The following is a 58,323-nucleotide window of genomic DNA, read 5'->3' as shown; positions in this document are numbered from 1 at the left end:
AAATATAAATGCAAAAATATTTAAAAACTTCTTCTCCAAGAACTTTTAATATTCTTAAGTCAACAATGATATATAAATATCATTTAACTTTATAAAATGGGCTATATAGCCAAACTTGACCCTAACAACTCAGACTTTTAGGCTTATTTGGGTTGGCTCGAATACCCAAATTGTTAAATATTATTTTATTTTTTTAGTCCATTTCAATCTTTTTCTTAAAAAAAATTAAGATTTTCAATTTTTATCAAAATTTTATTAATAATTAAAAAGCATTCAAATAGTCTTAATGGGCTTAGCACTCATTGTTTTGGACAAAAGAAAACTTTCTAAACTTTCAAACCCAATCCTATACTTTTTTGGGTTTATTCTAATTGGCTCATCAAACTTGATCCAAATCACTAGCTCTAATATTTTTTAATGTATTAAAATAACTTAACATTGATCAAGAAGTTCTAAGAAAAGAACCTAATGGATTTGGGAAGGTTGGCATATTTTATAAAATTAATGGATATTCATGCATTATTATTAATTTTAAGATATCAAAAGCTCCTAGAAAAAAAGTTCATAGATATTTTTGCACCTTATATTTGCTTTTTTTTGTAAGTGTTCAACATTAACAAACGTCAGTCAAATTTAAAAGAATGGAGATTGTTGTACTTATTAAAATAAATTCATGAATATTTTTGTGCCTTTATTCACTTAAAAATATCAAGTATTCATGGAAAAAAAAGTTGCAAAGCATTTTTACATTTAACTTTTGAAAAAATATTTGTGAATGGAAGAATGAGGAAAGTTTTGGGGGGAAGGAGTTTGGCATTGGTAGACTTCTACTAGGAGAGGCAAACATTGATACCCAATATTCGATCAAAAAATGTCTTCAAGGAAAACCAATATTAAATTCCTGTATTCTGAAAAATGGACATACAACCTAGAATTGACTCAGCATCTCGTCACTAAATGGCCAATTTTACTTAGATATTCAAATATTGAAGTTTAAGACGTTATAATGACACAAGATATTCAGATTTTTTTCCCCAAAGAAAATGCTAGAAAGTTAAACGTTGAGGTATATATTGACACTTTATTTAAAAAAAAAAAATTAATGGGTTTCGCGGATTTGCACATTCAACCAAAGTTTTGATTTTAAGTTTAACCCCATCAAACTCCAATAACTTAAATGAAGCAATTTGTTTAACTCGACCAGTTATTAGTTGACACATTTGACCCATTTAACTTGTTTTGACAGCACTAAATCAAACTAATGACGTTAAATACATAGCATTTCCAATGAGACTCATGCCAACCATACCTCAAAACAATGGCCTAAGTTTATGTATATGCCAATTAAGTAGTCCAATAAATTATAATGCATAAAAACTTCAAAAAGAACTAATCATACAACACTAAACTGTAAAAACCATATATTTGCTGTAAATCAATTCAAAACCTGTCAAAGATAATCAAGATAACTACTTATATATTGTTTTCTTTCTAAGTCAATCAAATGCATCAGAAAAGAATGAGAAAAGATAAAGGATAAATGTAACATGAATTTATTAAGAGAACTAGAGATGAGAAAGTCAGATGCATGATTGACATGAATGTCCACTTGTGGTGTTAGTAAAGTATTTACACAATTGCAATGACAAAAGAAAGAAGGAATGAAATGTGATTATGATGATAAGTATGGCTCCAACTTTAAGTTGCTCCATTGCAGTGATGGATGCCATTGCAAGTTGCATTTTGGTACTTTACATTCAGACAATTCAAACCCCAGATCCGAATTGTTCGGTCATCACTGGCCGAGGCCAACATGTGGGGGTTAGCAGGATTCCAAGTCACACAGTTAACAGCTCCAGAATGACCTGGCAATGCCTCTATTAGATCCCCTGTACTTCTGTGCCATATGTATACCTGCACAAGCCACAATGGAAATTGAAAAACCATCATGATGTAGAACAAGAGGAGGGAAAGGAAAGAGAAAAGATGAGGGAAATAGCAAGGGGAGATATAAATAATGAAAGGCCTACGATGATAATAATTCTTGTTCTATTTATAGAGTACTAAACAACCTAAACCTGAATCTAAGCTTCAAGCAAAAGAAATAATTTAAAAAAAAAATAGGAAACTCTAATAAATAGGAAACAATATGATGAAAATAAACCTAATCCAAATTATTTATTTAAAAATAATGTGAATTCTAATTAAAATCATAATAAGATAGTCATAAAATTAATGATCAGTATTCCAAATCTAGGGCAGAGTCTAGACATCCATCAATAATCTCCTATCCCATCATGTCAATTTACACTTACATTTAGTAGTTCTATAGAATTGAACAGAAATGATTACCAACTTGAAAGCAATCCCTTCCCCACAAAAAGGCTGGATAGCAAAATTGCCTAGCTAGCACTTGAAGGATTGTTATGATAAAGTCAATGATTAGAGGCTTCCAGTGCTCAAAAGCCTTAGAAGTTGAAGGAAAAAGAAGTGAATAACGTCAAGAGAGAAAAGAGCCTGTGTCACACTTATAACCATAAAATTGCATTACACATCAAACAGAAACGAGCTTCTTGGCTGCTGAAATTCTCTTGAAGCAGTAATTTTTATCTTGTTGAGTGAATTTAATGTATACATGGGACTAAGCTCTAAACCTGGACTCCTCAAATGGAAGCTACGAAACACTAGTAACAAGTGGACAATGCTAAAGACGACCATAAGAATTGTAAATTTACCAAGATAGCCCTTGTTCCAAATTAGTATAGTAGAACAAACATTACATAGCCGTGTTACACCTCATTATGTCAATGAAGGTACAATCAAATTCAAAGTAAAGTGATATTTTACCCTCCAGAGATACGCTGTCTCAACTTAATTTTCTAAGTTTTATTTACCTAACATCTCAGCTCCCCAAAGAATGCTACTTTTCACTTTCGCTCCCAAATTAAGCCCTATCAATTAATGGTTGATATCGGGGGAAAAAAAAGGGGTGCACGGCCTAATGTGAAGTTGATGCCACCATAAAGTGCTTTCTTAAACCTAAAAGTGGCGTTATTTGTAATGACAGGCACAAAATACGCCACTTTGAGTTGATTTTCTTATTATTACATTTCATATCATTTTGCGACCATATTAGCTTCACATTATGTCACACATACTCATTTCTATAAACTATTTGTCTACATCAAGGGATGCAATTATGAAAAATGTGCTGTTTGGAAGACATAAATGAGACGCTAAAACTTTCAGAGAGCAAATTGAGATAAGATGTATCTATCCATGAAAGACCAAAATGTCGATCACTCTTTTGTTCTTTTGGGTTACAAATAAGGCACCGCATCTTGGGGCTAGAGTACCAAAAAAGGCAAGGTAGGAATCAAACTCAAGTACATTAAGACTTTCTAAATACTCACGTATATGGGAGGGTACGTCTTTTGCCCAGAATAGTAAATCATTCACTTAGTTTTCCTGATATGTTAATTTAACAAATTTCAAAACCAAGCAAGCCATGAAGAACACTATTTCGTGAATATTTCGTACCAATATTTTTCTTGATTATTCTGAGCCTGCATCACATATGTGAAACTAAAAAGCCTTTGCCTTCGCATAACAGAATTTACAGAAACATAAATTAACTTCAACTTACAAATTCTTAACAGCTATATTCATTTGAAGCGACAATTTGTAAAATGTAGAATGTTAATAAATTCTTACCTGTGAATCCTCACTTCCACTAGCAATAAATGCTTGCTTACGTCCACCAAAGCATGACCTAATAAGAAACCGGGTGCGTCTATGGCCTTTGTACTTGCCAACAAGCTTAGGATCACCCTCAATCTTCCAAAGATGTATTTCTTGGTTCCAAAGATTAATCAGCATGAATTTGTTATCCTTTGATAACGAAAAGGAAGTTATTGTCTGATCCTCTTCAATGAACCTCTCATCCTTAGTTTCTCTGTTGAACAACTGAACTACGTTGTCTTTACAAATACTAAGAATAGTTTCCTCATCACCCATTACTTCCAAATCAGAAATCTTAAGGGATCTTGGTCCTTTCAGAGTTTCCAATTCTTTCCCGTCCAATTCCCAAGTGCAGATGCTCTTGTCACTGAGGCCAGAAAGTATATACTTTCCAGTTGGCGCCCAAGCACAGGAGACCAGGCCAAGACCAGCTTTTTCATAGACTTGAAGGCACCGGCCAGTAGAAACATCCCAACGCTTGATGACCTCCTCTATTCCACATGTGAGGAGCTGTTGGTCATCAGGACTCCATGAAACAGAAGATACGGGTTTCTGGTGACCAGATAATTTATGCTTTACAGACAGTCCACCATCCATGCCAACCTATTAAAGAAACACCCCAAAAATATCTACCATCAATTTAAAATAGAGAGGATGTGTTGTGTGCATGCAACACCAATATCCACAGGGGTTGAAGACATTGCTCATGCTACCATTTATAAAGGAAACAACAAAATCCCAGAAAAAAGGCATATCCAGTAAGTCAACCATTCAGTTAAATGCAAACTCTATGATGACCAACAGCGATAATTAGGCTGTTCAGATCAGAGGATTTATCAAAGTTGGCTGGTTCTGCACCATGTCCAATCTAATTACTTGACCGGAGAGGGGACTAGGCCAACAGGTACAGTCTGGTTCAAAGTCTGAAACAGAAGACATAAAAAACAAACAGGTTTGGGATAATCTTATTATAAATCATTTTTACACCCAACAATGGTCAATAATTCAATTGACTAACACTTCTTTCCTGGATATGGATATATGCTTATATATTTCTGAATGGGAAATTTTATGACAGTAATTCCAGGCAAAACATTTAAGCGATAATATTGATTAATCTGACAATTGAAGCTTACTCTAAATGGAACAAGACGGAAATCTAGATGTCAATATGTAGAGTTCAAATTGCATAATTCTACGTGAAGAGTAAACCTCATTACTGACCAACCTGATCTTTAAGAAAGTCCAATAAGTAAGATGTGAAACTTCCTAGCGATCAGCCAGAATTTCTGAGAAACTATATATCACTTCTAAGAGAGTGTAAATTTCAATAGGGACCAGAGTTTTTAATAAACCTTGATATGGAACATATCAATTCTAAGTGAGAAGTAAATCACATCAGTTATAACCTGAATGTTTAAAAAGCCCCACTACATTTTACATGTCTAAAATAAATTGTTAAAAATGAAAAAGGATCAAATCACATCAAGATAACTGTAGAACAAATTAGGAAAACATACAAGTCGCATCATAATAGCTGCAATGCTGCATTCGCAACTTAGTGGGGCAAAAAAGAAGACATATTCAACAGCCCAAAATCATTCACTCGAACAGCATCCCTTGCATTTTAGAATTTCTTTTCTAAAAGGTAAGAGTTTGTAAACCCTTCACCCAGATCAAATCAGTCCTACCGGACTGCTAGACTGCTTTAAACAACTTCAACTATTGTTATTCCTTGTTTCTCCCATCTGTAAGTCTTCAATTAAATCATAAAATGATAAACTTGAGGAACAGGCAAATCATCTATGACCGCAAAGAGTTAACTAGCAATGGGTCTAAGCCATCAACAATCAGTGAAACGGTCATTTTGTCAAATTATTATAAATTACAGATCCATGAAGATAACTGCAAAGCCTTTGCCAACAGGAATTCATTATCCCTGCCTACTCTTTCATAAAGATCCAGATAAGGACAGCAAACTAAGAATGTATCACACTGTTTCAAATCACTTCGTATGTAGCTCACACACCTGCCTTCTTCTCATATAGTTAATGAACAACATTAAACAACTGAAGTGTGGAGACCAACTAGGAGAGGATCAAAGGCACTACTTATAGGAAGTAGGTCAAAAATTTCCAGGAACCTTATTAATATGCAGCCCAGGAGAGTAATTGTTCCAAAGACAGCGCTAGTTTCTTAAATTCCTGGGTTAATTTCTTTATTTTGAGCTGGTTCTCGTTCTTCCCATTTCTGTTCAGGTGAGTTTTACTTGCAGTGAACCCAAAGCAAACGATATCAGTTCTCTGTGTGAAATATTTTAGTACAAATAGAGATTTTAGGAATCAGTTTTATAAACAAATTCATTGAGTCTTTCAATAGTATTTCTCATGAACCCAGAGCGCCAACTCTTTTTTGGAGATCTACCTATTTGAAAAAGCATTCCATAAAGTCAGAGTGACACAAAATCACCAATTGATACAAAATAAAAAATAGATGACACTAAAACCAGACACCATTTAACAATATAATATCAAGAGTTATATCATGCAGATATCCTTGGAACAATGAAAGAAACCATGTGAACTTAACCAACAACATAGGACATCTATAATAATCAAATAGAAATATATGTCACTGGACAAAAGACTAAACCGGAAGTTTCCAGAGCAGTATTAGTGTACCTCCCAAATAATTGCAGACCGATCATTTGATGATGAAGCCAAATATTTCCCATTATGTGAAAATTGTACAAACCAAACTTCATCACTGTGTGCTTCCAGTATCTGTTGGAAATGAGCAGCAATAAATTAGAACATGTGACATCATAACTAAAGGAGTTTGTTGTCCAAGTCATACAAGATTCAGAAACAAACCAAACTACTGAAGAATTTGAAATCATTTTGCAAGGGAACGGACAACATCAAACAAAACGTTCATGGATAACGTGCAAAATTAAGAAACGATTTTGCCATTTTACCAGAGTAAAAAATCTCAACCCAGAGTTCAATCTGCAACTTTGCATCCCAAAAATTTCAGTTCCATATGACTTTCTTCAATATTGTTTACAGTTCAGATCTCATTTGGATCAGCTTCAATATTATGAACGACATTAAGGATTCATAAGATTGAATGCCAAGTGAAAGAACACAAATAAGAAATATGGCTATACAGAATCAAACTATACAATGTAAGAAGAATTATAAATTGATTTTCAAGAATTCAACAAAGTCAGCACTTATATCCATACTACTCTCTTTTTTCTCCTCTTTTTATGTGGATGAAAGTAAAAAATTTATTCAATTACAATGTAAATTAGCAATCAGATTTCCATCCCTAAAATGACCCATGCTCAAGCACACAGCTTTTTTAATTTTTTTTTTTTGGGTAAACATAACTTTTTGGTCCCTATACTTTACTCGCATTTTGCTTTTGGTTCCTATATTTTTTTTTTGGGTATTTTAAGTACCTACACTTTTGTTTTCTATTGTTTTGGATCATTCCAAGGCCCCTACACTTTGCTCTTAGATGGATCAAAAATAATGAAAACAAAAATGTAAGGACCTAAAACACCAAAAAAAAAATATAGGAACCAAAAGCAAAACGCAAGTAAAGTATAGAGATTATAAGTTATGTTTATCCTTTTTTTTTCTCTGTGATAAAAATATTACAAGACATGCTAATAATGGCAACTAAACAACTAAACCAGCAGCAATTTCTACAAATTCTATATCTTTTCTCTTTTATCCAACCTGGATTTGTAGTTGGAACTTGAAGAAAATCAAAATATCAAACCCAAGTCCATAAATCAATGAAAAAAACCATATGCAGTTGAATATTCAGAAAGTTATAAATTGAAGCTTCTGAAATACTGAGGGAAAAAATCAATTTATTTCCAGGGAGAGGAAGTGCATGGCAAGATACTTTGAAGGTGTGCCATATTAACTATAACTGAGTGCATATGAGATTACACAGCAGTATTCAGAGATAATTCTCACCAACGCCCACATTTGGAATAAATCAGTTTTGATGGCTTCTTGCAATCATGAGTTTCTTTATTCATGCAATAATGTGCTATTGAGAATAATAACATGGCATAATACAATTGCCAATTATTTGTACGAGAAGTCACACCACTTGGGAAGAAAAAAGAGACAACCAATATCATGGTTTCCATGTTCTGGAACTTTTAAAGTTGTTTCCTAAGTTGAAAAGCACGCAAGGATTAGGATCTCTTTTACTTTGAGGTTTTGCTTTTTTTTTTTTTTTTCCATCTTCGTTTTTAAAGAATACCTTTTACTCTTTGTTTTTTCATGCGTCTCTTTCTCAAGAAAATTCCTTTTCGTCACCACTAAGGAAAAATTAAAGGAAAATAAAAAAACAATAATAATAATAATTTTGCTAAACCAGATCCGTATCCTTTAACTGGACTTGGAAAATAAGTACAGCAAGACAAAATCTGAATAAATACATATCGCACTGGTGTGTCAGTCTTGCCTCAAGTGGACATGACGTGACTTCCTGCACTGGATGCAATGGTAAAAATGGACAATTGATGCAAACAGAAGGATTTTTTCACCAAAACTTCAAGTTGTACATCACTGCATCAAAAGTGCAAGCAATCCATGTGATGTGGGGTTTTATGAAGGGTATCCTTCTGCTTGAAGGAGGCAGGCTTCAAGTTGTTGAACTAGATGAAACGTCAAAAATGTGTGCCCATGGAGATCACACCAATTGTTTTACAAAAGTGAATGTGGCGGTATTTAACGCAAGGTAACTAACAGCAGGTATACAAAGGTCAACGCATCATATCATTATCAATAGATGCAATTTCCAAAGGAAGTCGTAGAGTCCACACATTCACAGCAAGGCATACAAGAACCTGGTCCAGACAAGCACTGACACTCAAAATTGAGAATTGAAACGAACCAATACAAGACTAGGAAAAAGGTCTGTAAGCAGTAAGGTGATGCAGGAACATCCAATATATCTATATATCTATATATCTATATATATATATAAAATAAAATCTATCAAAAGTCGCACTATTATAAGCCACAAACAATGCTTAAACTCCATGCAATGCATGGGAAAACATGTCCAGTTATAAGCATACCAAAGTGAATAGAATCCAATAAGAATAGTTTAAGTTATCCCATGTCAATGAGGGAATAAAAGATGCTAGAACAAAAGGAAATTCCAATGGTCATGCAAACAAAATAAGAAAACATCTTCACATATTTTCCAATAAAAATATCACTCTTGACACCAAAAATCTATATACCCCAACTTGTAGAGTTGTAGTTAATTCATCGCTTATCTCCAAAGCAAATGCAGAAGGAAAGGGGGGAGGGTTTTTACAGTGCCTCAACACTAACAATAGATCAATGCCATTAACAGGATTTCAGGTTAGCAATCACAAAATCTAGAACTTCCCAAAAAATGAAGTATGACCACTGAATGTAAAAAGAAAAGAAAGTAATTCATACGACAGTAAAAAATAAGCAACAATCTCAGCACTCGATATAGATTTTGAAGAAAGAAAGAAAGAAACAGCTTCAACTAGTAGACAGGATTTAATCCTCCAACCAGCAAATAATAAAATGATGATGTTACCATAAACAACCAGCAAGTCTAGAAGTCCAATAAAGAGCCTAACATCAACTACTGTGTGCAAAAGTCAAAAGTAAACATCTAATATGAAGCTTAATACATCTGTTAGACATATTATTTCTAACCTGTAATGTTCTAGATGGTATCTGATCTTTCCCACAGTGATGATCAGAGTATAATGACATATCCTTATCCAATGAGTTGTGAAATAAGCAAGCCTCTCGTTGCAAGATAAGGGCTTGCTCAACTAGATGCTCCAACCTCTTTTCAGGAATCAATACTGTTGGAGGGAGCAGTTTCTGCAATTCCTCCAGCAGTTTTGACCGAGAACTTGCCTTCACAATACCTTGCTTAGTAGAACCATTTTTGCCACATGGAGATAGAGACACAATGCAAGAAGAAAGCTCACGAAGTCTACTGCTATTGACACAAAGTGGTGCAATCTCAGTCCTTAAGGTCTTCAATGCATCCATGACCTTCTCCCGATCCAAAAGCTCAAAAAATTTCTGTTCCAAGATTAAAAAAGAGGCTGACTTGACAGTGTTTTCATCTGCTAGACCAATATTATGCAATGTTGCGATACTTTCATCCCAGTGGCCATCAACTATTTGCTGGATAAACAGATTTACCACAGATGAATGTAAAGGTATCCCAGACTCCTCCTCTAAATGTGCTCCACTCTTTTTATAACCAAGAGAGTATAAAGCCTTTGCAATAATCCGGACAAATTCCTCTCTCTTAATAACTCCTTTTGAGCCGACTACATCTTCGCCCCCTTCTGATGGTAGGGGCCGAGCCATCAAAGCACTTGACGAGCCACCAATGGGCTCAACAGAAGATGAACCGTTTGACAGGGCTACTAATCCCTTAGAGGATAATTTCATTCGTTTTAAGGCTGGTTCTTCATCCTCCACACCTCCCATGAAATGTGCACCTCAGCCCATATATATTTTCAGCTTTGAGAAACAATACAAGAGTATAACTCGAAAAATACCTCAGAAGAATCGCCAAAAAGAAATCCCTGCATATTAATGGTCCAAGAATCAGCACTGAATACCACAAAAATTAAGCTACAGAGCTGAAACATATAATTTTAACACCAATCTCTCCTTAATTGAAACAATAAATGAATACAGCAAAGAAGAGGAGTAATAAATTCAAGCTGTATTGCTTCAAGGCACAATGTTACTAACAAATTCTTCCGAAGAATGAAACATTTGCTCGCTGCCCAGCAAAAGTTCTGCAAAGGCTATGTGGAATACAAAAACACCCATCAACAAAGAGGTTGGACTCAACAGTAGGTAACCAAAAAAAAAATCCACTTTCCGCGGAAACAAACAAACCCAAGGCCAAAAAAATTAGATATCATCAAACCAAGATACATCACAAGAATCGACATCAAAAGTTACAGATCCAAAACAAGCATAACAAGAACCAGAATAAGACAACGATGATTGTTATGGCGATCCACCGACTTACCCAGACAGCAGGGGAACGATCCGCAGTTGGCCGGAGGCGCGATCGTGACTTCAACCGCGCCGACGCCTTGTTCTTGGACGATTCTTAGCTTCAGTTACCAGAGATAACAGGCGCCGAAAATCCCACCCACACCAAAGCTTGTCCCTGAGGTTCCTGATGATGAATGGGGTATTTATACACGCAGAGAGAGAAGCGAGGAATGAACGCATAAAAAATAATAATCCCACAGGTCTATCAAAATTCGATTTTCTTTTTTCTTTCTTTGTTGTCTTGTGTCCCTCTTTAGCTTCTTCTCTTTCCCTCTAGTCTCCGCTCTCTCTCGCGAAATGACGATCACCCCCCTTGCGCCTTTGCCAATTTCTTTTGGGCTTTTCTTTCTTCTGCTATGGACATGGATATGGTATATACTTTCCTTGCTCCTCAAACCATCAACTTTTTGTTCCTCAATGCAACCCATCCCCGTTTTCTAATCCTTCATCATTCATTTCACACTTAATTCTTCACCTAACTAGATGCGTTAATGTAATTTTCAGACATTATTGTAGTGTGATTCTCTTAATAAATCATATTATAAAGATTATGTTGTAGATATCCATAACTTATAACTGTTAGAATTTCTTTATCTTTAATGTTCTCATAAATGGCATGGTAGAAATTTATTAGTCTTAATAATTTATAACCTTTAAAGGTTACATAATACACTATTATATGTCTCATTATATTTTTATAACATAAGAATAAGACTTAAATAGTTGGAGGTCTATAAATAGATATCATGCTTAAAGCATATGTACACTAGTGAATAAGAATTCTTTTTCATTATATTCTCTTCATTTTTTATATTGTCTTGTCCTTCTTTACTTTTTATATTAACTATATTTTACAATAATTTTGCATTTGATAGTATTATTAATTGATAATTAAATCGCATGCCCCTCCTATATAGAAAAGTCATTCCAACATAACTATCTTGATATGCTATAACTATACTCTGCTGGTATATTTTAAAATAAGAAGTGTTTAGTGATTTACAACTAACATATCGCTTGATTATAATTTGTTGAGATAATGAATTTTTTTTACCTTCAACTTTATTTTAATTATTCAATTCCTAAAATTCAATATTTATCAATCAAATTTCTAAAGTTCCAAAGTCATACACCATTTGTCCTTTTAATGTGAAGAGGGTAATAATAGTATAAAGACTAATTATGTGTGATTATAAAATTTTAGAGACTTGGTTGATAGAAATTAAATTTCAAAAACTACATTCAGGGATCAAGAATTTTATTTTCACTGATTTTTTGTGTAAAATTTAGTTATGTCTTGAGACATTTTTTTTTCTCTTTCTCTATACCCAATTTCCTTGTTAGTAACTTACTTATATTTTTGTCACTTTAATCTTAACTCACTCTCACAGCGAAATTCTTTTAAAAAAGTTATGACATGAGTTATCAACTTATTTTAAGGCAAGTGATGAGGGTTCTTATTTTTAAACAAGCGGTGAGGAGTTAAATTTCTTACTTTTATATAAAATATTCTACTTTTATCATTGATATTTTGAAAGAAAATTACCATTTTTAGTCCTTTAAACCAACTTAATTATACCAACGACCAAGAAGATATATAGGATGGACCAAGCCGGGCTTATTAATCTTGCTCAAGTCTTAGTTTTATTTTCTTAACTTCTTAATAAAGAGTATATTTTATTTTATTTTTAAATATCATTATGATACAAACTTAAGACGTTACTATCGTTAAAGCACATTATGCAGAGGGATACGTCACTTGAAATAGTCATAGCACCGTATTGTTTTAGCTCTTCATACGTTGGATAACAGGATAATAATTGAATCCTTAACGATCAGAACGATCAGATTATTAACTCATTAATTATTTATGTGTCAACTTACATATCTCCACTAATAATCTTAATGCGATCATATGAACAGTATGGAAATTAAACATAAAGTATTGATCACATTTAGATGATTACCAAGTTATGTCTTTCAAGGACCATGTTATCAATTTTCTATTTTTTTTGTTATTCTCTATTTCTAATATATACATCTTTATGCATGCACGTTGGTTTGGTTCTTTTCTTCCGTCGAGATGATCTTATCTATATCGTGTACGATGAGTTTGCTTTGGTTTTAAAACACCGCAAAATCAATAATAACCAAATCCAACCCTTGGAAATTATTCCTAATTTTTACAATTCTTATAATGTGAAAATGAATAAAACCAAATACAGAAATTGAGTTACCAAATGAACACGAAAAGTATCGTCATAAATTAAGAGAACACAAGTAATCTATCCATGCACCCTCCATATATAAGCTTAAAGGTCAAGAGTTTTTCTTTCTTAAATACAATTATTTCTATGCTATTGAGTTATCAGAATATTTAAGATTGTTAAATCTAAATAAGGGTTTATGTTTCATGGCTTTTTTTTTCCCCCAATCTCCAAAGCTTTTACAGTTTTCTTCTAAAAAACATTGATAAATATCTTCATGGGTACAAATGCAACAAGGTATACAAAGCATTCGTTCAAGTAATTTTAGTGGGAAAAAAAAAACATTTCATTGCCACAAATTACATTACATGCCTTGAATTTTCAAAATCACAATGTTCTTTTGCTAATAACAAAATTTGAAGCATAAAGATATTCATAATTATTTTTTAAACGAAGTTAAATTGATATTCTCATTAAACGAAGTTCATGCTATGCTCTTGTTTTTTTTTAATCAAAATTTTGTTCTATAGGGTTTTTCTAATAAGACTTTTAATGAGAGGATTTTATCATATATTGTATACTTTTTTTTCCTTCACTAAACTTATGTTTCACTGAGTTTTTTTAATAAGATTTTAATGAGGCATGGTATTTGTTTATGAACATCTAAAAGAGAGTATTATAAATATTATAATATAATTATGAATATCTATAACATTTCAAAAGTTGTCATTTGGCATTTTTCAATTAAAACTAAATAACTCACAACATAAACAACATCTTAAGAGTTTATCATGCGTGATTAATACATGTGTTATATATTTTATAATTATGTAAATTTATTCTTTAAACGTAACTCTTGCAATAATATTTAAAGACAAGTAGCCTATAACTAATAAGTATTTACTAAATGATTGTAAGCTTGTAGTGAACAAGAATCTTTTCCTATTTTCCTCTCTTAATTTTTTTTGTCTTGTTTATTTTTCTCGTCTCAATCCTTTTATTTTTTTTATAACATTTTTAACTTTATATATATATATATATATATAATTAAATATAAATATTTTTATTTTTAGTGTCTCCAGAATTGATAATCTAACTTATTTGATGTACAAGGGTTATTTTCTAAACTAGTTATTTATGAGCGAGAATACTTGGCAATATTATCAACAAGTTGTTAAAATTAATAGTAATTAGTATTAGTAATTATAATCACTAGATACATGAACATATTAATTCTAAATACATTCTCCAATATTGAGCGTCAAGAAAGCCATAAAAAATTGAAACAGCGGCTAACTTCAGTTGAAAAAAATTCTTTGAACTTCACTCGCAAATTCCTGAGACGTTCTAAAACTCAATTATAAATCTGCAATATATCTCCAAGAACATTCAAAGTTCTTGCCAAATATTCGCCGTCTTAATCCTTATGCTCAATTTTTCCTCAGTCAAAGTGTCAGCAAACCCGACAACTTCTTGCATGTTGCCTATCTGTCATCCATGTCTGTTAATATGATAGACATCAATTATTAAAAAAAAAAAGTTAGGGATATTTTTGTTTTTAAATTATTTTTAAGTTAAAGCATATTTTTATTCTTAAATTACTTGTAAAAGAATATTTAATATTTTAAATTATTTATTATAATAATAAAAAGGGATAATATTGCCTGACAGTTTAAAAATTATAAACATTATTAGATTTTTTTAAGTGCTTTTTTGCCTTGGGTGTTTGTACTCATATTTTTTATATTAATAAAATTACTTCATTTATTAAAAAATATAAGATATTTTTAATTGAATTTTATTACTCAATAAAATAGTTATTTATTTTAAATTAACATTATCTTTTTATATTTACCTCTATTAAACACTTTACAATAAATATAAAATTATTCATCAATATAAATATTTAAAAAAGTAATGATTATATTTTAAATTAACATTATTTTAAATTTTTTAAAATATTTTTAAAATATTTTAATTTTTTTAACGAAGGTAGCAATTTAAAAAAAAAAAAATTAGTGAAAGCCATTTTCATTATTTCTCTGCTGCCTCTTCTCTCCTACTTTATCATCGTTGAATTCGAGTCCCCTGTTTTGGTAATAGAAAAACAGAGCCACTTTGAAGCTCTAGATGGCGCTAACGATTGTAACTGCAACAAGGAAGATGCTCTGGCTGCTGGTTATGCCTCTGCTGATGAAGCTGCTGCTCATAATTCTGGCAGGCATCGCGATCGTGAGCGCAAGCGAGGTCCGATCAACAGCTTTGACCGTTCATCAGTTTTAGCTTTCTTCACGGCGGTCTATTATCGTTTATCAATTTTTCTCTTCTCTATATGTTTTTATAATTATATATATATATATATATATATTAAAACTAATACTTAATGTAATATTAACAAAACTAATGCTTAGAAGCTGCTTCAGCTTGTTTGGGTGAGAAGCCACATGCGTCAATGAGATACGATGCTCCAACACAGTTTAGCAGCAAGATGAAACAAGCATCTGCAAACGAACGATGCGATTCTCTCTTATTAGTTAATCATTGTCCGCTTATTATTCAAGTCCTAAGGACGGGCATGCACGGACGAGCTTTAAGGTGGCTCTGTTTTTCGATTACCAAAACAGGGACTCGAATTCGACGACGATAAAGTAGAAGAGAGAAGAGAGAGTAAAGTGAGATGATAAAAACTGAGCCTAACTAGCTTCAGTTAATGGAGGTTTATCATTTTTAAACGCTAGGGTAACTTTGCTTGCGTTTATTTAGTTCGGATGACATTGTTACCTTGAGCAGTTTAAAATATTGAGGGCTCTTAATAGCTTGGAAGCAAAAATCTTCCTTAACCTATTATTTTATCAGAAGTACTCACCAGCTTTTTAGGCGGTGCAACGTAGTCCCTCAATTCTTATATATATAATATTTTTAATTAAATTATACAAATTAATAAAATTTAATTATTTAATTAAAGACACGGTACGTTCCAATTTCACCCTAATTATAGTGAATAGAAAAATAATTTTTTTAAAGTAAATTAATGAGAATGCTTATTTTATTATTTTTTTTTAATTTAATAAGGATATAATGATTTATTTATTAAAAAAATAATAAAAATTTCTAACCAATATCTTATATACAGAAATGGTGAAAGTAATACATGAATTCAAAAAAAAAAAAAAAATAAAGCATTTCACTGCATCTTCCGCGCGCCCCCCCCCCCCTTTTTTTTCTGAGTGGCAACAAACAGATGTTATCACCCACTAAACGGAAGGTCTAAGTTGCTACAATTTTTTAGTTAATGGATTAATTTGCAACCTGTCATGGTACGGGTACCAATGCTTTTCAAGGACCTCTTTTAAGTTAATGGATTAATGTAAAAATAGTTTAAAAGCAAATATGATCTTTGATTTGAAAAAAAAAAAAATTTAGCTGTTCAAGGACCTTCTCAAGTTATTTGTCAAAAACTGTATCACAAAATTTAAAAAATTAATTAATTATAATAATATATTTAAAATAAAATAAGTGGATTAAAATACTTTGTATTAATTAATATAAATATATATTAAATGTTTTTCATTAATGTAAATTATGAGAGGTGATTTAAAAAATATATAATAAATATTTATTAAAATAAATGATTTTATTTATAAAAAAATACAAGCCAATATTTTCTCTGATAATAAAAACAGAGGGGGCACAACTTTAAATGCCTTGTAAGAGACATAAAAGGAAAGGAAGCATGGGAACCTCGAACTCCATGAAAATTAAGATAATCAATATCCTCGAAATAATGAAACTTTTTTTTTTGGGGGGGGGGGGGAAGAGGGCCAGAAAACTCAAAAACATGAATTAAAAATAAACACTTGACGATGATTTACATGCAGATTGTCCTTTCATGTGTGTTGAATTTTTAAGCAACACTGAAAGAGCTTGCTGTAGCCTCAACAAATCTCCTTGCCCCCTTGAACCACCTCTTGTCTCCTGCTTGAGCCTTGCAAATGTACAACTTCCCACCCTTCACTGTTGCTGTGATCAATTGGTGCTTCCCACCTTCATCTCCATCAGCAGTCTTGTCAGCACTGTCACAGCATAGTACTGGTTCCCACCAATCACAGGCGATGAACTCTCCAAGATGTTCGCCGTTGCCACGACATCTGATTCAAACCCACCCTGGCCAATTGATAAAGTTCAGAACAAGTTTGATCATGCCAGGTTATCTGGTTTAATTTGTTCTTCAAGGCCAAATTAAGCCTATAGTGATTAACTTCAGAACTGATGACTGAATTTTTGTTAAACTCATCATCATGCTTCATTCTTTTTTACTACCAGCAGTTGAAACACTCAAATGTTAGCAAAGAAAATGTGTGCCTAAATTTCCCATTTGATGAGCTCTGTCCAGAGCAATTTTATGTTCTCATGGTTCTCATCAAGATGTCTTATCATGGCAGTGTAAGTGTATGAATGAAACACTTAAAAAAACACAAGTATGTCTGTACATGATTTTAATCCAAAGGTACAATTGATTGTAAGCCTGAATAGCTGTGTCACAGAGCAGAGCAGTTAATTACCTCAGCATCAGTTTTGCCAAAGTAGGCTTGTTTTCCTAGTAAATAATCCACCTGAATAAGAGGCAAAACCATGTCTTGGTTAAACATTATGCTTCTAAACAAAAAAATTGCAGTACTTGATGTAAAAAGAAGTGGAGATTTATAACAGATTTACCGTAGAGAGGAACTCTTCGGGTGAACCATAGTCAGTAATGGATTTCTTCTCAGTATCAGTGACTGTGACGGTGACGTAGCTGTTGCCATCGAAGTTGTCCTCAAACCTAAGAACCTGACCTGGGTATTCAACCTCCTTGCTCGGGTTCCACTTGGAGGGGATTGAGAGCTTGAATCCATTTCCGTTGTAGGGAATGAAGTCTGTGTTTGTCTTTGGCTTTCCAAACACATTGGCTGCAGGCAAAACAATCTTAATTCATCAATTTTTCCAAAGAATCTGCTTGATCTTCAGCATTGCCCAAGCAGATATATATTTCCATTACCTCACATGGGTTGTTCAATTAGTGAAGATTGTGATTACTTATAAGCTATTATATATCATCGCCTCTCAATTAGGATTTTGCATGAACTCTCACTAACTGAATCATTGAACGAGAAGGTGGCAACTCAATGGGCTAGTCACAACCATGTTCCGTATTCCTTTCAGCTTGTATCAAAAATTGGAATAAAGACAGAGAAGTTAAAATGTAGGTCAAAATAACGAATGGACCCTACTCGCAAACTAATTCTATGTCGCGCAATCCAAACTTGTAAGCTATCAAGTTCATCATATCCCATGCATTTCGGGTAATGCGTAATCATAAATTCTCACATCTTTCACTATAAATATCTGGGTCATCAAGAGAGAAAAAGGGAAAATACCAGCTTCACCATAGGCAGCATCAGCAGGAGAGACCTTAGAGGCAGCAGCTCCGACACCAATGAGCACGGTGAGAGCAAATCGGCGAGAGACGAGGCTGACATCATCGTCTTGCTTCTGGGCTTTACAAACAATCTGGTTTGGCTTGCGGTGTAGCACAAGACGCTGAGAAGAAGAAGAAGAAGAAGAAGAAGAAGAAGAACCAGTAGTACCGAGGGCGTGGTGGTGCAAGAAGCATTGAGTAGAGGCCATTTTGGTGCTTAGTGTCACTCAGCGAACAAATTGGAGAGGATGTTAACAATTGTGAGCTTGGAATTGAATTGGCTTAGTTTTTTGATGCTGATGAGCCATTGGAAATGTGGCGTTTGGAATTGGATGGTTGATGATTTTGGAAAGTTTGGATTAGATTCTTGTCGTTGGATCAGGTTATAGAGGCTCTCGTTGCTGCCACCTGGAACTACGCTTGCTGATTTTCTCCACGTCATAACTCATAACCAACATTGAAATTGGTGTGGCGGAAAGGAACGAAGAAATTATATAATGTTGGAAGCAATGCCAATGACCTGTCTCAAATATAGTCCGTCGGTCTTGTCCCTATTATAAAAGGTTTTTTGGAAAAAACTTTTATATATAAAAAAATAAATTATTTAATTTTTATAATTTTAACTTCATTATAATTCAATTTTTAAATTTCCAGTTGTTATAATTTGATTCTTATAATTTTAACTCAATTTCAACTCAATCTCTATAATTTTAAACATTAAAAAAAATTAATCCTTATATTTTAAAGAATAAAATTATGAAGATTAAAATTATGTTACAAATTTAAGACTAATATTTTAAATTATTAAATATTTTTTACCTTTATTTTTGATAAGAACACTTTTAATCTTTATAAAGATTATAAGATTTTTTTATTTTTTAAAATATAGGAACTAATATTTTAAATAGTTAAAATTACAGAGATTATATTGCAAGAGTAAAAACTTAGGAATTTAATTAGAACCAAATTAAAACTATAAATATTGAATTACAACAAATTAAAATTTAAAAATAAAAGTTACAATCATATCAAAACTATAATAATTCAATGGTTTATTTTCCTTCTAAATTTTAATGTAAGTTATATTAATAGAATTATTAATTAATATTTTTCAATTTTATTTATGTTACAAATTATTAAAATAATAATTTAATTTTAATTTAGTGTTTTTATATGATTTCTCGAATTTGTTGTCTTTCCCTCTCTTTATCTCCAAAACTTTAATTTGTTTCCCATAAAAGAAAAACGCAGCATATTAATTTGAAAAGCATTCTATTTATTTTCTAAAAGTTGTATCTTATTAGGATTAAAGTTGAAATATTTTAAAATTTTAAGATGGGTGATAAATTAACAAGGTGATCATTGAAAGTAATTTATCGTAGGGGCAAGAGGAAATGCAAGTACATATAAATCAGTACTATATTTAATAGGTTAGCTGAAGGTTGTATCAAATGAAAGCGTGATTAATTTTGTTTTTGCCTCTAATTAAACAATTTATCGCTTTTTAAATTTTCATAGTAAGTAAATTGAGTTAATTTTTTTACATCTTTTCTAGTTTTTTCCTCAGAGTTTTTAATCAAGTCAAAGCAAAACGCCAGATAAGAAGAGACGATGAGAAAATAGACGAGTCCCATCAACCCAACTTGGCACCATAATATGCAAATGGGAAAAAAGCCCAGGACGATAAAAAAAGGAAAAATCTCAATCAATGCTTTTGCGTGGTTAGCTCCCGATAGTTGCTTGAAAAAGAAATTGAGACCACGAATTAAAGCCGTAAATAAGGGATGGTCTGGAGGATCAAGTTTATAGGTTCTGTTTAAATAAAAATTTAAATTTTAAAAATTATTTTTTTTAAAGGAACCGGGTTTGAGGGCTTGGCCCTGATAAACCCTGTAAAAAAAAACTCGGGCCTGGGAGGCCCTTCAAACCCTGATAAACCTGATTATTTTATATATATATACACATATATAAATATATTTGATTGATAATGACACAATTTGATCAATATTTATTGTAGATGATGAAGAAAAGTTGTAAAGGTAATTGACATTGAATTTTCACTTTCATCTTCATTTTTCAACAAGTACACTTACATTCAAAAGATCTAATGTTTTATTTGTAAATGATGAGGATAAAGAAGATTTGGGTTTTGATTGATGAATGTGTGTTGTTTAGATTTCTAAATATGTTGTTTAATTTTTAAAATATTGTGTGTATTTTAATTTTTTAAATTTCAAAATATTTTAATTAATTTATAATATTTAATTTTATTTTTATTTTTTTATTTTTTTAACAGAGCTTTCGGGCCTAGCTCTGAGCCTTTTATATAAGGCTGGACTTTAAAAAAAAATTAAAAATAAATAACCAAGCTTAAAGATCGGATTGACCCGTGTTCCCACCTCTATCACGAATTCAGAATTATAGGTGATAAAATATAGAAAAAATCGATTGAGAGTGAGTAAAATGCGAAAGTAAAGGGTAGATCAAAAGAATTCCACTTACGAAAGATTCTGGCAACTTCAGCTCAGCGTGCTATGAAAAATCAAATCATGATTGATCTCGGGTTTCAAAAAATTACACAAACCAAACTGGCACTCAACATTTATGATGGAATATTATATGCTTACCTTTTAGATAAATTGCTTATTTTATTTTTCCTTTTATATTTTACATTATTTTCTATAAAACAAATATTTAGATTATTCTAGATTATATTTATTACTTTTAATTTTAATATTAGATTAAGATTTTAATTATGATTATTTTAATATTTTAATCTCTATAAATAGTATTATAGTTTTTTATTATAGTTAGACTCAACTTAAATTGAATATTCCAGCTCACTCCTTCTCTTTTTTACTATATCTGTAGTAGCAGCCGCTCAAATGTCTTGTTATAGTTATACCAACAAACTCTTAAGACATATTCAGTTAATTTGTATCCAATATAAATAAACTACAGTTTTGGAATTTAAATCAAATTGAAGTATAGTTTTTTTTTTTTTTTTTAACTTTGGAAAAAGTATCACAAGCAAGTGTAGGTAAGGAATTTAATTATGAATTCAAGTTTCCTTTTACATATGTCAACGTGTGGTATTATGTTATCATGTGATATTTTGCCGCAGATAGGAGTAGGACTTATTGGTAATTAAATTCATTCTCTGGGACATGTTTCTGATTTTTCTTTTTATTTATTATTGACTTGTCATTCAAGGATAAGTGGATTTTAAAATTTTGAAAATCCTGATCAAGGAAGAATGGATAATTTAAATTAAATTATTTTTGTCTTTTATCCCAAACCGGTTGGTCTTAAAAAGGGAAGCAGTCAAACTTTACATGCACACACCAAGCAATAGTTTAAGTATCATTAAACAATCGACTTAAGCAACCAATGATGGCGTAAAATATATGTAGTGCAATGGATTGTGATGGCAAGAAAATTAACCACGCAACACATCACATCAAGTTCAAGAAAGTAACGTGCATATGTAAATTAATGTTTTTTTAAAAAATATAAATTTAAATTCTCATACTTTGCTCGAGTTTTATTATAAGTCCCTACACTTTTTTTAAGTATTTTAAGTTCATACATTTTTATTTTTTAGTATTATAAGTCCTTCCATGAGAGATATTATAAGGACTTAGAATACTAAAAAATAAAAGTGTAAGAATCAAAAACACTAAAAATAAAATGCAGGAATTTATGACAAAACGTAAATAAAATGCAAAAACCCAAAGTTATACATTTTTTTTTAAATTATACTTACAGATGTTCTCATCTTAGAGACAATTCTATGAATAGTTGATTAAATATAAACATCTCTCAAACTTGATATAATGAGTGCTTGAGTTCTTTGATTTTATAACAAACTCTTCAATTAAGTTCAATCGGTCAATCCAATAAAACCACCTCACGATGATGTGGATTCTCATTAGTACTTTGGCCTATTTAATAACTCTTATTTTCTTAAATTCTATTTATAAGTTACTTTTAATATATTTTATTAGAATTAAGAAAAATATTAAAATCATTAACTCTTGTTCAAAAGTTTAAAAACTTTTCAATTTTAATAATATATTCTCTCCATATTTGAATATAAGCAAATTTTAACTAATTCACAAAGTTTAAAAAATTGATTAAACATAATAATTATATATGAAATTAAAAATTTTGGACTAAAATATTCTTATAATTAATCTCTAGCATGTGAAGGAATCGAGTTGGTCTCATGAAAAGAAACTTTAATTTATGTTTTACAAAAAAACAATGAAGGGTATAACAATTTCTCATATAATAAAAAAAAAAACTGACGGTTTACTTTCTCTCATCAATTAACGTGGGCGCATAAAAAAAGAAAACTTGTGATAAGTTAATAACATATCTTATAAATAAAATAAAATAAATCTCTCCCTCCCCTCACTTCATAAATAAAACCGGAGGAGTACAAATACACATCGCTTTTGTGGATATGATGAGTGGTTGAGTTGGGTACGTACCTTACTATGGGTGAAATTAAAGATTGCAACAAAATACCAAATTAAATGGAAACCTTCAAAAATCAAAAGTACATATATATCCAATTTATTGACTCCCACTAATTCAAGGATAATTACGTAAATCTCTAATAATTAAAATTTTGAAAACCTAATAATTAATCAATCAAGCATTTGGCCAAAAAAAAAAAAATCAATCAAGCATGAATATCAAGGTAAGCGGTGTAAATATCATCTGCGAAGGAGTGAATGGGCTCCATGAGATAACTCCTACTTAACCCCTTAGCAATGAAGCTAATTGGATGATACTCTTTAAGTCCCTTTCCGGCCACAAAAGAGACAGCCTTGTTGAACAACGTTGCTGTACCATTAATATCAGATGAACCAGACTTGCACTTCAGCTTCACTTCTTCACCTTCACTATAATCCACACCACTGTACAAGAAACAACCCTTATTGCTCACTGATTCAATCGAAACGCTGCCGTTTCTTCCATCTAACCCATGAACCACTCTGAACTGTGAAGACTGATAATCTGAACCATTAGCAGAAGTGTTCGAGAGCAGCAAAGGTTTTTCTGCTCCTTGATGCATCAAGTGTCTCCCAGGAAGATGAACCGGTTCGAGCAAGACACGCTTGTCAAGAACATCATTAATACCTTGAATTAATAATGGGGCTTTATTATCATCATCATCATCATCATTATCAAGCAAGACAAGGTTAAATGTTGCATGGGTGGCTCTGATGGTGCCAATCTGAGGTAATTTCTCCGTGGTCAGTGTCTTGTTGTCGGTGACGTTAAGGTTGGTCAACACGAAGCTTGAGGTTTCAAGGTCTTGAGAGAATGTGAAGAGATGGCTATGGTTAGAGGCTGGGATTGCAGTCAAGTAATCTTCTGGTTTCTTGTTCAGATCAGAAACTTGGAGTTCCCATTCATTCCCGACAGTGTGACTCACGAGAAGGAATGGTCCGTATAGGATCGCATGAACATTGTCATATTCCGGCCTGTTATCTGAATTATTCATTCATGAAAAACAATTTATCAGTTCTTAGATTGTAAATACATAGGAAATGATTATTCGTGAAGTTTTATTGATCATCACACGATATATATATATATATATATATAGGGAGGGAGGGAGGGAGGGAGGGAGAACCTTTTATGCGTTCCAATCTTGGGGTGATTGGGAAGATGAGGGTGAGATTGTCACTGGCGCTCCACCTTCTTGTTATTGTCAAATATGACCCTACATGAAATTAAGACATTATATATTAGATATACTTTCTTCTTGATATGAGATATAAGATATTAGTACTTTTGTAAAACCAATTTAAGAATATATGCTTATAATGGCCTGTTTGTTGCAAAAATGATTTTGTAACTCTGGCGACAAATATATAACCTATTAGCTGAACAAGTCTTAATTATATTCACCTCCATTAACACGCTGTTTCAAAGGCTTGTTGTTGAGTAAAGCATTGGTGTCATTCACGTTCGTCCATGTCGGCACACGAAGGTTTAATGTAGAAGAGCGGCCTTCTCCCTGCAAAAGTAGTTTCCATGCATATTTAGAAACATATTCACAAAGTGAAGATACAGAAATAATCAACATAGCAATATATGTGTAATTAATCAATCAAATATATAACAACACTTTCATGCTGGTAAAAAACATTAAATAAAACTTTACTAAAAAGTGATGATATAACTTTTAGTCTCACATTAATTTAGTCCTTGAACTATAGGGATTGAGTTGTTTAATTTTAGGGTCTGAAATATAACTGAAAAAAAAATTAGGAACTAAAACTTAGATTTTCTCTTTCAGAAAGTCAAGATAACAAACATAAGTGTTTAAAATACTTGGTGGTGTATGGAAAAACATTGCCCAAAAAAAAAACTTGGTGGGGAGTAAATAACTGGTCGAAATTAAAGCTTTATTTTTTTTTCTAATTTCTAACTAACTAAAAAAATTTCTGGCTAATTTTTTTATAGAAGAAACTTTCTAACTAATGAAACAAACTCTTCTGATAACAAACGATGTGGTTCGATTTTTATCGAACTATATGAGAATGATCATAATGATAATACTCGAAAAAACATGTGAAGTAAATGAATAAATAAATAAAATACCTGGTGTGGAGAAAATGTGAAGGTAACACGAACAAAAGGATCATAAGAAGAATAAGTAGAGACAGTCATATTGAGGAGAAAGTTAGCAGCTTTCCAATTGAAAGTACTTGAGATGTACTGAGCAATATAAAGAGAAGGATCTTTGTTGGCTACGACATCGTCCTCTTCGAAATAAATAGAATCTCCTAACTTAGAGAAAGATTCGATGCCAGTTCCATAGCAACACCAAAACGAGTCAAACTTAAGACCCCAACCATGAGGAGAAACAGCCTTAGAAACACCACGACCTTGTGGGAACATGTAGATCATAACCCCAGGTTCTGTCCCCCTTTGTATGCTCAACACTCCATTTGTTAGTGTTCTCTCATAATAATCTGCATATGATGCATCTCTTGTCCATCTATATAGATTGCGAGCAACCTATTTATGTATTCACAAATAAACATGTTATTCACACTGATCTTTGAGTTTGTTTTGACAAAAAGGAAAATAATACCCATTCCCTCTCATTTTATAAGACATTTTTGGAGATGGTTTGGTGTCTTAAAATATAAGATATTTTGAAAAAGAATAAAATTTCATTAATGATGATTATTTTAATATTACTATTCATTATATTAATGAAGAGTGTATTTGAAAGTTTAATGGAAAAAAATAAGATTGTAAACTGTATTTAATAAACATAATTGATATATATGTATAATTTAAAGTGTGAACCAAAGATTAATTTAAAGTGTAAGCTAAGTAGCTTCCCTTAGTTAGCAAAAGTTTTACAATTTTCCTTCCCTTCAAACAAACATATGGGTTATATATATATATATATATATAATGAGAATAAAATATAAATGAGAGAAAACTAGAAGAAAAAAAAATATATATATATATATATATATATTTCACTCTTATTTTCCCCAAATTTTCCCGTAGAAAGGGAGAAAACTAAAGAAAATAAAAATTTTATGCTTTTCATATACCTTTCTACTTTAATTTTCTCTTCTTCCCAGTTTCTTCCCATTCTAAACAGAGGATAAGAGTGAAAGAGACAAAGATTTTTTTTTTTTGAAAAATTGTCATGAATATGTTTCATTGAATTTTGTAAAGAGAACCGGAGGGAGTGTGCGTTTGTGTGTGTACCTTCAACATGTTGTAAGATGAACATGACTCTTCGGTGTCAGATTTCAGAAGGTCACCTATTCTGTCTGGATTTTGCCTGATAAATTTGACCAAAAAAAAAAAACATAAGGAATTGGAATTTATTGAAAATATTGTTGGTGTAACTGGAAAATAAATTAAATAAGGTTAAATGTATATACCAATGCTCAGACTGAGATGTGCCTCCAGTTGCAAATGCGTGTGAAGAGTTAACAAGGTCCAAAAAATATGTGGTCAATTCCTAACATATCAAACACCACACGTCAGACGCCCATATTATACTATGCTCTAAGAGGGGCCAAGTTTTTAAATTTAATAAATGTTATTATTATTAATTTAAGTAATTTTTAAAAATAACTAGTTAAATAATAATAAAGAAAATTTTAAATATTTAAACTTATATACAGATTTTTTTTTATCAAAATCAAATTGTTTTTTAAAGCCACCACTATACTTTTACCTTATAACTATATCTTGTTATTGATATTTTTTACCTTTTTAAAGACCTAATTATTCTGATTTGATTGGAAAATAAGATACATTAAGTATATAAATTTAAGTAACTAATTTTTTTTATAAAAATCACCAAATTATTTTATAATAAATTATGTAGAATTAGATTCCATTAAATATTAAGATTTGATGAGAAAATAAAATAAATATTCAATTTTTGTGAAAATTAAATAAACATATATAAGATAAAATTTTAAAATTTTGGCATATTTAGGACAACCTTAAAAATTAATTTCAAATGATTTAATTTAAGAAACTAAAGAAAAAAGTATACTAATATGTACATATAAACATCATGCATCATTCTTTAATGTTAATCAATAAAAATATTTTAATAAACTAATAAATTATATATTTTATGATATATAATATATACCATATATGATAGATATGCTTTGCAAGATATATATATATATATATATATATACACACAGTGGGTGTTAGTGTTTTAACTTTATATATATATAGAAAAAGGGGTTTGAGCTTGGCAACCATTACTATTAAGGAAGTTCCGCCCTACTATGAGTCGATTTCAACAAGAATTCTGTGCCAACGTTGAGACTTTTGAAGATGATTTTCGACAAAATAATAAATTAAAAAAAATCATTGTATTAAAAATCATATTAACATGACTAATTAAACTAGTAAACCATTGTATGCAATATATATACATATTACCTTATAAAGCGGGTCACCCACAAGCTCGTACCGCATTTGACCTCCAATAACGATAGCCAAGTGAGTATTAGCATGAAGACCCGGCAGCTCATCCGACTACAAATTCAAAATAAAAAGTTTGAATTAATTAAGCAGCTAATTAATTGGGAAAACCGAATGATTATCTTTCTTTTTTTTTTGAGAAATTAAAATAAATTAAAAAAACGATATACCTTAGTTGCGAGTGGGCCAAAAAAGCAAGGCTTGTCAAACAAGTGAGCCAAGGTGCGATACTTAGATTTGCCAGTGAAGTTGTAAATCCTGTAAAGCACATCGTTCATCCCTCCATATTCAAAGTTGAGTACTTCGTAGAACCTTGGCAGTGTGTGCTTCTCCACAAACTTCACCACTCTGTCGTAGAAGTAATCCGCCATCCACGTCACCATCCTCAGAGCCTCCTCGTTCTCCCCAAACGTGTATTGATCCAACAGCCCCGCCATTGTCTTTACACATGTTTGATTATTAGAGTTAATTCTATTTAATTAATCATGGCTTAAAGGCAGAATCCACCATATCAATACTCTGGCTTCAATCATTTTAAATAGCGAGTCTTTATTTTGATGATAAAAAGTGTGAATCAAAAGTGAGGAGAGAGATCAAGACCAGTTCAGTATAATAAAATTGTTTATGGAAGATCGATCTCCGATTGTGGGTTGAATATGGATTTCGCTATTAAACCTCCAACGAAAAAGTTCAATGACTGGTTGAGTTTTAGTATCTAAAAAATAAATGTACACTTAATCCAATATATATATATAGACCACATCAATCCTCCAAAATATCAAAATATACAACATTTATGTTCTTGCACCTTAATTTTAAAATTTTATAGTATAATATTTGTATCAGTACAGGTGCATCTTAGCTAATAAAGGATTAGTCTGGGCGATTAAGTAAGGATTAGTGGGGCCGTAAAGAGTACAATAGACACTCCAAACCTGCTAATAAGAGCCGACTATTATTGAGAAGTATTGGAATACTAGAGATTATTAGATTTAATAACTCGGTGTTTAATGTTTCATCCCATAGTTTGGAATTGGTTTGCAATCCAAGTGAAGGACTTCTTCTTCTTCTTCTTCTTTTTTATGGTAATTTTTTATTGTGTTCATCAATGAAATATATTCAGTCTTCTTCTTCTTAATTCTAGTTTACATGCATTAACATCCAATCTACATCTATTAACAAGAAGGATATGGGTGAGAGTACCTTGTGAACAGTGTAGTAAGGAGCCCACGCAAATTCGAGAGCCTCAACACGATCGAACAAGTCGGTTGGAAAAGCAGAGAGATATCCTGTGTTCATTTTCTTCTGACACAGAGAAAGATTCCCAACAAGCGCATCCATATTCTCCTTCACTGCTTCATTGTGAGTGCTCGCCCACATATGCGCCGTCGCACTCAAATAATGACCTAAACATCAAATCAAATCAATCCACTCACTCTCAAAAAAGCATCCTATTAGATATTCATGAGTAGTCATCAACAACAATAAACGAAACTAACCAACAAAATGACCCCGAAGCTCAATATACGGAGCCTCCCAGCCTCCATAAGGATCACCAACAGTGGGCAAACCAGCAGTTTTTCTGAAGCTCCACAGCAATCTGTCCACGTCAAGCATCAAAATATACTCAAGATTGGTGTTCTGAGCAGTGTGATGATGTGAATCTGGGTTCAACTTCACGTCGTGAAGCGACACTGGTTTGAGAACACCTTTGGGAAGGGAATATTCGCCGTCCTTCTGGATCTTTCTGTATTCTTCGATCATCTTTCTAGGTCTCGGAAGCGGGTCGGCCCAACCCGGTTCATGATGGCGATGATGATCATGAACGTGGCTGTAGTGAGCCGTCATTGATTCGGCTCGGAGAGAGTCGTTTGTGGAGATTGCGTATCGGAAGCTGTGAGATGAGATCAGTGGAGGAAGGTTCGAACATGTCTTCTGGAATTCCTTCGCATGGCCGCATAATGGTAATGCAAAAAGAACAAATAGTGACAGAAACATTAAAGCTTTCTTCATCATCTTCGCTGTTTCAGGTCAAAACCATGCAAAGAGCTCTCTACTAGCTCATCAGGTGCATATATATATATACACATATACATAAGTGGATTGATTATTATTATTTAATAATTTATTAAAATAAGGTGTTCAGATGCTGATATATGAGTTGAGGCTGGTTCAGATGGATTATCCACTCTGCAGATATAATTTTGAGTACGTAGATATCAGAACAGATTCTTTATAAAATTAGATTCTCCAAGTTCGTTTAGATTTTAGATTATCCCAGATGATATCTAATTTGGTGCTATTTTTGATATTTTTTTGATTTCATTTATTTATATTTTTTTTTTATGAAACGGAAAAGGAAAACTACAAAAAGGAACAGATCAAGTAGATTTAGAGAGAGTAGAAATATTTATGGGGAGGTACGTATTTTCAAAGCCTTAACAATATATAAATAAGCATAATCTTTTTTTTTTAAATAACACACACACTCATGTTTATTTTATTTGAGTTTTGGACAAGTTATTATTATTATTATTAGATTGAAACAAGAGTAATTATTGAAAATATTCCAGTAAAATGATGAATTTTAGAAAAATATATCCGTAAATGTGTATTGAGATCTTCTCTCCCAAACTCTCAATTAACCAGACAGTTTATTTTACAGTGCATAATGAATGAGATAAAACATCATGTTAAACATAATTCTTAAAATTCATTATATTTACTCTAAATTTGGCTTCTTATTTGTGTTAGAAATACTTTTCATTATTGATTACTCCAATTTATATGATGAATATAATATGTAAACAAATGAATGTGATGCAGATGCAGCTATTTTTTCATCGTGTATATATTCCATTCTATTATATATATACTATAAAGCTATCAATATATAATATGAAGCTTCTAATAAGTTATATTATTTATGAGTTACATATGAATTGTGCAATTAATTTCTTAGACTATGTAATTAATGCCTGTTTGGATTTTGGTTAAATAAAATTGATTCATATGATTGATTTTAATAATAATTTATTGTGTTATATTGTGACTATGTTTGAATGTTATTTTTTGAAATTGATTTTAACAAAAAGGTGAATTGCATATGGCTCAAAAACTATGCTATTTATACTATTCTAAATCTGAAATGGAGTACAGGGCGATAAATGGCAAGTTATAATTGTTTTATTATTTGCATTAATGGTGGCAACCTAACAGACATCTACTTATGCTCTTCCACATATTTATTCACATTCCTTCATGGCAGTTGTTTTTTTTTTCTTCAATGCTGTTGTTCCATTTCATCCTCCCAAGTTGAATGAAACTCGCCCTCGAATCAAATTTGGCTTCTTCGTCAATGTAGATTAATAGATCAACAACATTGAAGGTAGTAGATACTCCATAAGAACTAGAAAATTCTACCTTACAAGCATTGCTATTGATTTTTTACACAATCTTGAATGGACTATCAGCTCTTGGGGATAGCTTGGTGTTTGGCTATTTAAGAAATTGTTCCTTTCATAGATGTATTCAAACTAAGTCTCCTATGTTAAGATTTTTTTGTCTCTAATGCTTGTCATGTTGAGCCTTATATCTCAAATTCTGCTTTTAGATTTGCTCGCGAACTTGCTCATGCAACTTCTTAATTTTCTTAACTCTTTGGTCAGCATCAGAACTATATTGATGTTTATCAAATGAAGGGGTCAAGTCTAGTGGATTAAGGGGACAAGTGTCGTAAACAACTTCAAATGGACACTTCCCAGTTGCTTGGTTGATTGAGTTATTGTAGGCAAATTTAACTTAAGCAAGAATGAGATCCCACTGCTTAAATTCTTCCCTATGAAACTGCAAAGAAGACTACCAAGAATATGTTTACAGCTTTAGTTTGATTGTCTGTTTGGGGATGACTAGCATTACTAAACTAGAGCTTAGTTCTTATCTTCTTCCATGGCGTCTACTAAAGGTGGCTGAGAAACTTCACATCACGATTAGAAGTGATAGTCTTGGAAATGCCATGAAGACAAACAATCTCCTTAAAGTACAAATCTGCTACTTAGACAACATCATTGGTCTTCTAGCATGGAATGAAATAGGTCATTTTTTAGAAATGATCCATAGCTACTATGACAAAATCTTTTTACCTCTAAGCCCGTGGTAAACCTAGAAAAAAAAAATGCATGCTCATATCTTCCCAAGGTGCTTCTAGAATTAGTAAAGGCATGTATAACCCTGTATTCTGACCTTTGGATTTAGCCAAGTGGCAAATTCTGCATCCCTATATATGTTTGTTGACATCCTATTCAAGTCAAGGCCAATAAAAGTTCTCCTTCACTAGGTCAATTATTTTATCCTATCTAAAATGTCTAACTAATCCACCGTTATGTGTTTCCTAAATTATGGCTTTTCTCAAGGAGCCTTGTGGAATACACAAGGCTTTGCCTCGAAATAAAAACCTGTAATGTCTGTAGAATTGGTGGAAAGGTTGATTTGCAGTTGCTTCCTATACTCCTAAAAAATTAGGATCATCCTAATACAACTCTTTAACAAGGTTAAACCTAACAACTTTGGTCTGCATTGTTATGAACAGCACATGTCAATGTCTAAGAGCATTAGATATGGAGTTCAAAGTTTCAGTCTTATGCTTAGTAAGGAATGGATAAGACTGTAAGAGTTTACTCTAATGGGCATGTCTACAGTTGATCTTTTACTGAGAATTTAAATACTTGACTACCTCATGATCAGAAAAGAGAATGAACTCTCTGTTCAAGAGATAGTCACTCCAATGTTAGAGAGTTTAGACAACGGCATAAAACTCTTTGTCATACATAGATAGAATATTTAAGCTTAGCATTATTGAGCTTCTCACTGAAAAAAGTGATGGGATATCCCTCCTGACTTTAAACAACACCAATACCGGTGTTAGAAGCATCACGGCTAACTTTAAATACTTGATCAAAATTAAAAAGAGCTAGAACTAGAGCTTCGGTCAACTTCTTCTTAAGCTCCTTAAAGCTTTTCTAAGCTTACTCTGTCTATTAAAATTTTTCTCATTCGATGCAATCTATTAGTAGTATAGCAATAGAGCTAAAATTACAGATGAATCTCCTATAGAAAGAAGTTAATCCGTGGAAGCTTCGAACCTCCTAAATAGATATTGGAATTGGCTAACTATTAATGGCTGTAACTTTGCTTGGATTATCTCAAACACCCTCTGCATTAATAATGTATCTAAAGAGCACAACTTCACTGGTAAGGAAGGTGCATTTCTTGAGATTAGCATAAAACTTCTGTTCTCACACTGCTTGCAAAACTTGCAGCAAGTGATCTTGCTATAAATGACAATATCATCAAAGTACATAATAATAAATTTGCCAATAAAAGGTCTCAATACTTGATTCATCAGGCGCATAAATATGCTAGGGGCATTTGTTAACCCAAAAGGCATCACATTTCACTCCTACAAGCTATCTCTAATCTTAAAAGTGGTCTTCCACTCATCTCCTAGCTAAATTATGATTTAGTGGTATCCACTATGATAGTAGCACCATGCAACTAGTCTAGCATATCATTAAGTTGAGGTATCAAAAATCGATACTTAATAATGATCTTGTTGATAGGTTGGCAGTCAATGCACATTCTCTAACTCCCATCCTTCTTAGGTACGAGAAGAATAGGTACAGCATAAAGGTTGGTACTTTCTTGAACCAACCCATTCTTCAACAATTCTTCAACTTATTGTTAGACTTCGACATGTTCTTGGGGACTCATCTTATAGGTAGGCTAGTTAGGAATTACTGCTCCTAGAATAAGATTAATGGCATGCTATATGTCTTGCATAAGAGGCAACCCTGGCGGTATCTCATCAAATATTACATCTAGAAATTCAAACAGTAATGGAATGGCTCCTGGTAAGTTGGTAGACTCATCGTTCACCTCAAACACCAGAATAAAGCTCATCATTTAGGCTTCAAACTTTGTCACCTTAAATTCTTCCTTAGTCATCAAAGACATTAATTGCTTAGAGGTACTAGATTCCCTTGAAAATTGGCTAATCTTGCTGGGCGGTAAAGGCACTAGTGTGAACTTGACACCATCTTTAATAAAAGAGTAAGTGTTTGCACGCCCGTTGTGCATAGCATGTCAATTATATTGTCATAGCCTCCCCAAGAGAAGGTAGCCATCACATAAAACTTCATTACAATATTAGTTCCTAATAGAAAAGGTCATAAGACATTGTTTAGAAACTTTTACCTCATTTCCCTTGTTGAGCCAGTAAAGTTTGTAAGGTTGCGGATGATCTTGTGTTGGCAACTTTAATTTCTCTACCATGTAGTTAGATACTGCATTTTTATAGCTTCTATTATCAATGATGACATTACAAAATTTTTCTTGGGTCGTGCAACGAGTGTGAAAAATGTTACGTTGTAGCCAAGGTTCTTTGACTACAGTTGTATGCAAACTTCGTCTAAGCACTAATGCTTCTCTCTAATCTGCAAGCATGACCTCCTCATCATATACTAGATTAGTTTCCATAAAACTTGATCTCCTCCTCATCTTTTTCAGGTGCTTCATACACTTGCCCTTCCCTAATGGTGGCAGGATAATTCGCAGTAATGTAGCCAAATTCTTAGCATTTAAAGCATTTGATTGCTTTAGAGCCAGATTCCTTGGCAGCATTTGATGATGGTTTGTGCATAATGCTAGATTGCAGATTTCTTGAGGAGTTAGTCTATTGAAATTTTGCCTTACGAGCTTCTGGATAACCCCTAGAGGAAGAAGGCTGGAAAGAGGATCTCTTAGGCGTTTGCTGTAAAACCTCCAATTTTTAAACACATTATTAGCATGCACTTAACCTTAAGATAGAGCTACCATAATATTTATAACTAATTTAATAACAAAAGATGTCATGGCATAAAAGGATTAACCTTAACTGTTTGAAAACTTACAAGGTTAAGTAAGGAAACCTTATACAGATAAAATTTTATAAATCATTTAATATCAAAATCAAGTTTAGAATGTCAATTAACCATTATAAATCAAAGTAAAAGGCATTTAGAAAGCATGAGAAACATTTAGAGTCAAAAACAAGTCAAAATAAGGACAAAAGAGTTACTTTTGTTTAACAGAGGCACTTAGCCACAGCTATAGCACATTCAGTCATGGTAGACACATTCAGAGAAGATTTGGTTGTAGCCAAATGGTCTTAGCCACTCTTTTGGCTGTGGCCAATGATCCATAAGCCGTGGCCAAATATATGATAGCACTTATCATGATAGTTACCAACCATTAATTTCCAACGCACATAACTTTTGACTCAGATCTCTGATTAAGGTAATTCAAGTGCCCACACATCAACAATTTCATAATCTAGCTAATGATTTTGGTTTCATGTCAATCCAATATAAGATGAAGAATTTAAACACTAGGACCACAATTTCACATTTTTGCCTTTAAACCATCAAGCAAGTGTCCAAATCTCAAACCATAAGCCATTAGCCCACGCAAAGGCTTAAACTACACTCAATAAGTCTTAATACACTTGTCCAAATAGTCATAATTATCAAACAACTCTTAATATAAGAATTGACCACCCAACTACTATAAAGCACATATCGAGGGGGTAAAAATGTAATTATTTACATTCAAGCTAAACAATCACCTAAAACATGTAAAACTCATTTAATTGGTCAAAATATACTTGTTCAAACTATCTTGCTACACTACCATAGGCAGATTAGGATTTGGACCCTGCTATGGCTAAAACAATCCAAAAATAACTAAATTTCAATGTTTAAGGTTACAAATGTAAGTGGACTTCAAATAAATATAAGTCAATATAAAAGACCCCTTGTTGGAAAATATTATATTCAAATCACACATAAAAGATAAAACTAAAGATATTATAATTGATTACTCAGTCTTTAGCTTTACAGGCCTCGCCTTTACTCTTAACTTATCCTCGCCTGTAAATATTAAACAATGAGAGTGAGATAAACATCTTAGTAACCAAGTCATTTAATCAAACATATTAAAGTATGGCAATTACGATAATTAAACATTTAATATTACATAAGAGAAACTAACATTATTCATAATACATCTTTATAATGTGGTTTGCACGATCAAATGCAACCACCTTATAACACTCCTTATATCATCTAATCAAATTCATAGACTATTATCTCATATAGGTCTAGCCCATATGACTAGATTAGCCTCACTCTCTAATTGTGATGGGTCACTCAACCAAAAGCTCTCACACTCACTCTCGAACTATAGATTTCCCCTACTTGAATTTTAAGGTGTCATAAGTGCTTGACCCACACCATCCGATCTAGGATCAGTGAGACTAAGCATCATGCCCGACCCATGCCGCACCCATAGGTTGTTAGTAATACTAAGCACATATAGTAATAAAGTATGCCGATCACTATGCACAAACTCAGTAAAGGCTACGTCACGTGAATTTTCTATCATAATCCCTATACTATATCCTACCCATTATGATCATACAAGTTCAATCAACATATGCAAATCTAAACTCATGCATATCATAGTAGTTCATTATCCTCATAATTAACTAGAACTTGTATGCTTATCACTGTCCATGCCGCATCATGGTTTACAATCAATCATTATATAATCAACTTATAGACAATTCAGGGCCATAATTCATACTTAAAATACCATATAACATCTACATAAACATAACCAACAAGCATTTCATCATAAATATGGATGCTTTTCACAACTCTTCGAATATAATAAGTTACAATCATTCATCATGCTAACACATTCATCTTATAGGCAATTTAGACTTAACATCTCATGTTACAATATCACATAGCATCTATATAAATATAATCACCAAACACTTCATCACAATGAGTCATGTTCATATTTGGGTAATAGTTCAAAATCAACATATTCTTCTATAAGTTCATTTCAAGCCATCTATAATAATGCTTAAAGTATAAATGCAAACACAATAATATACTATACTTAAATTTTTGGTTACCTTAACTATTGGTTTACTAATCAAGAGTACCCGTGAATATTAAATGGAGCCTCCAATAAGCTCAATAGCACCAACAAAAGTCAATTTACAATCAAACACATCAATAGTCATTAATGACTAATTATCTTTAATTAACTCTAATGAAAGTCTAAACTCAAAAATTTCATTATGGTCATCTACCCATAATGAAATTCATTTTTAGATTCTATTAGTTTACTGAGACTCTCATTAGTCTAATCAACACTACTAATAACTTGTAACCCCCTAGCTCAACTAATTAGCTATAAGGTTTACTCCAAACCTCACTTTGAAATCCTAAAACATTAATAGTATTACAACCTAAAGGTTAGACACTTAAATAAACTCTCATTAATCCCATTAAAGTTATAAGTTTAGGCAAACTCAACTTATTTTCAGATTCCTAAAGAATTATCCAAAAACTATGATGAAAATGCACAAAAGAGGAAGAGAAGAAGCTATAGGCACTTACCCAAGTGATTAGAAGCTTCAAATAGATTCAATTGGACACCCACAACAAACCTTAACAAAGTTCTCCTCTTTTTAAGTTGAAATGCGGGTCTTAAGGCTTAAAAATTGAGTTTTGGCTACAGCAAATAAACCTTTGACTGTGACCAAAGATCAAAATTTCAAATGCTGAACATTATCTATCTAATTGGGCCCAATACCTTTTACAATCTAATTCTAAGTACTAATTAGGGTTCAATAAACCTATTAGCCTTTCGTACATTATCTTTTAATCTAATTTAACTCTCAATTATCTAATTTATTTTTAATTAACCCATTAACCTTAAATTAAATTGTCTAGGATGTTAAATCTACTTCTCAACACACATGGTTAGACATATCACATCATCCAAGGTCTAAAACTACTAAAGCTGGACTAGATGGCTGATATTTGTGTTTAAGCCTGTAAGGTACTAGGCTATTATTTGCTCTTCCTTTTCTTGAATGTCACACTTGATCATGAGTTATTCAAATTCTGTAGTATATTCTTCTACAGTTAAAGACCTCTATTAAAAATTTTGTAGCTAGAGAAAGTTATCCTGTTGGTAATGGTTTAGTAGAAATTTTCTGGTGATATGGCATTTTATTTTTTCCCATGTCTCAAACTTGCACTTTCTCTCATGTTTTCACTTCTGTATGAGGTTTTTCCAACTAAATGGAAGCATGTTTCTTGAGGTTGAGGGCGACAATCCTGACTTTCTGTGTATCTGAAATCTCCTTATATTCAAATACTCGTTCAATAGTTTGAAGCCAGTCTACGAACTCGTCTAGCTGGAGTCTTTCCTCGAATTCAGGAATGTCTAACTTAATGTCATTAAAACAAAATTGTTGTTGTGGATGGTGACAATTGTCAGTGGATGACGAACTACTGCTTCTCGAATCTCCTTATAGGTTTTTTTCCATTATTGTTTAACAGAGTTCGCTGCATTTTTACAGTAGCTTCCAACTCTCGTGTCCTACATCTCATCTCTTCCATCTTAACCTCGTACACATTCCTACGTCTTAGAGGCATTTAGCTAGGTATAGAGGCAAGGATAAGGAATTTCTAGGAAAAAGAAAAAGGGTAAATGGAAATTATGGTGTAATTGAGGGCAAATAGGAAATGTTATAAAGATATAGGAGTAAAATGAAAAGGTTGTACGGATATAGGGGTGTAATGAGAATTTAAAAAGTATAGGGGTAAAATGAAAAATCTAGAAAGTATAGGGCTTAAAGTGTAATTTTAGAAAAATATGGGGGTTAAAATTAAATTTATGAAAAGTTAAGGGATAAAAATGTAATTTTTAAAGATTTGGGGGTTGAAATGGTATTTAAAAAACGTTAGGGGTTAAAATAGAATTTCAAAAAGTTTAGGGTCAAAATGGAAATGCTAAAAGTTTGGGGGTCAAAATGCAATTTAGAAAAGGGCTAACTGGGCAGGGTGATGTGGCGAATATGACACATGGCGAACACTGATTAGGCTGACTTGTTGTTGACTGGTCAGAATGATGATGTGGTAGATGACGTCATCATCTTCAACCTCCAAATGTTGCATGCGGCACGTGTAATAGCGGCGAGACACATGAGACTCCGACAAGTGGCGTGTAAGGGCGCATGAGACGTCGTACGACGATGAGAGGAAAAATGTTTTCAAACCTCTTGAGCACAATGGTGATGTCAGTTTCTTGAAAAAAAATGCCTGGATTGCAAAACATAAAAATGTCAAGGACTCCTCCTTTAAATCTCTTTCTTCTCCTACGTAATCCCTCAATTTCCTCACTTTCTCATTCTCTGGATCGGCTTTAATGCCAAAATAGCTCAAGAACTAAATGGAAAACAAACTCTTATTTATTACTTTCAATCTGAGATTCCAGCACACAGAGATACTAAGCTATTTATACTATTCTAAGTCTTAAATGGGGCAAAGGGAGATAAATGGCAAGTTACAATTGTTTTATTATTTGTGTTAAAGGTGGCAACCCAACGAACATCTGTTTATGCTCTTCTACTCTCGTTCCTTTATGGTAGTTTTTTTTTTCCTTCAATGATACATCAAATGACCTTACCAAAAAAATTATTCGTAGACAAAGACCAATAACAATTCATCATTTGATGAAAAAAAATGCTATTGTTACCATTTTAACAACAAACAATTCTGTATTAGTCTTTATTTGTAAATAATTCTCTTAGAAAATCTTTAGATGATGGGAGAATGATATATGGGTCCCAAGAGGGAACCAATTAGATCAAATGAAATCTCCAATGTCAAACTTTAAAAATGTGCAAATTCGTCTCTTAATTTTGTAACTTATTTTTTTAAATTTTAACATGATTGAAAAATAAACAAATTTATTTTTTCTATTAAAATTTGAAATACAAGTTATAAATTCATTATAACAAAATTGCAAGATTGATGAAACTCAAATTTATAAATTCTTAAAATTTGACACTTAATATCTAATTTGAATTAAAAAAACCTCGGTCTGATTCTCCCTTAATAAAATCATAAATGATGGTGTCATCATTATTTTGTTAGAATGGTAAAATTTCCAAATATACCCCTAATGACATTGCTTAGGCTGTTGGCCATGACCAGAAAAAATTTCCTCACAGGGATAGCTCTTCTTCTCATCTCACTCAAAAAAATTGTAGATTGTGCCAACTTTATTCTTAAAATAATGTTCACCCTCAAACCATGGTCATCGGAAAAATTTACTTTGTCGAGATTGAACCGTTGATCTTGACTGCGTGTGAAAAGAAGACAATTTTAAAGCAAATTGCCTCACGAAACGTGCTCTTTCATGTACACTATATGCCCCTTGAAGATATTAGCTACTTTATTTCTGACGTTGTAAGTTAGTTGTATTTCTTTTATTGTCTTTCTTTGTTTATCAAAAAATCTTTTATCAACTAATGCTTAGTCGACAAGCCAAGTGACATCCATTACTCACTCATCTTGTTTTTATTTTTTTTTTCTAACAAAGAAATATATATCGTCATAATGTTTTGAGCCATTAGTGCATGCTAAGAGTATTTTATTTTGACCGATAAGTACCTCATTAACAAATAAGGTCGACACATAACTTTTGACAACATTTTAATTGATTGTCAGTCTAGGTTAATGGGTCAACGTCAATGACCGTTAGTCCAGAAATGACAATTCAATGATTTCGACAATTGAGTGATGATATTTTTTAAATAATCATGTAGAATAACTAGTGCTCCTTGACAAATATTTTTAGAATAAAATTACACTTTAATCCAACATTTTAAACACACAATTTTGTTACCCCAACCACTAACCTCATTTGAAAATTCACTTATTGTAGCCCTATTGTAATAAATTGTTGGTAACTAAAAAATAAAATATTGAAAATACATAAGGTGCCTACAGATCATTTGAAAGTCTAACCTCATTTGAAAATTCCCTTTATAAAAAATAAAAATTTTTAGGTTCAGAGTAATTTTTGCCCCTTAACTTTTCTTGAAGGGTCATTGGGTATTTTAAACTTAACTGTGAGTCAAATTTATATCTCAATGTTAAAAATTCTCTTACTCATCAACTTAACATTAACTTGTCATTTATCCACCATTAGACGTTAGTAGCCCCATATTGCATTTTTGATTTTTTTATTATAAAATATTGGGTTTGTCGTTATTTTTGCCCCTCAATTTTATTTCAAAAGGTCAGCGGGTACTTTGAACTCAAATATTTTATAGAGTTAAGAGTTATTTTTGTTTCTCAATTTTGCCTGAAGGGTCATTAGACACCCTAGGCTTAACTATAGATCAATTATATCTTTCAAGATTAAAGATTTTCTCCCTCATCACCTTGCCATTAACTCGTTGTTTCTTCATCATTAGTAGGCCCACATTGCACTTTTTTAAATTTTTTATTATAAAATATTGGGTTAAATGTCATTTTGCTCCTCAACTTACTCTAAAGGGTCAGTAGGCATCTTAATCTCAAATATTTTATAATAAAAATATTTAAAAAATATAATGTGGGACCCACTAACGATAAAACAGACAATGAGAAAATGACAGATTAATGAAGGAGAAAATTTTTAATATTAAGGGATAGAATTGACCTATAGTTAAGTTTATAATTAGGGTGCCCAATGATCTTTTGGATGAAGTTGAGGGGCAAAAATGACCTTTAAATTTATTGTATAATAAAAAAAATAAAAAATGGAATATGAGGCCTCTAACAATGAAAATACAATGAGAAAATGGTAGGATGACGAGAGAGGGAATCTTTACTTTAATGTTGAGGAATGAAATTGACACATCATTAAGTTTAGGGTGTCTAGTAACCTTTTAGATAAATTTGAGGGGGGAAAATGACCATTAATTCTAAATTGTTCAAGTGAGATTAATGCTTTCCATTAGTGGTGTGTTATGCAAATTTTATATTGACCGTGCATATTTTTAGGAGCCATATTACCAATAATTTAGTCCAAATTTAAAATAGATGAATTTTCAAACGAGATTAATACTTTTCAATAATATTATTTTTAGTTAGCAATAAATTAATTTAAGTATGAAATAAGTGTAGAATCAGGCTAGCACCTAAGGGGGGTAAATTGAATGTTCTTAAAATTTTCTTAAAAATTTTTCCCAACTAGAAGAATGATGCAAAGTTTAGAACAGTTTTACAAATAAATTAGTGAGTAAGAAATGAATTTTTGAATAAAAAGAATAGTAGATACAAATGACTTACCTTAGTTTAACCTACCATTGGGCCAATTTTCAGCCCTCAAGATCATATTTAAGATTTTTCACTACAAACATAAGCTTTAATAGGTATTTGCTATTATAGGACAAAACCACAAGACAAAATCAGTCTTGATTTTCAACAACACACTTATTTACGCAAGTAAGTTATTAGAATCATGTTTAGAAAAATGTTTATAACATTTCAAAGAGCTAAATGAGATAGCTTTTCACAACAGATACTCTAAAAAAAGAGCAAATATAAAACAATGAAAATTGACAAACTACTTGAGAGTTTTTTTCATAGAATAACAAATAAGAATTTAATGCAAGACATTAAATACTCATTCAATGTTATTAGCCGCTCATTTAAATAAAGTCTTATATATAGAACAATGTTTTTTGGACCATTGGAGACAGATTATAGCAATTTCCCGTTAGAGATGTTCTGAAGTGTCTAAGACAAATAAAGCACTTTTTCTACGACATGCATTCAATGTTGTCAAAACTCTCATTCACGTGTGAACAGGCATGATCCAAGTGTGGATGAGTTAACTTCCCTTTTAGGTCTCATATCACTTCACTTGATCCAAGCATGGACTAATTTTGGTTCAAGTATGTTTGATGAAGGTTGAAGCACGTTGCTTCATAATAAGCCTAAAACATGTGCGGTTAACTTCTAATCAAAGTGTGAATGAGTGTACAAAGGCATTTTGCCTCACTATGGTGTGAAACATGGTTGGGCACGTCTGAATCAAGCTTGAATAGCTTGTTCAGTGCTAATGTTCACTCTAAGTCAAACTTGAAGTTTAATAAGTGTTTTATTCATTCAAGCCTGGACTCAACAGAATCCAAGCATGGAGACACTCTTCAAGCTGCCACTTAGGATCAATCAAGTGTGGACAAAAATAACATCCAAGCATGAATCAGATTACATAAGCTTATTTATGACATTTCTCCACACTGCCAATCAAGCGTGGATACAAGTATGTTTAAGTGTGAACTAGCATGCAGTGCTATATCTCCACTTCTGATATTCTAATTCAAGCAAAGTTTAGTTATAGTTCGAGTTTGAATGAGATCCCCTAAGTTGTCTATATGCACAAGGAATAACCAAACATGCGTGGGACACTTACAATCAAAGCATGGATGGAGCAATGTAAATCATGAGTGCATGCAAATATGTGTCAAATACGCATGGATATTTCTTGTCCTTGAGTGGATAAGACTTTTGAAGACTAAAGGACTTATGAGCTTATTACTTTCTATATGATACAATTTTACTTTAGTTTATATTTAAGCTCTCAATTAGTTTTCATAAATTTATTTAATGGAAGAATAAAATAAATATAACCTATGTCAGTTCTATTTTTTTTCCTTGACTCTTCTTTCTTTCTTTTGAGTGTAGTATGCATGTTACAACTTTGTTCTTTTTTTTCATGCTCACTTTCATTTCTTCATGTGTACTATTCTTGAGATAATTTCTTTAAATATTCTTCATGCATACTCTTTTTTTTTTTTTTTGAGATTTTATCACTTGATTCATGATACTCAATTTGCATAAATAATAAATATTTTTTTTTAAATTTTGTTATGATCAAAACATTTGATTGATATTTTTTACTCAATAGCCACCTTTTGTCATATCAATAATCTTACCTAAATTATTTTCAGAAAAAAGTTTATAAGCTTTGAAAAAAAGAGTCAGCCTTGTCATTGGCAGGTACTCCAGTGACTGGATGATTGTTGTCGGATTTCCGGTTAAGGTGGATTGATTCTAGATGAAAGGACCAATTGATCAAGTGTAAGGACTTCATTGGGGGAAAAGAAACGAAAAATCGTATAAGAATATATAATGTTTAATTTTCCTTTTCTCTCTTTTTTTCTCTTTTAACCAAAATGTCTGAGTCTCCCGATCCACGACACTAAAGAAAAAAGTCACACGGTAGTTAGAAAAGTTAAATCATGAAAAGAGAATGACAGATAAGTTTTTAAAAAAATTAATTGATTAAAATGAGATTCTAAACATTAAACTTTAAAAATTCTTAAATTCATTCATTAATTTTATAATTTTATTATAATAAATTTGTAATTTATTTTTTAAATTTTAACATGATTGAAGAATAAAAATAATTATTTATTTTTTAATGATGTTAAACTTTAAAAAATAAATTATAAATTTATCACAATAAAATTGTAAAATAAAGAACTAAATTTATAAATTTTTAAAATTTAACAGTTGAGACTTCATTTGAATTAATTGGGATATGTATAAAGTTTATGATATGTTTTATCAAGTAACTTTTTATTTTGATGAAGTTACCAATCTTCAAACACACTTGATAAAAAGATTTTCATATAGTATCTAGAGTCATTTGATTTAAGATAAAAAGCAAGACTGAGGAGAAAAAGGCAATGAAGAAAATAAAAAAAATGAAAGATGAAATGAAAAAATAAGATATTATAAGAAATGAAGAGAAAAAAAGGTACAAGCCTGACGAGAAAAAACGAAGGGAATACACAAGAAAAAAGATATAGAGAAATCAAGTTAGTTGAACAAGGAGGTTCTTACTTGGGAGAATAATAAATAAATTCTAGTAAAATAAGAAAATGATAAATAAGTATCATAAAATGGAGTAATTATCTTGAAGTCTTTATAGACTAATTTGATATAGATTTTTTTGCAAAATTAGTTTTTTCACTTTCAACAAAATAAAAAAAGCATAATTATTAAAATCTAAACTAAAATTCTTAATAATAAAAGTAAAGTTGTTAATATAAAAAATATAGCTGCCAATAATAAAACTAAGTTGTAAAGTCTTAAGATTTCAAAATAATTATCTCATTTTGTAACACCATTATATATATTTATATATATATTACACATACACACACACATATATAAATTACCTAATGCTTTTTATATTAGACCCAATATATTCTTTTTTACTTTTTCCTTCTTGACCAAAAAGCATAGGATCAGCGCGGGGTTCTTCTTAAAATGTTTCACCCTCCAGAAGGCAGAAACAACCAAAAGTTCAAATCCGCCAATGACACCGTCAAAGAAAATTCCAAAAATGAAAAAAGGAAAAAAAAATAAAAAAAGAACGAAAAAGAGTTACTATTTCATGACTTCAAATTTAAGCATCCGGGCAGGCAGGGACGTACCCACGCTTGGGGGTAAAATAGCAAACATCACATTTAATTTTTAGTTAAATTTACACTTGCTCCTCCTTTAAATTACAATTGTCTCCCTCAAAAAATAATTACCCCATACCCTCTTTAAAATTATCAAGTATATATATATATATATATATTATTTACTTTTATATTTATCATAAAAATAAATTTATGATACAAATAAAATTAATATATATTTTTAAACTTTTTAAATAATTTATCTATATATTAAATTAATTAATATTTATAATTATATTTTCTTAAAAAGTATCAATATTTATGTTTGGGCTAGACTATATTTTTAGTCCATCAATTTTATATAAAATTTTATTTTAATTTTTTAATTTTATAAAATATTTTTTGATTTTTAAATTTTAGCATCATTAGAAAATTTTACATTAACTTTTTAAAAATTGATAAAATATTATCAAATGTTGATATATTAAATTTAATTTATTTAAAATAATAATAATTAGTATAAAAAATAATTACTTAAAATTAATAATGTTAGGAGTATGGAATTGAATTTTTTATAAAATTAAAAAATTAAATTAAAATATTATATAAAGTTAAATAATTAAAAATATATTTTATTCTTATATTTAATTTAAACATTGCCCCTCTGATGAATTTTTCCAGTCCGTCACCGCCGGTAGGTGGATCACTTGGGTTGGTCAACGACGACCGTTTCCACTTTGAAGCAGAAACTTGTAAGAGATTCCGCATGCAGTTTTCAACACCTGCAGATTCTTCCAACGCCATTTTAATCCCTCATCATCCACCATCTTTTCTCTCTGCTTTTCCCTTTTGCTTTAATCTACGTCGATTCCCCTGCGCACTCTGGTAAGTGCACTGATTGTTCATTTCTTCTCAATCTTTTGCATGCTTAGCTAATCATATATATATGTATGTATTTTTTACTTTTATGCTCTGATCGACGTTTGCGTTGCAATATAATTTAATCTCTCCTGGCTTAGGGTAAATTCGTTCGTTGCGATTTTTTTGGGGTGCGAAGATGAATGTAGTTGTGGATGATTGAGACGAAAATTGATCTCTCTCATGGTATCGGGACGAAAATTTGAAAGATGAATTTATTAGGACGAAACTTCATTGACTATGAATATAATTGTGGGTGGTTGAGATGATGGAGGTTTAAATTCTGGAAGTTCTGCGTTTCACTGTGCTATTGGGAAGAAAACTCTCTCTCTCTCTCTCTCTCTCTCTCTCTCTAGCTGGTTTATATATGCGTTTTTTTTTTTTTTTGGTTTGTTGCTTATGAAGCATTAAGAAGTCTAGCGTTCCCACTACCTTTTTCTGTAACAACACCTGTGGACCTGGGTTATCAACTTTTCTATGGGGCCAAGTTTGAAACGAATTTTCTTTTCATCTGTTGGCGCTACGTGATTTCTGTAGTATAAAATATATGCTAGAAATTAGGACATGAATTATTTGATCTTCAAAATGTTTATCCAGCGTTGAGGCTTACCTTCTCTCCTTCCATGTTCCCACCAAGAAAAAGCAATCTGCACTGCCTAGGAAATTCTCGGGCCACGCTACTATAAGGATAGTGTTGAAATTCCTACCATGTTATTAATTGATATGCTGAATTCAAGGCATGATACAGCCTGCAGATGCAAAAGTCTCTGCATCTGAGCTTCATGGATTTAGTGAAGAATTCAGGAGTAGGTTAGATTCTTTCCAATGTGTATGCAAGCGCTCTATTATTGGCCACTAATGAGCTAACATAATCAATTGACTGAGGAGAGTGATTTGAGTCTTTTGAAATTGGAAGTTTGTAAGGTGCATCTGAATTTTGAAGGAAGTATGAAGAAAAAAGGAGAGAGGCAGATGCATTGTTTTCTTTGGACATCAAAGTAATGGGTATAAACCAGCTCCTTTGGCCTGGGTGTGGAAGTACTCTGCCCTACAGCAGTTAATTTTTATGATGAATTGTAAGATGCTTTCCTAGCTTGCCTACCCAAAAGACAATCCTATTAATATTTTCTTCTGAATTGAATAAAATAGGCAACTATGCTTTCTTTGTGGGATAGATTTGACTATTGAAGCCTACCTCAAGCTACAGCATTATCGATTTCTGCCTGTTTCACATTCACTCCTTTTATTTCCTTTTTACGAGATTGTTAACAACTATTATTAGTGTATCATCCAATCCTCGTTTACTGTGGTTGTCAAATGTCTATTGGTTCCTTTTGGTTCTAAACTAACCAGAAAATGTGACTCAGATTGGGCCATAACACTTCATTGAATTGGGATTGGTCTTTGTGAAAACTTTGCACAATTACATGGAGAGCTGAAGGTTCAAGAAATCAAAGTTTAATCTTGAAATTTTTTTTAAGTTCTTGATTTTCTTATTGGTGGGATTAAATGAAAAAAAATTTTCAAGATGAAAGATGTTATTGTTTATGAAGGGCTGTGTGCTTACAGAAGAATTAAAGCTTCACTAGGCAAAGTGATGAAGCTCGCTGCTTGGAAACAAAATAGAGAATATTTGGAAATAAGTTAGTTTCAAAAGAGTTGTGAAATACGTTTTGACGTTGCGGTGTTCTCTGATGTCCAGCGCTTTTCTCATTTGTCATGCATTAGAAAACAATCAAGTCTCTCACATTCACTTTCTGTGTGCTCTGCAGTTGTTTTAGAATGACACTGTGATGGTAGGTATTGGAATTATTATGTAAAATCTTTTATTTTTTCCCCTCTTAGGTTTATATTTTAGAGAAGATCTGTAACTATGGCTGACAAAATCTCAGCTGAGAACCTCCTTAACAACCTCATGGATACATTTGCTGAGAAGCGGAAACCTGTTTCATTCTTTGAGGGAGAGAGTTCAAACTCACTGCATTCTCAGTTTAGGAGACTTTTTGGACGTCAGAAGCCTGTGCACCATCTTTTAGGGGGTGGAAAATGTATGAAAGTTCAACTCAGTGTAATATTAACATATAAAAAGGCCACCACTTGGCCTCAGCTGATTTTATATCATTGTTATTATGATTATAATTATGCTTATATATTTTTTTTGTCCTTTGATGTCATAGCTGCTGATGTCTTATTATGGAGGGACAAGAAGATTTCTGCTAGTGTTTTAACTAGTGCAACATCTGTATGGGTGCTTTTTGAATGGCTTAATTATCATCTCCTGACTCTTGTATGCTTTGCTCTGGTTCTTATCATGCTTGTGCAGTTTGTTTGGTCAAATGCTTCTGGCTATTCTAGCAGGTTTTTATTGGAAAGCATTCCCATCTCTGCTGTTACATGAATTTATTCAGATGTGATATGGCACTGCACAGCTTCAAGTGTATTTTTCTTTATGGTGACACAGTGTTCCATCTGAAGTTCCACGCCTTGCTCTCCCAGAAGATTTCTTTGTCAACATCGCAAAAACAGTAGGTGCTGAGGTTAACCGGGGTTTGAGGTTTATTCAAGATGTTTCTTGTGGAGGAAACTTGAAGCAATTTCTTGTTGTATGTTGCTCTTCTATGTTCTTTTGTACTTTGTTATTGTCATTTTGACACAAATTTATAACTTTACAGGAGAAACCATTCTTTGCTTTCTGACACTAGCTTTTGCTTTCTGCATTTGCTTTTCAATCAATTCGTTTTGTTTTAGAACTGCATCTTTCAATTTTGATACATTAATTTTGTTCATGGGAGCTTCTTGTGTAGCCTTCAAATTCCTAGCATGATATCAAAATGTATGTAAAAAAAGATTATCGTAATTTATTTAAACTGCAAAGAAACTGGTGTAATTTACTGAGAAAAATAAGCAATGAAAAACCACAATGATGCATTTCTACTTTACCATCAACTACAGCTGCTGCTTCTTATTTAATCTTTACTTACTTTTCCATGAAATTTGTGACTAACAATCAAAGAATCCTCAGGTTGTTGGTAGCTTGATGTCTGCGGCTGTGATTGGAGGCTGGTGCAATTTTCTCACTGTCATTTATATTGGTGGGTGACCTCCTTTTTCTTGGCATGCTCAATTTGTTGGGAAAATAACACCTAAGGACTCATAACTCAAAAAATAAGAAAACTTTCTTGAGGATTGTATGAATTAAGTTATTATTGGTGCTTTCTCATAATCTCTAAAATTATAACTCGGTCTTCTCTGTTTGCAATCATAGGCTGTAACAAATCCGAAACACCATCATAGCATTGGGAAGATCAGGTTAAGCTTGTATGATGGAGAGTGATGCTAGGAAGCATAAGAAATTATTTTGGACAGTCAGCCCCTGTTTTTAATGTGATAATTATCTATTTCTATTACTGTTTTTAATGTCAATAATTCTCTTTTAATAATTATTTAACAGTTTTTATCCTTTTTATTACTTCTTAAAAATATGAGTAGCAAAGTTACTTTTTACATTAAAAATCTTTTTTCCCCATTTCATTATTTTTCATTCAGTGTACTTAACATATCCTAATGGCCCCTTTGGTTCAAAGAATCAGAGGCAATCTGATGATGTGAACTTATATATGCATAAAAAATGCATACTGGGAGTGTTATGATCGAATTGCGCGTCAAATGTATGCGATTTGAATCCAGTACAACAAATGAGTCCTTAATTGGGAACTATTATAAACCTTGGGTTCTCTAACCTTACTAGTTAGTTTTATATGCTTAGCTTTTCTAGAAGCTTATGTCAAATAAGTGCTCAGTAACCATTTCATGTGGCATGACCTGTTCTGGAAAATTCATGTGCATTATACTTTGTAGAAAGTTGAACATTGATGCTTCTGTCTTTCTATTCAAATTCTCAAGTGTTTATGAGATGCTTTTTGATTGCTGAAACGTGAGTTGTGTCCAAAGGTTTTGTGGCTGCACACACACTCCCAGTTCTGTATGAAAGGCACGAAGATGAAGTCGACAACTTCGTGTACAAGATTCTTGATGAGATGCAGAACCGCTTAAGCCTTGATGCTGGTTTTCTCAGCAGGATCTCCAAGGGAAAGCTCAAAGGAAAGAAGTATGATTAAATTGTTAATAATGCTCAACGTGATGGTTTTAACTTGAATAAAGTTGTTTTTAATATTCTGCTTCAATGTAGTGTCTTGGATGCTGTTAATGCTTTTCTGTTTCAAAGTTTTGGTCTTGGAACCCTTTTCAGTTTCAACCATTGATTTGGAAGGCAGGCTTGGGGTGTGTTTGGATTAGGATTAACTAAATAAAATTGATTACAGGTGAAATTGATTTGTCAAATTGATTTTGACTATAATTGATTACGTTGTGTGGTGTAATTGATTTATAAAATTAATTAATTAGATTGATTTTGAGTATAATTGAAAAATAGAATTAAAAATTAGATAAAATTATGAGTTGGTGAAAACATATGAGTACATTGACAGGAACCAATGACCCTTGCTAGTTCACGCTAGGAAAAGATGTAGTCCCACTTCTGATAAAGATCCAGTTTATATGATTAAATAATTTTAATATTAGGGTTTTACATAAATATATTCAATACTTTTTATATCTATTATATATATTTGAGTGATTTATGACTTTAATTAATTGTTTTAATATGTAGATTATTGGATTTTGAGTGGGGAACTTCTAAATAATTGGTGCTAAGCTAAGAGTAGAGGTAGGAATACGAACTTACCCGGCCCTTAAGGGCCTAGGCTCTTGAGCCCGGTTATATATTTTTAGTCCCTTTTCCGAAACCCGGCCCTTATGTAAAGGGCTCAGGGCCGGGCCTGAAAACCCTGTTAAAAAAATAAAAAAATTAAAATAAAATTTAATATTGTAAATTAATTAAAATATTTTGAAATTTAAAAAATTAAAATCCACACAATATTTTAAAAATTAAACAACATATTTAGAAATTTAAACAACACACATTCATCAATCAAAACTCAAATCCTCTTTATCCTCATCATCTATAAATAAAACATTAAATCTCTCGAATGTAAGTGTACTTGTTGAAGAATGAAGATGGAGGTGAAAATTCAATGTTAATTATCTTTACAACTTCTTCTTCATCATCTATAATAAATATTGATCAAATTGTGTCATCATCAATCAAATATATTTATGTATGTATATAAATATATATAAAATAATCAGGCTTATCAGGGCTTGGAGGGCCTCCCGAGCCCGAGCTCTTTTTCATAGGGCTTATCAGGGCCAGGTTCTCAAGTCTAGTTCCTTTGAAAAAAAATAATTTTCAAAACCCGAACTTTTATTTAAACAGGGCCTACAAGCCCGGCTCTCCAGGCTCGGCCCTTATTCCTGGCTCTAGCTAGGAGAAGGAATGAGGGACTTAAATAAAAAGAAGACTTTGATTTTAAATTAAGAAAACATTACACCAGAAGACTTTCACTTTTCTCCCACTGAACTCACGATCATATTTCATTTCTTACACTTTCACCCAATTTTCTTGTCAAGTCACCTCACTCACACATTTCACCTCACTCCGCTTGCTTTACTTCTTTCTCGCTTCTGTTTCTCACACACTCATTAGGTGCACCCACGGAAATATTTATACTTTGACAATGGCGGTGATGGGCTTGATTATAATGTTGTTTTGCACCAAATTATTTAATTAAACTAAATTCTAGTGCAATTAAGGTGTAATATAGATCATTTCCCTAAAAGCTTAGCCAAATTGATTATGAAAGTGTTTAAAAGTGTTACAAGTTATCCAAAGATTGAGTTCAAATGTTAAAACTAGTCTAAATCACTAAAGTGATAAAAGCAAGTAAAGAGTGTTTTGAGTCCCTTATGAAAGATGGTGATAACTAGGAATTAGATGATAAATATATCATTATCTCAATTATGAAATGCTTTATAAAATCTTCTCATTGGTCAATCCAAGGTAATTAAACATTGATTACTCTAGCTAGTTGTCTCCACTAGTTTCACTAATTAGATTGGAATTATCAATGTGTCTAGATCCTCTTAATGCTATGGCCAAGGCTAAGAATGTGCTTGGGAAGGTTACAAAATTATGCAAATCCATTAAGACGAGTCATGAAATCACTCACAAAATTATGCAAAGCAAATTCAAGACTATCAATATGACAATACAAAATTATGCAATTATTATATTGGAAACGGATCAAAGCCTCAAGTTATAACAAGAGGAGATACAAGACAAGCATTCCCATTCAAGAACATATGAACTCCAACTAGAATTACACGCATATCACAGTTGCAATCTAATTAAGAATTACAACAAAGAGTAGGAATGAGAAAACTAGAATAAGAGAATTCTTGGCAAGTTAGCATTCAATCTTCATTCATATTCCTCCTAGGAATCTCTTCGGTAGCCTTCAAGTTCCATCTTCAAGTCCACCATGGAAGCCTTCATCAAGAGATATTGTTCATAAGGCGGTATTGTTCAAAAAGTATAGAAAGTCCTTGATGTTTTACATTGATTCTATAGCCGATTGATGCACACAATTATGTTTTACTGCAAGTATATGATTTGTAATTAGTAAGCAGCCAATCAAGTTTGATCCCACAAAGAATCAAGTTAATTGGTAATTAGGCAATAAAGTCTTCATTTTCATTTAAGTTGAGCAAAGCAAGATATAGATTTGATTTTTGCAAAATAAGGATTAAAATTAGAAAAATACATTAAAATTAAAATTCTAACAACCACAAACAATCAAGGCAATCTAGAGTGGCTAATCCCTTTTTTAATTTATAGAACATGTAATTATCTAAATAAATTCACTTAATATTAATTTGTTAATCTAGAGAATTAATAGGAATAATTATCTTTCGATTAATTACACCCCTCTCTTAAATTAATTTATTATTTCTAACACAATTATCCAAGAGGCAAAATGACACAAATTCACTCTAATGTGATTATATGGCTCCAATAGGTATATTCCTATCCTATTGACAAATTAAAATAAATTCTAATCCCACATTACTCAATCTAATGGTCAAATTTAGATTTTTCTCTTCCAAGACAAAACCTAAATCTCCAAATTCACACTTAATGATGGCCAAGCATTAAGTAGACAAATAAGCATAAGATTAAGTAAACAAAATTAATATTAAGCTTAAATAAATGGTCCGAACATTCTCTAAGCCAAAAATCAGTTCATAGCTATGCTAGATTAAGAGAAAATCAGCCACACATGGCTTCTATAACAACAAAATCAACAATATATACAGCAAAGTAAAGAGAAGAAGGAGAAGAAAAGCATAATCAAATCAATCTTGAGCAAAACCCTTGATTTTTCACCAAACCAAAGCTTCTCCAACCCTTCTTTGGCTCTTTTCTCTCTTCCTAGACGTTTTATAGCTGTTAGAAGTGAATAATAGTCGAAAATGAGATGCTTAAGCCCTAAAAATTTGCTAAAAGTCCAAACTATGTGTTTTACTAAAATCGCACTTCATTGTAGTGAAGATGACCTATTTAAATTTTCTTTTTAAATTTAATTTTGTTGATTTGGACTCAAAAATTTTCTTCTTTGGGCCCCTAAATTGGGCCTCCCTACATGCATAAAACTTAAAATAAATAATAGAATTGATCCACTAACTTTTAACATATTTTCAAGCTCATTTTCACACACATTCATCTATTTAATCATATTTTTGCTAACAAAATTCAAATAAAGGACTTGCAATTACAATTAAAGCACCAATAAATTCAATAAAATATTGAAAGTCATCATCGATGTAGAAAGTCATGTAATTTTTTTAAAAATAAATTAATACCCCACTTTTTACATTGTTATAATCACAACCAGTGAAAAAAGTTAATTTTCTATATCAATTGTTACTATAACTGATGTAAAAAGTGAGTTTTTTACATTGGTTATTGTTACAACTGATGTAGAAAATTAACTTTTTACATAGGTTATGATTAGAACCAATATAAAAGTGATTTTTTTTATATACATAATATATATTTCTATACACTATCACATCCTTGTACACAAAAATAATCAACCAGACAGTACAATTCATATAAAATTTTTATCTAAACAATACAATCCATTTTAATTATCCAAACATATCAACTATCTAACATAATTCCTTTACAATTTGCAACAATTAAATTGTCACAATCAACTAACCACAAGGTATTACAAAACTTACCTAAAGCCAACAAACTTGTTAATGTTGTTTAGAACTATCTGAACTTAAAAACTCTCCATAAAAGGCCGCATAAGTTAGTCTTCATTGTTTGTTTATGGCTTTATATAATTGATAAGAAATGATTAAATAAGTTCATAAAGCGTTAGACTCACTTGCTTTTGGCCCAATTCTCATAAGATCCTTGAATTTATATGCATGCTTCAAGGATAATTGATATGTTCTCATTGCCCTATGCATGAGTAAGATTATGAAGTTAGTGACTAATACATCTTTAAAAAAAATTAAATTGAAGAATTTTGGACTAATATAAAATAGTGGATTCTAAGAAAACTCCACTCAGCTGATGATTTTAAGAACAACATGTTTGCTACTATATATATTCATCAACACCAAAACATGCATGTAATTGATTTGAAAATGATGAATTTTTCAAGTCATGAAAATGAAAGAAAGACAAAAATAAGACCAAAAAGTGTATATAAAATATATATTATTAAATCCATCAAAATATTTGAACGTGATATATATTGAAATCATAATTATGATTTTTCTTTAGCCAACACTGTTAAATCCATCCAAACTCTTAAATTTAATCATCATAATCATTATTACACTTGCATAACACCTATTTAACTTCAAAATCACGATAAAACTCGAACCCAATGGTTGGGCATCCCTAAAAAAGAAAACCCTAACCATAAATTCTACAAAAATTAGTTTAAAGAAGAGACTAGTGGGTAGGAATAAGTTTAAACAATCTTATCTTACTAATTTGAGTCCAAAAAAGTGCTTGGAATCAATGCTTCCACCAAACCATGAGCAACTAGTTGAAGAAACTAACATGAGCACATCTGAAAATGGAGAAGATGAAAAAGGAGGAGGGAGATTTTCAAAGAAATGGAAGATATGGTTTTAAGAAGACGATGATCATAGGTGGGGAGGATCAATACCATTGAAGATTTGTGATTTTGAGCAAGAAAAATGGTGAAGATTGAGGAGAAAATCATGTCTATGAGTGATAAATCATGAAAAATGATGTCTATGTGAGAGAAGAAAAATGATGCAAAAATTTAGAAAACTTTTTACATTAGTTTCCTAAGAAACCGATGTAGAAAGTACTTTATACATCTGATATAGAAAGTAATTAATTTTTTAAATTTTAATAATTTTAATCACTTTTTATATTGATTGTCTAGGCAACTGATGTAGAAAAGACTATTTACTTTAGTTGCCTAAGGATAAACTAGTAATTAGAAACTGATGTAGAAAGTACTTTATACATTCGATATATAAAGTATTTAATTTTTTAAATTTTAAAAATTTTAATCATTTTTTACATTGGTTGTCTAGGCAACTCATATAGAAAAGATTATTTACATTAGTTGCCTAAGGATAAGCTAGTAATTACAAAATTATCACCATCTTATTTTTCTACATCATTTATATATCAATCGATGTAAAAAGTTTCTTGTAAAAAGTCAAATATATACTACTCACTTGTTGAGCTATGTGCATTCTGGGGTGGGTGGGTGCACCCCTTAAGATTTTGAAAATAGAGGTGTTTATGTATTAATTTTAGATCTTGCCCTCTCTGATTTTTTAATTTTGCACTCTTTAATGTTTGTTATCTGCTTCATTTGTGAGAGAGAGAGAGAGAGAGAAGAAGAAGAAGAAGACTGCGAGTGTGTGGAAGGCTTACAACAAGTGGCAGTAATTGACGTGAAATTGAGGAGACAAGGAAGTTTGGCCAAAAAAAAAGAGAGAGATTGAGAGAATTTTTTTAATATTTTATTTGTGATATTTGTAAAAGTTTGAAAAAAAATTATTTTTATATTATTTGTTTGTTTAAATACTATCTTAAATTTGCATTTCTTAAACTTTTTAATTACTTAAATATATTCTTGTTAAAATATGATTTACGTTAAGGTGAAATTATCATTAGATTTTGAAAGAGTAATATTCTTTATTTAAACAATATAAATCAAATTTATATAACGTTGAGTTAAAATAAATTCTTAAGAATTACTATCAAGCTCTAGTTATAAGATATATAATTTATACTCCTTTTGTTAAAAAATGTAAGGCATTTGTTGAGAGATTAAATGTTAAAAAATATAAGACATTTTTAATCTTTCAATGTATAATTATTACTTTTTGTTTTCAAAAGTACCCCTATTAAATAAATTATTTTATATTTATTTTAAGGTGAAACACTATATAAAGGGATAAATATAAAAAAATATAGTTAATTTAAAAATAAATAACTGATTTATTGGAACATGAAATTCAATTAAAAGTACTTTATATTTTTGAAGTGAGAGAATATATAATTAAAAATTAATTTTGGCAAAAAATTAATTATTTAATATTTAAATAATATCTTGTCCATTCTAATCAAAGATCCTAACTCCGTCACTGAACCACTAGTGCATTAGAGGAGGCGAAAGTGATAAAGGTTGAGTTAGTCATCAATGTTACGGTAAAAACGGGACATGGCCTCCCACGGGGCTTGGTTGACCTTATGAGGCTTGGCAAGGGAGACGTGGAACAGAGAGGAAGTGATGGTATTTGCGGTGGTGGAGGAACAAGCAGAGATGGAGCTACTACAGTGGTGGCTACTGAAGTTGAGGCTTGTCAACCAGCTCGAGTTGGATTTTGTGGGAAATTGAATTTCCTATCTCAACGGCTTGGTCCCCAAGGTTGTGCTCACTATACTCTTCAATGATGAAGGAGACAATTTCGAGAGACAAACTCAAATTTTGGGTCTTCATCTGTTGATCGAGCTTCTGTATGGTGGTCATATTTCTTGGCTCGAGCAAGGATCTTGACCATCTCTTTGAATTCCACAAATGTAGGTTAGTATGAAGGGTTGTGGATTGAGCCTAATTGAAGAAGCTGAAGGACTCGGTGCTGGAGTTAGAACAGGCATGAAGAACATGAAAGACGAGCTTGGCGTTGATGGAGATGCGAAGGTTGTTATTGAAGAAAGGAATATATTACAGATATAATATAAATATTTTAATACATATATTTATATTTTAATTTCATAATATATATAAAATATATATATACATCTATATATATATATATGTATATATATATTTTTAAGTTTTGCTCATCAATTTTTTATAACATAAAAAAATTAATTATTATGTTACAATAAATTTTTTAAAAGTTTTTTTTAATATAAACTATCATTAAATTGATAAAAATTTCATCTTACTCATGAGTATTGAAGAATGATTTAAATGCATAATTGGGATATAAAGTTCCCTTCGGTCTAAGAAGTTTTATTATTTACTTATTAAATTTATTATTTAATTCTTTTAATATATAATCATAGTAAATAAATATATCAACACGGCAATGATGCTCCATTGTCACAACATTTTTATGTCAATTATATTTTTTTTGTTCTAATGCTTAACAAAATTTGTTAGTAATAATTCTTATAATTTCTTTCATCAAATATAAAACGAAAGTTAAATCAAATGACTTCAATGGTTTAATAACATGTATAGTATTATCTTGTTGAAAATAAATAGATTTTATTATAAATATATCTTTAAAATACTGAAAAAACAGTTACACTATACATATATAAAAGACTACATATAGATTTGAAATGAGAACTCCATTTACTATTTTAAAGCTTTTATAATATACCAACTTAGGAGTTGACAATATATGACCCTTACATTTTATTAAGAAAAAAATTAAAAAATTAGGGGGTCATGGCTCTTAGTCCCTCTTGTCTCCATCTTTGCAAGGAGCCATGAAAATGAGTAGATAAAGGCATGTTTGTCATTGTTCATCATGAACAACAAGTTATCAGGCATGCTAGAGATGTTGAGTATCAATTGATAATAAAAAGAATCCATGGACTCCCTTATCACAATTTATCCGAATGTAAAAGATACACAAGATTTGGTAGAATAAGTGTTTGATTATTATTGAAACGTAAAAGTTACAAGTTTAATTGGAGATAAAAACTACTTGATAAACCTAAGAACTATGGATTTAAAATGCGAGTCTTTTTTTAGTGTTGACTGTTGTCTTCTTCTGCGCTTTGGTACTCTATTTATAGTGGTAGAGTGATGTTAGCCTCTCCCTTAGAACCTGAATGTTCTTACAAAGAATTAGGATCCTGCAAAACTTATAGCGTAATTTTTACTCTTTACTCACTATCTTCCATTTTAAGTAATCAGCCTATCTCGTGAAATATTTAGGCACGATGATGCTGCTCCTATGAGATCAGGATCGATTGAGATCGTGTCTTTATGTATCAAT

At 31.6% G+C, this 58,323-nt stretch overlaps 4 protein-coding genes across 5 annotated transcripts; 1 reads left to right on the top strand and 3 right to left on the bottom strand.

Annotated features, from left to right (window-relative positions):
• Window positions 1-1,537: 1,537 nt before the first annotated feature.
• On the bottom strand, window positions 1,538-11,167 carry LOC129302329 (WD repeat-containing protein 26 homolog). Its single transcript, XM_054941120.1, has 5 exons — window positions 10,831-11,167; window positions 9,477-10,372; window positions 6,423-6,524; window positions 3,715-4,344; window positions 1,538-1,914 (listed from the first exon to the last, which is right to left on the bottom strand). The coding sequence occupies exons 2-5, from the start codon at window positions 10,272-10,274 to the stop codon at window positions 1,699-1,701; spliced, it is 1,746 nt and encodes a 581-aa protein (XP_054797095.1). The 5' UTR covers window positions 10,275-10,372; window positions 10,831-11,167; the 3' UTR covers window positions 1,538-1,698.
• Window positions 11,168-16,789: 5,622 nt separating this feature from the next.
• LOC129303527 (oxygen-evolving enhancer protein 2, chloroplastic-like) lies at window positions 16,790-18,841 on the bottom strand. The gene is given in 5 exon segments (XM_054942901.1): window positions 16,790-17,131; window positions 17,134-17,230; window positions 17,629-17,679; window positions 17,783-18,015; window positions 18,484-18,841. Coding segments are annotated over 5 exon segments (792 nt in total). The 5' UTR covers window positions 18,734-18,841; the 3' UTR covers window positions 16,790-16,970.
• Window positions 18,842-23,195: 4,354 nt separating this feature from the next.
• On the bottom strand, window positions 23,196-29,549 carry LOC129302797 (uncharacterized). The gene is made up of 10 exons (XM_054941676.1): window positions 29,033-29,549; window positions 28,737-28,939; window positions 27,704-27,973; window positions 27,492-27,587; window positions 26,462-26,541; window positions 26,283-26,358; window positions 25,149-25,568; window positions 24,453-24,561; window positions 24,175-24,264; window positions 23,196-24,029 (listed from the first exon to the last, which is right to left on the bottom strand). The coding sequence occupies exons 1-10, from the start codon at window positions 29,547-29,549 to the stop codon at window positions 23,215-23,217; spliced, it is 2,676 nt and encodes an 891-aa protein (XP_054797651.1). The 3' UTR covers window positions 23,196-23,214.
• Window positions 29,550-45,602: 16,053 nt separating this feature from the next.
• Window positions 45,603-50,101, top strand: LOC129301935 (reticulon-like protein B8). 2 transcript variants are annotated; one of them, XM_054940564.1, is made up of 6 exons: window positions 45,603-45,795; window positions 47,674-47,876; window positions 48,006-48,186; window positions 48,290-48,431; window positions 48,851-48,920; window positions 49,780-50,101. In XM_054940564.1, the coding sequence occupies exons 2-6, from the start codon at window positions 47,702-47,704 to the stop codon at window positions 49,944-49,946; spliced, it is 735 nt and encodes a 244-aa protein (XP_054796539.1). In that variant the 5' UTR covers window positions 45,603-45,795; window positions 47,674-47,701; the 3' UTR covers window positions 49,947-50,101. The 2 variants fall into 2 exon arrangements, with proteins under 2 accessions (XP_054796539.1, XP_054796541.1); XM_054940566.1 differs by lacking the exon at window positions 49,780-50,101 and adding an exon at window positions 49,094-49,292.
• The last annotated feature ends 8,222 nt before the right edge of the window (window positions 50,102-58,323 follow it).

Source organism: Prosopis cineraria, unplaced genomic scaffold, assembly GCF_029017545.1.
Source record: "Prosopis cineraria cultivar Desert tree isolate PC_DT_omini unplaced genomic scaffold, ASM2901754v1 PC2, whole genome shotgun sequence".
Lineage (NCBI taxonomy): Eukaryota > Viridiplantae > Streptophyta > Magnoliopsida > Fabales > Fabaceae > Prosopis > Prosopis cineraria.
This window is presented reverse-complemented; position numbering and strand designations above follow the sequence as displayed.

Excerpts from the sequence above, each read along its gene's own strand:
- LOC129302329 (XM_054941120.1), bottom strand. The coding sequence starts at position 10,274 with ATGGGAGGTGTGGAGGATGAAGAACCAGCCTTAAAACGAATGAAATTA. Across the intron at positions 6,525-9,476 it reads TACCATCTAGAACATTACAG|ATACTGGAAGCACACAGTGA; the intron begins GTTAGAAATAAT and ends CATTTCCAACAG. Across the intron at positions 4,345-6,422 it reads GGTCTGCAATTATTTGGGAG|GTTGGCATGGATGGTGGACT; the intron begins GTACACTAATAC and ends TTTCTTTAATAG.
- LOC129302797 (XM_054941676.1), bottom strand. The coding sequence starts at position 29,549 with ATGATGAAGAAAGCTTTAATGTTTCTGTCACTATTTGTTCTTTTTGCA. Across the intron at positions 28,940-29,032 it reads GCTTCGGGGTCATTTTGTTG|GTCATTATTTGAGTGCGACG; the intron begins GTTAGTTTCGTT and ends TTTGATGTTTAG. Across the intron at positions 24,562-25,148 it reads TCACATTTTCTCCACACCAG|GGAGAAGGCCGCTCTTCTAC; the intron begins GTATTTTATTTA and ends CTACTTTTGCAG.
- LOC129301935 (XM_054940564.1), top strand. The coding sequence starts at position 47,702 with ATGGCTGACAAAATCTCAGCTGAGAACCTCCTTAACAACCTCATGGAT. Across the intron at positions 47,877-48,005 it reads TCTTTTAGGGGGTGGAAAAT|CTGCTGATGTCTTATTATGG; the intron begins GTATGAAAGTTC and ends TTGATGTCATAG. Across the intron at positions 48,432-48,850 it reads ACTTGAAGCAATTTCTTGTT|GTTGTTGGTAGCTTGATGTC; the intron begins GTATGTTGCTCT and ends AAGAATCCTCAG.